Here is a 72,089-nt window from a genome sequence, read left to right on the forward strand (position 1 = left end):
ACCCGAACAGGATTCACAGTGGGAAGCGCAGGGCAGGAGGGAGTAAGACCCAGCGTGAAGTCAGTCTAGAGAGGTACATAAGAAAGTGGGGTTCTGCCAGATACACCCGAGCTGCCTGAGGAAGGACTGAACCCCTGCCCGGTGAACGCAGTGTGACGCGGGAGGCTTGCACCAGTACAGTGCACCTGTGGACTGTCTAAGAACTGTGAGTAAATCTTGGATGACTGCACTGAGCTGCCTCCGCTCCTTTATTTCGCCGGTGCCATTTCCCTCCCTGCACTACAATGCCCAGCGCACGTCCTCCATTTATCTACACTGCCCTGAGGCCTGCTCCACCTGTGGGGAGCCGTTCCATCTCAAGCTGCCCTATCATCTGCCTCAGAGGACTGTTGCAGCGCTGGTGATCCTCACCAGACACCACAGGTGGCGTCACGAATAATCCCAAAAACCCCATATAAAAGTATTCCCCCATTTCACTGACTGCCTGGGTCACGGACCGGGCCAGCCGCCGTGATCTCTCCCAAAAGCAGCCAGAGGCCCGGCTGCCGAGTAACCCACGGCCCTGGGGGCGATTCACTTGACTAGACCTCAAAACATCACAAAATTGCCTCTTCAAGTCATAACAGTTTGAAACCTATGCAAGTGCAGAGGGGATGAAGATGCTGGGTTGCGACAGACCGGACTAAAGTGGACTCCTGACAACTGGACTGGAGTGAACTCCTGAAGACCAGACCGGAGCGAACTCCTGAAGACCAGACCAGAGCGGACTCCTGAAGACCAGACCAGAGCGGACTCCTGAAGACCAGACCGGAATGGACTCTTAAAGACTGGAACAGACTTCTGGAGACCAGAACGGAGTGGACTCCAGATGACTGGACTGGTGCTGAATCCTGAAGACCAGACCATAGTGGACTCCTAAAGACTCGAGCAGACTCCTGAAGACCAGACCCGAGTGGACTCCTAAAGACAGGAGCAGACTCTTGAAGATCAGACCGAAGTGGATCCTGAAGACTGGACCGGATTCCTGAAGATAAGAGCAATGCAAACTCCTGAACGGAGCATCGCGGACCCCTGAAGACCAGACTTGAGTGGATTCATGAAGTTCAGACCGGAGAGGACTCCTGAAGACCGGATTGGAGCAGATTTCTGAATGAAAGCGGAGTGCTGAAGACTGGAGTAAACTCCTGAAGACCAGAGCGGCTCCTGAAGACTGGAGCGGAGTGGAGAGGGGCTGTGCTGCTGGACAGGTTACAACAAGGTGAGTATCATTTTTTTTTCACATTCTTTAACCATTTACTGCCCTTACAGAATATAGCTTAAGTTTGCTGGATTCTAAAAGGCCGGATAGGTTTAAAACATTATTTAAACATTGTAAACAAATCGCTCAAAATTCTCATTCAGGTGAATTCATGAATTTTGGTAAATCCTAAACAAATGTGATTAGTTTAGATTTGATTTTCTCGTCTCTCGTATCCAGGCCTTGTCTACTATTTCATACACTTTGAAAATTTGGGGGTACCACTTAGAAGCCCCCACAATGAACGTCTTTTAATCTAGTCTTTTTGCTCATATTTACCCCCCTATAATAGAGACTTCCCAACAGAGAAAAGGCTTCAGGATTCTGATAGATGCCACTAGGGGGAGCCAGCTGCAGAAGTGTTTATATTGTTTCTATTGTCTGGAAATGAATAAGAAAATTGACAATTGAATGTTACCTGTCAGATGAAAATGGTAACATCTAGTTGTTGATTTATTCATACATTTCCAGGAGGAATAACAGAGGATGGCACAACATAGAGTTCTAAGAAGATATGATTTTGATAACTTGATTCATGGAGAATACAAATACTTATTAAAGTAGACGAGTCAGCAGTGGAGAGAGGCCCTCCTTAAGTGGCATCTTGCTGTCAATCTTGATTATGGGGTGTGTTATGCTGGCTTCGCTCTTTGAGGAGAGAATGAATCTGATGGCACTGCTTATGGTGAGGGGTGCTGCTGGCAATGATTATTTGGGGTATATTGTTGGCACTATTGCTTTTGTAAACTCTTCTGTTACTGATCATAGGGGGCATTCTGCTGCAGCAGTTTGTATGGCACGATGGAACTCTTTGTGGTGGCACTCTGCTGGATCTATTTATGGGAACAATCTGCTGGAATTTTGGGGTACACTTTTTAAGTACTTTTTTATGGCAGGACAATCTGTTTGCATTGTTTAAAGGCTACTCTGCGTGTATTGTTTGTGAGGGACATTTTACTAGTGTAAGTGTATTCTTCTAGCACTGTTTATGGGGGACATTCTGCTGCAGATGTTTATAGGGAGAACTCTGCCTAAACTGTTTATATTATTATTATTTATTTTAGAGCACCATTGATAACATGGTGCTGTACATGAGGAGGGGTTACATTCTAAATACAAATATAAATTACAGTGAACAAACTAACAATGATAAACTGGTACCAAGGAGAGAGGGCCCTGTCCTTGTGGCTTAGCATCTACCGAATAATGGGGAAGGAGACAGTAGGATGGTGGGTTGCGGCAGCTCCAGTGGTGGTGAGGTGGCAGTGGGGTCATTTCAGCCTGTAAGCTTTCTTGAAGAAGAGATGTGTTTTCAAGTTCTGTCTGAAAGCTATGAAACTGTCGGATAATCGGACGTGTTGGGACACAGAATTCCAGGGGATGGGGAATGCTCAGGAGAAGTCTTAGAGGCGATTGGGTGAGGAACGTATAAGTGTGGAGGAGAGAAGAAGGTCTTGAGAGGACCGGATATTTTACGTGTTGGAAGGTAACGGGAGATTAGTTCGGAAATACTATATATGGAGAAGACAGATTATAGATGGCTTTGTAGGTCAATGACAAGAGGCAAGAGATAGATTAGTCGTGAAACATTTATATAGGGACATTCTGCAGCCGGCCCTTTATTTTCTTCTTGCACTGCGAGCACGCAGTGTTTACTGCTGCCCCTAACAGAGTCTGGACGTACTCTATTGGCAGAGCTAGTTCGCGATGTGCTCCCGTTCCATGGATGAAAACCGTAGCAGCAGCCCCAATGTCTCCTGTGTTGTATGCACCAGCCACAAATGTCTCCTTAGAAGTATGCTCCAGACCCATGGTCTCCTGTGATGTATGTGCTCCAGCCTCAATGTCTCCTATAGTGTTATACTCTAATGCCAGTGTGTCTTATATTATGTATATGCTCCAGGCCCAGTGTTTCCTGTGATGTATGTGCTCCAGCTCCAATGTATCATGTGATGTATGTGCTTCAGCCACAATGTATCCTGTGATGTATGTACTCCAGCCCCAGTGTCTCCTATTCTATATACTCCAGCTCCAATGTCTTCTGTGATGTATATGCTCCAGCCCCAATAACTCCTATGTGATGTATATGATGCGCCCCCTGGGCCTAGTGTGCACATGTGTGGGATACCCGGAGCCGGGTCTCTGGGGGTTGTAGTCTCCGTGGCGACCCGGTCCCGTGGCTCAGGGTGGTCAAACCAGTGGCAGTCTATTTATGGGGTTTTAGATTAATTGTCCGACTACGCCACCCGTGGATTGCGGTCAGGGTGTACCGCTTCTGGGAGGCAGACCGCTGAGGCTGGTGTGGTATGCGCAGCAAAGGATGGGATAACTCCCCACGGGAGGAGTATAGCCTCAGGGCAGAGAATGTGGATGATGGGAGTGATGGTGCACGGGCATCCCAGTACTAGTAGTGCTGTATGCAGTGAGAAAGCAGGAACGACTCAGAGTCTTTGCAGTGCAGTTCAGGGTCTTTACTGGCGATAATAAGGCAGACCCTCCCGGGAGTACTGGCTAGCATAAGAGGCCTGGTCAGTCTGTGAGCAAGCAGGAACTCCCCTGCCCAGGTAGAGTTGTAGGCCTCCCCGTCTATCTGCAGTCTTCCTGGCTACCTTGCTGTAAGCGAGTGGAAGTAACTCACGTCCCTGAGTGTACCGTGTGGTGCTCACCCGTATGGCTGGTGACTTGGGGCCTCCTGATAGCGTCCACTCCTCGATGGCGGTGCTGGTCCTTTGCTTGTGACTGAGCCTCCGGGCTTCTATGGCCAGAGGACCTGGAATCCCCTGCCGGCTGGTTTCTGCTGCTGGACTTGAAGACCCTTGCAGCCTCGGACTCCATTGTCCGGTAGTAGTCTCTACATCCAGGACGAGCAATATATCTGCTTCCAGTCCCTGGCACTCGGCTCCAGCTCCTACAGAGCTCCTGCAGTTTCTTTCCCTGTATCTGGAACTGTCTCCAGGCTCTGACTGTCTGACTAACCCCACCCCAGACCCAGTTTATAAGGGCAGATTCCTCCCCTCCCAGGACTTGGCAGGAGGTGTTGCATGTTTCAGGGCTCCTGACCAGGAAACCTCCCACTTGCTCTCAGACGTAATATTTCTATTACTGTGGCAACCAGACCCCTGGGGTGCCACATTCCCCCCTAGTGAAATTTAGTACTCCGGGACTAAACACATTTTCAAGAAAACACAAATACAGGGCATAAACAATAATACAACAACATATATACAAGAAGTTTTAGTCTTTAGAGGTCACGGCGTGTCCGTGACCGGGTGTCCATGTCACCCAACAAGGTGAAGTCTTGGCACAGAGTAGGGGACCTGTCCAAAGCAAACCCCAAACGTTGGACCTGGGCGTGGCTGCAAGGCTGAGGCTAGCTACTTTGGGCCGCAAGGAGGCCACGCCAGACAGGTTTTCTCTTCCGCGGCCATCTTCGCAAGAGGCACCAAGGTGCAACTATCTACATTGTAGTTCCGGTTACTCAGCGTCCATAACCTGTCAGTCCAAATAAACCTGAAGGGTAACTAGAGAAACATAATTAGTAACCAGGTAACAAAAACATAAACCATTTTCAACATTTGCAGTTTACAGGTAAATTTACATTACAGTTTAGACTCTCCAGCGAGCGGGCATCTGTCCTCTAGTGCTCCTGGTGGACCTACGTAACCCACTATCTGGCTCTGCACTACAGGGTGTAGGAGGTGTTGCGGGTAGGCCTGGCAGCTTTCTGCGCACTCTTTGGCTCACTAGGGGCACGGCAGGCTCACTACTAGCAGAGGGTTGATTCTCCTGAGCTGCTGGTATGGACTCTTCTGCCTCCTGCGCTGGCTGCTCTCCCGACACTTCCAGTTCTTCTGTAGGCCCTTGAGGGGCTGGCTGGAGAAAGGTGAGGACGGGTACCACGACTGCGTTGTTGATTTGAGTCCAGGACCGGGGAAAGTCTCAGAGTGCGGTACTGATCATTTCTTCCCTTTCCTCTGCGGGTTGAGGGTTCTCTTGATCTTCGTCAGGGCTTTGCAGCTGCTCGGGACACTTTTTCAAGTGGTCTCTGGAGACAATGGCTGTGGTCTCTCCTCCATCCTTACTGATGACACAGACTTTTGGGTTCTCATGGCTTGAGGGCAGTACGGTGTACGGGTCCTTCTCCCACTGGTCGTCCAACTTGTGGAGCCGCCTCTTTCTCTTCAAGATCTGCTCTCCAGGTACCAGGGGAACAGTGGGAGCATGCTGGTTATAAGCCTTCTATTGCCTTTCTCTTGCTTGAGACAGACTTCGCTCGACGCTCTCCTGTACTTTCCGATACTGCTGCTGCCGTTCTGTATCCCAGTCTGCCTCTGGCGAGGTGTCCTCAGGTGTCAGGACTCCCATATCCAGGTCAATAGGCAGCTTACCAGGTCTTGCTCTCATTAGGTAAGCTGGGGTACAGTTGGTGGAACCTACGGGGATGTGATTATATAAGTCCACCAGATCAGGCAGTTTTTCAGGCCACAGACTGCGTTCTTCCAGGGGCAACGTTTTTAGCAAGTCTATCACCACCTGGTTCATTTTCTCACATAGTCCATTGGTCTGAGGGTGATAGGGCGTTGTTCTTATCTTCCTGCAGCCATACAGGTTGCTGAACTCCTGGAAGACCTCCACTTCGAAGGCTGGCCCTTGGTCCGTCAGCACTTGCTCCGGATACCCATGTGGACGGCAGAAGTGGAGCTGGAAGGCTCTGGCTGCTGTTTGAGCCGTTAAGTCTTTGACAGGGACCACCACCAGGAATCGGGAGTAGTGATCTATGATTGTGAGGGCGTAGACGTATCCGGATTTGCTTGGAGCCAGTTTCACATGGTCCAGGGCTGCCAGTTCCAGTGGCTGCCTGGTGATGATGAACTGCAGGGGAGTCTTCTGGCTGGCATGGTCCTTTCTTCTTAGGTTGCACGGGCCACAGTCTCTGCACCATCTCTCGATGGCTCCTCTCATGCCTACCCAGTAGAACCGTTCTCGCAACAGGAAGTTCGACTTCTTCCAGTTCTTCTGGATCTTCCCCTACGTCTGGTAAGTTTGGCATTCTGGACAGGGCATCCGCGTTGGCATTTGAGCGTCCCGCCCGGTATTTGATGGTGAATTCATAGTTGGACAGGCGGGCCATCCATCTCTGCTCCAGGGCACCAAGTTTTGCAGTGTCCAGGTGTGTCAACGGGTTGTTATCCCTGTACACAGTGAACTTGGAGGAGGCAAGGTAATGCTTCAAACGTTAGGTCACTGCCCACACCACTGCCAGGAACTCTAGCTTGAATGAGCTATAATTCTCAGGGTTTCTCTCTGTGGGCCGTAGTTTTCGGCTGGCGTAAGCGATTACCCGTTCTTTCCCCTGCTGGATCTGGGACAGTACAGCTCCTAGCCCGATGTTGCTCGCGTCTGTGTGGAGGATAAAGGGCTGGCTGTAGTCAGGGTACGCCAGGATTTCATCCCCCGTGAGGGCCATCTTCAGCTGGCGGAAGGACTCATCTTCCAGCTTTTCCCACCTGAAGGGCGGCTTCTGTTTTTTGGCCTTCCTGGATTGACCTATCAGGAGGTCCTGCATAGGGGCTGCCATTTTGGTGAAACCGGGAATGAATCTTCGGTAGTAGCCTACCAACCCGAGGAACTGCCGCACTTCCTTTATGCTGGAGGGTCTTGGACAGTCTTTAATCACGGTGATCTTATCGGGGTCGGGAGCCACTCCGTCAGCACTCACCACGTGTCCCAGGTACTGCACCTTTGGTTTCAGGAGGTGACACTTGGAGGGTTTCACCTTTAGGCCGTAGCTTGCCAGGGCGTCAAACACTTCTGCCAGGTGTTTCAGATGGTCCTCGTAGGTTTTGGAATAAACTATGACATCGTCCAGGTATAACAGGACCGTCTCGAAATTCCGCTGTCCCAGACAGCATTCCATCAACCGCTGGAAGGTTCCTGGTGCGTTGCAGAGCCCGAACGGCATACAGTTGAATTCGCTGAGACCCATCGGGGTGGTGAATGCAGTCTTCTCCTTGTCTGCCTCTGCTACAGGAACCTGCCAGAACCCGCTAGTAAGATCCAAAGTGGAGAAGAAGTTAGCAGATTTTAATGCAGCTAAAGATTCTTCTATTCTAGGTAACGGGTACGCATCTTTGTGTGTGATACGGTTGACCTTTCTGTAGTCTACACACATTCTCATTGTGTTGTCCTTCTTTTTCACTAGAACTAGTTGAGCTGCCCAGGGGCTACAGCTATCCCTGATTACCCCAGCCTCCTTCATGTCCCGCAACATCCCCTTTGCATGCTGATAGTGTGCAGGGGGTACAGGTCGGTATCTTTTCTTTATGGGTGGATGGTCTCCTGTGGAGATGTGATGTTCTACCCCCTTTACTCACCCGAAGTCCAGCTTGTGTTTACTAAAGACTCTTTCGTACTCCTGAATCACCCGGTAGACTCCCTGTTTTTGGTGTGAGGGAGTGGAGTCAGTACCCACATGCAGTTGCTGACACCAGTCCTCCATTTGTTTCTTAGAGCCGTTACCTTCCTCTGGTTGAGATGGAGGCAAGGGTTCCACGGCCCTTACAGAATTTTGGTTTATGGTGAACAATTTGGCTAGCGTGGCATACCGGGGCAGGTATACTTCTCTCTCCCCGATATTTATGATGCGGACGGGCACCCTCCCATGGCGTACATCGACCACCCCCCGTGCTGTCAAAATGGTGGGCCTACTGTCTGAGTAGACGGGTTCTACCATTGCTTGGTAGTCTCTACCTCTTAGACCAATAGCTGCCCGGCACCAGATCATCATCTCACTTTTCGGGGGCATGGCAATAGGGAACGGGTAACACATTCTCACGCTACCAATCTCACCACCAGATAGTTCCACTTGTTGCCGTTTCATCAGCGCCCGGATCTCTTTTTGGAGAACACGCTGTTGGCTGGAACTGGCGTTCTTGACAACCTGCTGCAAAATGAGAATTACCTCTGCAAGACAATTTTCAATTACGTTAGTTCCCAAGGTTATTTTAGGGTGACTCTCATGACGGTCAATGTCCACAATAATCAGTCCTTGTGCCGCCAGTTCGACTTTACCGATCTTAATGGTCACCTCTTTGAATCCCACCTGCGGCACGGGCTGACCATTGCTGGCGATGATACTCAGGTCGTCATCTGGGTAGTGGGTTATGTCCGAGTCATTCCAGTACCGCTTAAAGAGAACGTACGGGATGGTAGTCACCTGTGACCCGGTGTCTAGTAGGGCACTCTTAGGAATGCCATCCAGTACCACAGGCAAGACTGGACGTCCCCCTACGTATTTATCACGCCAGTTTGAGGGGCCTGATGATCTTATGCCTGGGGGTTGGCCCTCTGCCCCAGGTTGTGCCCGTTTAAATGACAGTACCTTGCCATATGTCCGGGTTGATTGCAGCGGCGGCAGATGGGCTGTCCGTCCTCCTTGTATCTGTCGCTGGGTCTTCCTCTGGACGGCGGGATCCTCCTCTGTCGGCGCCATGGGACGTCCTCTGGTCCGGATGCCAGCTGGATCTTTCCTGGAGGAGAGACCTGTAAAGACTGCACAGTTCTGGTTAGCGCGGCTACGCTTTTGGTCAGTTCTTGGACCTGATGGTGCAAGTTTGTAGCCGGGTTGTTATCCAAAGCCTGCGCACCAGCTCCTACAGACTCTGTAGACAAGGGCACCGCCTCCTGGTGATAGGTAATAGCAGGGCGCCGGTGGGTTACAGCGCTACCCGGTGCCGGTTCTCGGAGCACCCGGATGGCCCTGTCTTTGAACTTTGCAAAGTCTAACCCAGGGTTCTGCAAGGCCATTGCACGTAACTGGGTTCGGTGGGCGTTGGACAGCAGACCCTCAATGAATTGCTCAGTCAACAGTTCATCTGCATTCCGCACACTGTCAGGGTCTGCCTGTTTAATGGCTCCCAGGGCCTCTTGCAAATTCAAAGCATAGTCTCTTATACTGTCTTGGGCCCGCTGCTTGCACCCATAGAATTTCATTTTGATCTCTGCTGAGGTGCGGGTATCAAAAGTGTCCCTCAGACGGGCTAAGATCTCCTTCACGGTCTCCTTGTCCCTGACTGACCAGGACTTTACTTCACGTTGGGCTGCGCCGGTTAACTGGCCTACCAATATGCTCACTTTTTGTCCCTCCGTCAGGGGGTATACTTTAAACAGGCTGTACAGCCTCTCTTTAAAGTCGCTTAGGGTATGCGACTCCCCTGAGTATTGGGGCAGCCAGACCGCTCCGGGGATGTAAGGCATGGTGAACGGCATTACTGCGGCAGCGGCCGCGCTGGTGGTAGAGGGTCCCTTCGTGTCCGTCATCTTCCTCCCCCCTAGTTAATTGGGGCCTACCTTCTGTTGCTTCTTCTCCGTAGGCCACGGCTCCGCAGACTATCGTCAGGGTGGAGGACCTTGCGTCGCGCTCTGGTGACGTCAGCGTCGCTCCCTCTCCTTCCAGGACCTTGCGCAGCGTCGGTGCGTAGGGCGGAGCTTCAGGTCTCGCGCACTTTCGGCGTTCACGCCCCTCTTCTTCCCGCGCGGCGTCCTGAAGATGGCGCCCGATGGCGGGAAAACGACTGCGGATGGTGGGAAAACGGCTGAAGATGGCGGGAAACGGCTCCGGATGGCGGGAACCTTCACCACGGCAGGTATGACAGTCTTTTGAAGGCGCGCAGTACCCGGTGGTTGCGGGCACGAAATCCTGCCGACTAAACCAAAGTTGACGCGCCCCCTGGGCCTAGTGTGCATGTGTGTGGGATACCCGGAGCCAGGTCTCTGGGGGTTGCAGTCTCCGTGGCGGCGACCCGGTCCCGTGGCTCAGGGTGGTCAAACCAGTGGCAGTCTATTTATGGGGTTTTAGATTAATTGTCCCACTACGCCACCCGTGGATTGCGGTCAGGGTGTACCGCCGCTGCGAGGCAGACCGCTGAGGCTGGTGTGGTGTGCGCAGCAAAGGATGGGATAACTCCCCATGGGAGGAGTATAGCCTCAGGGCAGAGAATGTGGATGATGGGAGTGATGGTGCACGGGCGTCCCAGTACTAGTAGTGCTGTATGCGGTGAGAAAGCAGGAACGACTCAGAGTCTTTGCAGTGCAGTTCAGGGTCTTTACTGGTGATAATAAGGCAGACCCTCCCGGGAGTACTGGCTAGCATAAGAGGCCTGGTCAGTCTGTGAGCAAGCAGGAACTCCCCTGGCCAGGTGGAGTTGTAGGCCTCCCCATCTATCTGCACTCTTCCTGGCTACCTTGCTGTAAGCGAGTGAAAGTAGCCCACGTCCCTGAGTGTACCGTGTGGAGCTCACCCGTATGGCTGGTGACTTGGGGTCTCCTGATAGTGTCCACTCCTCGATGGCGGTGCTGGTCCTTTGCTTGTGGCTGAGCCTCCGGGCTTCTATGGCCAGAGGACCTGGAATCACCTGCCGGCTGGTTTCTGCTGCTGGACTTGAAGATCCTTGCAGGCTCGGACTCCGTTGTCCGGTAGTAGTCTCTTCAGCCAGGACGAGCAATATATCTGCTTCCAGTCCCTGGCACTCGGCTCCTGCTCCTACGGAGCTCCTGCTGTTTCTTTCCCTGTGTCTGGAACTGTCTCCAGGCTCTGACTGTCTGACTAACCCCTCCCCAGACCCAGTTTATAAGGGCAGATTCCTCCCCTCTCAGGACTGGGCAGGAGGTGTTGCATGTTTCAGGGCTCCTGACCAGGAAACCTCCTACTTGCTCTCAGACGTAATATTTCTACTACTGTGGCAACCAGACCCCTTGGGTGCCACATATATACTCCAACCCCAATGTCTCCTATGTGATGTACTTACTGCAGCCCCAGTGTCTCCTATGTGATGTATATGCACCAGTCCCATGTGAGCAGTGATGAATTTACCACTGTGAGGAGACATGCAGTGTATTACACATCTGTGTTCTTAATAACTTACTCTTGTGAGTTATTTACAAAACTTATTATTGTAAAGAGTCAACTCCAGACTGAAGCAAATCTGGAAAAGATGTTGTAAGTTGCAACATCATCACTACCACCTAACATCCCAGCTGCACCAAAGAGAAGCAGCTCCAGCCATCACATTAGGGGTGAGTTAAATAATTGTTTGACCAGCTATAACAGGATCTTTTTCAAGTTGATACTTTTGTATGGCCCCTGAATGATGTTATACATATCCAAATGACAAGTGGCTGAAAAAAAAGGTTCCCCATCCCTGGTTTAAGTGGTGTACTTTCCTGGCAATGATTATCGGGGTAACTTTATTGGCACTGTTTATGGGGGCTTTATTCTGGCACTGTTTACGTGGTGCATTTTCTAGCACTGATTATGGGGGCACTTTTCTGGCACTGTTTAGTGTGGATATTTTGCTGGCACTGTTTAAGTGGTGCACTTCACTGGCACTGATTACAGAGCGCATTTATCTGGCACTGTTTTTAGGGTGCATTTTTCTGGTACTGTTTATGTGGTGCTCTTTAATAGACTGCAATTGCAAGTATGCCTAACTACAATTATAAAGTTACTGAAATGGGCATGAGAGGAGGAGGATTTTTCCATAGCTTTTCCCTGGATTATTTTTCTGACAAAACACATCTGTTATCCACGCTGCCAGGCTTAGAGCGTTAACAGCAGCCACTTGATGTAATTGAAAATAGTAGCACATAATGAAGCCAGGGACGAAAACAAGATGCCAGTACATGTCTATTGCTTTCTGAAAGATGTCTCACTCCAAATCCGTAATTCTCCTGTCTCTCTATTAACCAGCAGATATTCCTGTATTCATTTTTCTAGACCACGGCACAAACTGTCTGTGACAAACATATGGGGTTTGTATCTAAATACATTTAATGATTACTGAATTATTTGATATCATAATGATAATTTTATTTCTGTTAAGCTCCTAGGTGGCGCACGTGGTGCAGACCGGACTTACCCTGGAGGGGCGCGACTAAGGACTGCTAGCACAGGCTTCCAGTATCCGTTGTTTCAGATGCTGCACATCTCGTATCTTCACAGCATAGACAATTGGCTTCAGATGACCCCAAAGATAAAAGTCTAAGGGGGTCAGATCGGGAGACCTTGGTGGCCATTCAACTGGCCCACGACGACCAATCCACTTTCCAGGAAACTGTTCATGTAGGAATGCTCGGACCTGACACCCATAATGTGTTGGTGCACCATCTTATTGGAAAAACTCAGGGAACGTGCCATCTTCAGTGCATAAAGAAGGCAACACGTAATCATGTAGTAATTTCAGATATCCAGTGGCATTGAGGTTTCCATTGATGAAGAATGGCCCCACTAACTTTGTACCCCATATACCACACCATACCATCAAGATACGAGATGTGCAGCATCTGAAACAACGGATACTGGAAGCCTGTGCTGGCATTTCTTCTGCGGTGTTGCTATCAGTTTGTCAAGAGTGGGAGAAGAGGGTTGCATTGGCAATCCAACACAATGGGCAGCACTTTGAACACATTTTATAAGTGGTCATAAACTTGTAAAAAACTCATGAAAGAATAAAGTTACGATAAAACCGAGCACACGATTGTTTTTCTTATGAAATTCTCAATAAGTTTGATGTGTCACATGACCCTCTTCCCATTGAAAAAAATAAAGTTGAATCCAAAATGGCCAACTTCAAAATGGCCGCCATGGTCACCACCCGTCTGGAAAAGTTTTCCCCCTCCCATATACTAATGTGCCATAAACAGGAAGTTGATATCACCAACCATTCCCATTTAATTTAGGTGTGTCCATATAAATGGCCCACCCTGTATATATGGTGTGTGTATATATATACAATACAGACCAAAAGTTTGGACACACCTTCTCATTTAAAGATTTTTCTGTATTTTCTTGACTACGAAAAATGTACATTCACACTGAAGGCATCAAAACTATGAATTAACACATGCGGAATTATATACTTAACAAAAAAGTGTGAAACAACTAAAAATATGTCTTATATTCTAGGTTCTTCAAAGTAGCCACCTTTTGCTTTGATGACTGCTTTGCACACTCTTGGCATTCTCTTGATGAGCTTCAAGAGGTAGTCACTGGAAATGGTTTTCACTTCACAGGTGTGCCCTGTCAGGTTTAATAAGGGGGATTTCTTGCCTTATAAATGGGGTTGGGACCATCAGTTGTGTTGTGCAGAAGTCTGGTGGATACACAGCTGATAGTCCTACTGAATAGACTGTTAGAATTTCTATTATGGCAAGAAAAAAGCAGCTAAGCAAAGAAAAACGAGTGGCCATCATTACTTTAAGAAATGAAGGTCAGTCAGTCAAAAAATTGGGAAAACTTTCAAAGTGTCCCCAAGTGCAGTTGCAAAAACCATCAAGAGCTACAAAGAAACTGGCTCACATGAGGACCGCCCCAGGAAAGGAAGACCAAGAGTCACCTCTGCTTCTGAGGATAAGTTTATCCGAGTCACCAGCCTCAGAAATCGCAGGTTAACAGCAGCTCAGATTAGAGACAAGGTCAATGCCACACAGAGTTCTAGCAGCAGACACATCTCTACAACAACTGTTAAGAGGAGATTTTGTGCAGCAGGCCTTCATGGTAAAATAGCTGCTAGGAAACCACTGCTAAGGACAGGCAACAAGCAGAAGAGACTTGTTTGGGCTAAAGAACACAAGGAATGGACATTAGACCAGTGGAAATCTGTGCTTTGGTCTGATGAGTCCAAATTTGAGATCTTTGGTTCCAACCACCGTGTCTTTGTCCGACGCAGAAAAGGTGAATGGATGGACTCTACATGCCTGGTTCCCACCGTGAAGCATGGAGGAGGAGGTGTGATGGTGTGGGGGTGCTTTGCTGGTGACACTGTTGGGGATTTATTCAAAATTGAAGGCATACTGAACCAGCATGGCTACCACAGAATCTTACAGCGGCATGCTATTCCATCCGGTTTGCGTTTAGTTGGACCATCATTTATTTTTCAACAGGACAATGACCCCAAAAACACCTCCAGGCTGTGTAAGGGCTATTTAACCAAGAAGGAGAGTGATGTGGTGCTACGCCAGATGACCTGGCCTCCACAGTCATCAGACCTGAACCCAATCGAGATGGTTTGGGGTGAGCTGGACCGCAGAGTGAAGGCAAAAGGGCCAACAAGTGCTAAGCATCTCTGGGAACTCCATCAAGAATGTTGGAAGACCATTTCCGGTGACTACCTCTTGAAGCTCATCAAGAGAATGCCAAGAGTGTGCAAAGCAGTTATCAAAGTAAAAGGTGGCTACTTTGAAGAACCTAGAATATAAGACATATTTTCAGTTGTTTCACACTTTTTTGTTAAGTATATAATTCCACATGTGTTAATTCATAGTTTTGATGCCTTCAGTGTGAATGTACAATTTTCATAGTCAAGAAAATACAGAAAAATCTTTAAATGAGAAGGTGTGTCCAAACTTTTGGTCTGTACTGTATATACAGTTGCTTATTCTGTTATGCGCTTCAAAGAGGGATCCAAAAAAAATGGCACCAAACCAGCAAAGGCACAGCCATAGACACACTTGGCACAAGCTGCGCAGCAAGGCGAGCCCTTGACTGCGGGAATACTCTTCACCCAGCTCCCATTAAATGGACTTTGGCAGAGCCCTTCCCATGCCCACTGTTTCCGGGCAGCTGGAGTCTGGTGACGCGGCTGGTGCCCAGTCTAGGACCAGGTGAGTACCTCTGCAGGAACCCCAGAAAACATAACCAAAAGAGAAAATGAGAAAACCCTGCTGTAATAGCAAATCTAATGCTAACACCACAAACCACCAAGCACATGGAAAACTGCAATAAACAGCAAAGGACTGAGCAGGGAGCAGGATTATATAGCCCGCCTAATGATCAGTTGTTGACTACCTCCCATTCATCCCCAGACAGCCACTCCCTGCTAACTTTACAGCAGGCAGGACAAAATCCCACCATTGCATATTGCCAAACAAAGCAGCATCCTGCTTTGCTTGGCAACCTGGGAAAACAGCGCCCATCTTCCCTGAGCAGAGAAATCAGTGAGGGACATGGCGTTCCGTGTCCTCACACATCCCACAACACCAGAACTAGATGCTCCACAAGATTGGGACAGTTTCCCTGCACGCTTGATAACTCCACCTCCCGGGTTAGGACAATGGCGACGTTTGTGACCGGAGTAGCGCCATCCTGGACCAGCTCCATTACCAGGTGGGAGCATAGAACCACGATTCGTAACACAAATGGGATCCTGAAACCTTATTAAAAACCAAGCCGAATTAGTGCTGCCGCTTCCGAATGCGGAAACGGGAGCATCGCTGCAATCCTCACCAGGGTCCTCCCTTTTTCCAACACCCTTGCCTGACTTTCCTTTTGACCGCTTAAAACAGTTGCCAAGCAATGATTGCCTCCGCATCCGTAACACTCATACTTGAACTTGCATGAGGCACTGAATTTACAATGTCCCTCATTGAATTGCCAGCAAAACCCCTTTTTTTGAGACACTGAGGACCCACTTGCTGAGCTGGAGCACCTGGCACCTCCCCGAAAGGGCTGAGAAGCAGGAGCTGACATCAGGTGCATCCACTAGGCAATATCCTTATGATCCCACCGCATACCAGATCTCATGGCCTTTTTCTGCCTAAATTGCTTGTTGTATGTAAGACACTCTAAGCCACCGTAAAACATGTACGCCTCCCCAATCGCATCTATGTATCCAAAGAGGGCAGAGCAATGCTCAGGTTCTTTTTCGCCAATCACACTCAACAAAATAGCAAACACCTGTAACCAATTATAACCTTGCAATTAACTAATACCTACGTTTTTCCTCCTCATCCTTCTCTTTCAATCACTTGGCTGAACAATATCCAAATTAAACTTTTCTAATGGAAGTAAAGAAAATCTCTACACATACTCTCCCTTCCAAATCTTATCCCTAACATCCTTCTTCAAATGCACCCTGGGCAGGCCCTCAAAACAGACATATACTTTGCACCTGGCCCTATTGTCCATACGCACAATCTCATCTTGTTTCTCCTTTTCACTAGGGCTTTTTCAGCCACAACACCCGAAGCACCCCTCTGTTGATCGACCTCAGCATTGTCCTGAGTAACCACCATAGCCTGACCAAATCCTGACCCTGAACGTGTAGGCCCAACCAACTATGGAACTGTGGAACGGAGGGGCACAGAAGAAAAAGAAAAATTTTTTCAGAACGAGTGGATCAATGACTATTGGAGGAGGTACTCAGTATAAATAAATAAAAAATTCACTGAAAGGTAGCAGCAGGTGGACAGTCAGTTCACGTAATTGTGTTGGAAGTTCGAAAAATGGGAAAGCGAAAGAATCTGACTTCAAAAATATACAAAATGCAATGCCTAAACAACTAGGTCAGAGGCTCTCCAAAGCGGTCTTCTGGGGTCACCCTAAGAGAATGAAGAGTTAGTACCTACTAAAAATGATCCAAGGGAGGGCAACCGGTGACCTAGACCATCATGGACGTGTAAGGCTCACAAATTTGATGGTGCAGTGAAGGCTAGGCTACATGGTACATTCGAGCATCAGAGCGACTGTAGTAAATGACGCGCCCAGGGGGATGGGGGACGACTCGGCGCCCGGGCCTTGTTGTTGCCTGATCTTGGGGGATGTCGCGGTGGCCGGCTCCCGGGCCCGTACCCTGGGGTCACTCTTAAAAAGGGGGGAAGTTATATGGGATAGGGGAATGTTCGTGACGCCACCTGTGGTGTCTGGTGAGGATCACCAGCGCTGCGACAGTCCTCTGAGGCCGGTGTTCAGGCAGCTTAGTTGGTGCAGCTCCCCACAGGTGGAGCGGGGCCTCAGGGCAGTGTAGAGAGTGTGTAGAATAGAGTGTCAGCGGGTGCAGAGCCGCAGAGGAAAGAACAGACAGAGGCGGTAGTTGAAGTCATCCAAGTCTTTACTCACTTTGGTGTGTAGTCAGCTCAGAGCTTCTCTCTGCTGTCACACGGCGAGCTGTGGCCGCCAGGGTGGGGTTCAGCACACTCCAGGTAGTTCAGGAGCACTTGTCAGGACCCCGCTCTAGTGTGTTCCTCTCTGGTTCAACTTCTCCCGCCTTGTGTCCCCCACTGAGTCCCGTACAGGTACTGCGATGTCCCTTGTGGGTAATGTGTAGTTCCCGGACCGACTGGGTGCCCTTTTTGGTGACATGTGGTGAGAACGTGGCGTAAGGCCGGGTCCCTCTGGATAAACTCAGATTAGGGCATACAGGTGGCGACTCCGCTCCGTCCGTATCCCCCTGGGATCCACATAAGCCTCCGGACTTTTCCGACAGAGACGTAAAGTGCAAAGTCAGATAATCGGGGACCGGTACCCCTCTTGTAGCAGCGTCTCTCTGGCTGGGCCAGAATAAGGTATGCAGGTGGCGACTCCGCTCCGTCCGCACCCCCTGAGATCCTTTCGCCTGTGGAGCCTATCTCCTCTGCTCCCCTCCTGGGCCTTCTTGCTTGGACCCTGACCGGGGACAGAGCCGGTTATAACTCTGCCCCGACCCCCCGTCTCGAGGCCTGAGACTGGGGACCGTGGACCCTCAGCCGGCTGCAGCCTGGTGCTGATCTGCCGTCCCAAAGACCCACGACCAAAGACCTTGTTATTAAAATGGCCTCCTATTATATAGAATTCTAGTAAAGTGCTTAGGTAATTGCTTCCTCCACCCTCACTCACTATGTGGTTCCCCCTAACTTTGGTTTCCCCCAACTCCTCCATTCAGGCCCGGGGCAGCACTATGGTGCTTTAGGCCCCCTACAGAACTGGAGTGGTGTAGTGTTGAGTGTGTGGTTGGGGTCCTGTGTAGTACTCCATCCTCTTACCTGGGAGAGGAGATACCACACCTCGTTCTGAGGTGTAGTACCCCTGTGGCGACTGAACCCTCAGGGGCGCCACATAAACATTGCTGAAAAAGTGAATGTTCACTATGATAGATGGAATCAACAGGCAAAGAGCATCACAGTGTAGCCATAGACTGGTTAGAAGGCCCATGCTAACCGCCATCCAGCACTGAAAGCACCTATAATGGGCACATGAGAATCAGAACTGGACCATGGACTGTGACGAATAGCATTTTCTAACATCATGCGGATGGATGGATGAATGCATGTGCGTCACATAACAAGGGAAAGGGTGGTCCATGGATGTACTGTGGGAAGAAGACAAGCCGGCACCTGTATATGTTCTGTATAGCTGGAGGTTGCAAAATCTTCTCTCCTGGTGAAGCTCAAGGAGCCAAAATCGGAAACTGCACAAGCTCAAGCCATTTCCCAGTAGCATGATCAAGTCCCTTATGGGGCAACCATCGAAACAATGAGGCCCCTCTTAAATTACTTGTGCTCAAGAATGAATTGTGAGGTCAAACATAATGAACTATGTGGCTAGCTAGAAGCAAAACAAAACAAAAGAGTACACTATAGGAATGATGGGCCCGATTCACAATTTGCATTTTTTTTAAGGGTTTGTCAAGGCTTTTAACGAAAGTCTGCAGTGACTCTATGTGACTGCAGACTTATGTATCCTCACAATACAAGTGAAGGTCTAGTCGGAATGTGGCTGGGTGTATGCATATCATATACTTGTGGTCACATGAGTGCTTGGTCTCGTCGCCAGCACCGAAGAATCCTATCATCACGCAGTCCGAGCAATGTGAGCATTCACAAGTCTGCAGTTACATACAGTGACTGCAGACTTTCATGATAAATCTGGACTACCCCTTTAAGTAATTTTTATTTTTGACTTGTGGTTTTCGCTGATGTTTTTTTCCCGACAAATTCATCAAAATGGTACACGCTATTCATAAATTTTGCGCAAAGCACAAAATTATCTTTAACTGCTTGTTTAACATTTTTAGTGGGAAAATTTGTATCTTTTGCCATATTTTGCAAAAAAACCCCAAATAACTGGCGTACATAATAGCACTTAAAAATATGAAAAAGCCAAATTGACGTAAAAATCACAAAACGAAACCACAAAAGTTAAACCAGAAAAAAAAGGTACAAATTGTTTGATGTATTTGTCGCAAATCAAAAAGTCACTAATTGAGAGTCAAAAATATGACCGAAACACAATGATGAATCGGACCCAATATCTTGTATTATGAAGGTAAAAAAAAAATTCTACAGAATATTTAGTCATAAGGTTAAACTGATTGGTTGATACTTGTGGTGGGTAAAAAACCGCAGGAACTCTGTAACCATCATATTAGCTGTAGGTGATATAGAATCCAGATTCATAACTTGGATCCACAGCAGTATTATGAACAAAATATTTTCGGAAAGGGGTTGGTTCTTCTTTCCTCGACAAAATAAAGTGATTTTTAGATATATTCCTGACCACTACTGATGATTTCTAACAACTTCTGTTTATAATCTTGTGCTGAATCCATTTAAGGGGTTATTCAGGACTATTTAATTTTTCTTACTATGGGCTTAAAAAGTAACTGACCGCTCCTACCAGCGATTCAGTTTCTTCTCTTCTGCTCTGTTGATGAGGCGTGACTACCGACGTCATGCTAATTGACAGATTGCTCCCTGCTACCTAACTGCGGGGAGCCAGCTGTCAATCAGCATCACATCGGCAGTCTCACCCCATCAACAGAGCAGCCTGGAATAGGAAGACTAATTGCCGATAGTATTGTTTTCAACTTGTCTTTCTTATAGAGAATACAGGTGCGCTCGGCCGAATGAGAGCTCCTGTGTATGGGAAAGTTGACTGAGATGGCTGTCGGCCGAACGATTGGCTGAAGCATCATTCGGTCGACTGCAGTCTAATGTTTATGGGGGCTTTAACTGTTGCAAATGAAGATAACCCCCTTAGGTGCTGCTGTTAATTATGACAGCAGCATTTAAGAGGTTGGAAGACAGCAGCAATTAAGAGGTCATGATTAAGGATTGTCACCAGAAAGGCCATGATTAAGCATGTTTTTCCATAATTCATTTAATTTTAGTGTGCATTGTTATGGTGGTTGCTGCTGTCTTTTGGATTTTATGGCATTTTCTAATAAATAAAAAGTTTTACCAAGGACTTTGGTGCTGGATTATCTTTTTGTTTTCTTCACTATTCTTGGAATCCTAATGGTCTTTATCATGGCTGCCAGGGACCTACTGAAAGCCCCCATGTCTGTCATGTTTGTATACCTATGAAGCTGAGCCCATGGCTGGGCTTCATGGGAGAATGGTAATTTTAGAATATTGCAGGATTGCAGTGTATTATACAAGTGAACACAGGTTCTAGTCCCTTAGGAGGACTAATAAAAAATGGGGAAAAACAACAAAAACTATGAAATAAAAAAAATGTCAAACTTCAAATCAGCCTATTTCTCCCGCAATGTTATTAAAATGTAAAAAAAAAAAAATAAGCCTAAGTGTCCAAGCTAAAAAGGTGTTTTCACATTTATCTCACCAGACCACTGTGAATAAATAACTACAACATGGGCTCGCTCATAAATACTCGGACAGATTTCTTTACCTTCACGTACTCTGCACTTCTTGGGTAAGAATATTTCAAGTTCTGCGTGAAACATTCATTGTAAGAACTCGGCTAAAATCTATTTTATCTGTGGCAGACAAAAAAAAAAACTACTTTGTAGAGATTAACGTACGTAGGGTAAAGCTGTGAGTGGAAATGTACTGAGATAAAGCCGAAAGACCCCAGGGGAAGAGTGACTAATGGAGGTTGTTGTAAAGAATACTACGGAGTCATTTAGAATTCAGCTCAGAAGCTTCACCGTTCTTCAGGACTGAGATGAGCACAGAATCCTTCATCTCATCTCCTGGAAGTCACATCCATCAGGACAGAGGAGGCACTCGACTTTCCCAGACACCAGAATGTCAAATCTGCTTAGTCATATAATGGCACGGCAATGGGGGATGTAAGATGGCACAACTAGGCCAATTTGTCAAATTTGTTAAGTCGACTGATCTCCCATATGGAGGCTATAATAATGGACAAATAGTTGTCCCCTAGCTTTACCAATGACATATTGTTATACAGCAGTTGAATATTTTTTGTACTATGTGTTGCTCTGCACCTATCCTTCTGTAACGCCATCAATATCAGTCTGACATCCAGCACCCCCACCAAAATAGCTGTGACTTATGGACAATGTTTGGAACGGGTACACCATAACACTGTATATTGGCTGTTCTGAGGTACAGCACCTCTGCTCTCATTGAAGTGAGTGGGAGCTAAGCTGACGGATAAGTCATTCATATCTTAGTCCTGGAAAACCTGTTTAAAGAGTAATAATCTTTATTATTTCAATTAATTTTGTCCAGCATGGAAAGTTATGAAATTTTGCAAATCACTTTATTAGGGGATTTGTCTTCATTACAGTAATTGGTTTCCAAACCTCTACTTTTCCCCGGTTTATTTACCTGCTTTTAGATGGACTAAAATCAGAAAGCAATCATTTGGGGTACAGATGATGGCAGTGATGGGTCAGCTCCTGTGTCTCACTTACTCTGGGGATAAACTGCTGCAGGAAATTGTTCTGATAAGCTCAACACACAGGAGACAGGAGCTGACCCATCACTGCCATCATCTGTACCCCAAATGAGTACGTTCTGATATCAATGCAACTGAAGGCTGGTAAATATGAATCCAAAAAACAATCGGCACTCTACTGTAGGTAGTGGTGCGCATGGAAAATAGATAATGTAAAATCGAAAGACTCGCCAGTAAACACATAAATTTTTAATCTTCATTCTTTTATTATCAGAACCGGGACGCGTTTCAGCCTTTCCAGAGCTTTCAACAGATCTGGATAGGCTGAAACACATCTAGGTTCTGATAATAAAAGGGGATTCTTTCGATTTTACAGAAGCTGGTAAATAGAATTTTAGAATCCTAGAATGTTATAGTTGGAGGGGACCTCTGGGGACATTGTGTCCAACCTCATGCTCAATGCAGGATTCGCTAAACCATCTCAGACAGATGTCTGTCCAGTCTCTGTTTGAAGACTTCCATTGAAGGAGAACTCACCACTTCTCATGGCCGCCTGTTCCGCTCACTGTCAAAAAGTTTTTTCTAATATCTAATCTGTATCTTCTCCCTTTCAGTTTCATTCCATTGCTTCTCATTTTTCCATGTGCAAATGAGAATAAGGATGATCCCTCTACACTGTGCCCTCCCTTCAGATATCTGTAGATACCGATTAAGTCTTATGTTAACCTTCTTTTTTGCAAGCTAAACATTCCCAGATCTTTTAACCGTTCCTTATAGGACATAGTTTGAAGTCTGAAAAACTGGGGCAAGTTCAGAGAAGAACTACAAGGATGGTGAGCAATGTCTTCTTTAAGATGTGGTGCCCAGAACTGGACACAGTATTCCAGATGAGGTCTGACCAAGAAGGAGTAGAGGGGGATAATTACTTCACGTGATCTAGACTCTATGCTTCTCTTAATACATCCCAGAACTGTGTTTGCCTTTTTGCTGCTGCATCACACTGTTGACTCATGTGCAGTCTGTGATCTATTAGTATACACAAGTCTTTTTCTCATGTGCTGTTGCTTAGTTCTATTCCTCCCATTCTGTAGATGTAATTTTTGATTTTCTTGCCCAGATGTAGAATCTTGCATTTTTCCCTGTTAAATACCATTCTATTAGTCGCTGCCCATTGTTCAAGCTTATCTAGATCCTTCTGAATCATTCCTCTGTCTTCTCTAGTGTTAGCTATCCCTCCTCGCTTTGCATCGTCTGCAAATTTGATTAGTTTACCTACAGTTCCCTTATCTAGATCATTTATAATAATGTTGAACAACACTGGGGCCAGGACAGAGCCTTGTGGTACCTTACTTGTAACAGTCTTCCAATTGGATGTGTAACCATTTATTACCACTCCTTGAGTATGATAACTGAGCCAGTTATGAATCCACCTAACTGTAGTCTTGTCAATCCAATACTTGGTCATTCTTTTCAATAAGGATAGTATAAGATACTTTATCAAATGCTTTGCTGAAGTCAAGATATACTATATCTACCACATTTCTCTGATCTACAGAATTCCCTAAGGAGTAAAGGAATCACACACAACTGCAACCAACACAAACTACAGCAAAGTGAATGAATCCAACAAAGTCTATTACCAGCAGGGAACACCAGTAGGGGAAAGTATTTAAAACTGCACCCGACAGGTAATAGGACAGACAAACAGAGTAAAGTTGCTGTCTGACATGTGGATTTCAAGACTCGTTCCACCTCATACTCCTGGTCCTCCTCCAAGTCTACCTCAATACTGTCCTGAGGATCCGACGTTCCTTCAAAGTTTTTAAGAAGAGAGACATGGAAGGTATTATTTACCGGGAGTTGGAGCTTCACTGTCACCAGATTAATGATCCTGATTATCGTATACGGTCGAACAAATTTAGGAGCAAATTTTCTGGATGGAACTTTAAGACAGAGTTTCAGAGGATAACCAGACAAAATCTCCCACCTTAAAGACAGGAGCCCTCCTACATCTGCGGTTGGCAGTTCTCTTGGTCCGATCGCAAAAGACCTATTTTAAAGTCTCTCCAAACCTTAACCAAACAAGAAGAATATCTTTCCTCCTCTGGAACCACAGACTGCAAACTAGGCACACTGCCAGAAACATGGCCTCATCCAGGGACAACAGAGAGGGACTATAAACCATCATATCACATATTTTACTGTGGGGGTCTGTTGCAGGACATGGGGAGGCTGTGGGGGTCTGTTGCAGGACATGGGGAGGCTGTGGGAGTCTGTTGCAGGACATGCGGAGACTGTGGGGATCTGTTGCTGGACATGGGGAGGCTGTGGGGGTTTATTGCTGGACACGGGGAGGCTGTGGGGATCTGTTGCTGGACATGGGGAGGCTGTGGGGGTCTGTTGCAGGACATGGGGAGGCTGTGGGGGTCTGTTGCAGGACATGGGGAGGCTGTATGGGTCTGTTGCTGGACATGGGGAGGCTGTGGGGGTCTGTTGCTGGACATGGGGAGGCTGTTTGGGTATGTTACTGGACATGGTGAGGCTGTGGGGGTCTGTTGCTGGACATGGGGAGGCTGTGGGGGTCTGTTGCAGGACATGGGGAGGCTGTATGGGTCTGTTGCTGGACATGGGGAGGCTGTGGGGGTCTGTTGCTGGACATGGGGAGGCTGTGTGGGTATGTTACTGGACATGGTGAGGCTGTGGGGGTCTGTTGCAGGACATGGGAAGGCTGTGGGGGTCTGTTGCAGGACATGGGGAGGCTGTGGGGGTCTGTTGCAGGACATGGGGAGGCTGTGGGGGTCTGTTGCAGGACATGGAAAGGTTGTGGGGGTCTGTTGCAGGTCATGGGGAGGCTGTGGGGATCTGTTGCTGGACATGGGGAGGCTGTGGGGGTCTGTTGCTGGACATGGGAGGCTGTGGGGGTCTGTTGCTGGATATGGGTAGGCTGGGGGGTCTGTTGCTGGACATGGGAGGCTGTGGGGGTCTGTTGCTGGATATGGGGAGGCTGGGGGGGTCTGTTGCTGAACATGGGGAGGCTGGGAGGTTTATTGCTGGACAGGGGGAGGCTGTAGGGGTCTGTTGCTGGACATGGGGAGGCTGTGGGGGTCTGTTTCTGGACATGGGGAGGCTGTGGGGGTCTGTTGATGGACATGGGGAGGCTGTGGGGGTCTGTTACTGGACATGGGGAGGCTGTGGGGATCTGTTGCTGGACATGGGAAGGCTGTGGGGGTCTGTTGCTGGACATGGGGAGGCTGTGGGGGTTTGTTGCAGGACATGGGAAGGCTGTGGGGGTCTCTTGCAGGACATGGGAAGGCTGTGGGGGTCTGTTGCAGGACATGGGGAGGCTGTGGGGGTCTGTTGCAGGACATGGAGAGGCTGTGGGGGTCTGTTGCAGGACATGGGGAGGCTGTGGGGGTCTGTTGCAGGACATGGGGAGGCTGTGGGGATCTGTTGCTGGACATGGGAAGGCTGTGGGGGTCTGTTGCTGGACATGGGGAGGCTGTGGGGGTCTGTTGCAGGACATGGGGAGGCTGTGGGGATCTGTTGCTGGACATGGGAAAGCTGTGGGGGTCTGTTACTGGACATGGGGAGGCTGTGGGGATCTGTTGCTGGACATGGGAAGGCTGTGGGGGTCTGTTGCAGGACATGGGGAGGCTGTGGGGGTCTGTTTCAGGACATGGGGAGGCTGTGGGGGTCTGTTTCAGGACATGGAGAGACTGTGGGGGTCTGTTGCAGGACATGGGGAGGCTGTGGGGGTCTGTTGCAGGACATGGAGAGGCTGTGGGGGTCTGTTTCAGGACATGGGGAGGCTGTGGGGGTCTGTTGCAGGACATGGGGAGGCTGTGGGGTCTGTTGCAGGACATGGGGAGGCTGTGGGGGTCTGTTGCTGGACATGGGAAGGCTGTGGTGGTCTGTTGCTGGACATGGGGAGGCTGTGTGGGGCTCATACAGTTTATAGAAGGGGCTGTATTTGGGTTCAAATGGTATATAGGGGGATGTCAGCATACTTAATTCTGCTCAACATTAAGTTATATAATTAATATTAATATAATTATTAATATAATAATAATTAATATGTTGATATTAATATTGAGCAGAATTAATTTCAGCCTATTGGTTCGGCTCTCCACAACTATCACGGTCTCTCATGTGGCCTCTCGGGAAAATGAATTGCCCGCCTCTGCCATAGAGGATTCCTCTACATTAAATATATTACACTTGTAATGCCCACCCTATAGTCCCTATCTATCCTATGTCTCTAATTCTACACTAAACACATTACCAATGCATTACACATTACCATAAATATAAAAGACACATAACTTTGTCCACACTATATTATAAAGCGATTGATGACTTAAGGGGCAGGAACACAATAGCACAGTCCACCATTCTTACACATGACTCAAGGGTTCAGAGATTTGCCTCGCACGGTGTATCAGTTTGGCATAGAGTGTGTGTTCCTTTAAGAAACACAGGTTTCCATCAAGTAATGAGAGGGTTTTACAAGTTCGGTTCTCAGATCCAACACAAATGTTATGTATCCCTGTGAGGGTAAGCCCACATCATCAGTGAAAAATGAAAGGCCTTGTTCTTTGTTTCCTTTACTGATAAAACCCTACACGGTAAAAAACAATTCACGTCAGGCGTAGCTACTTCTACTGCGGCTCATGGGTGGAAAATTACAAGTGGCTTATTGCCGTATTGAAGTCAACATGATTATTCTATCAGACGCTTCCAGCCGGGGTGAGATATGTGACCGGCATTCACCACTAAATGGGAAATTCCTGTACACAGAGCCTCCGACTTCCCACCATAAAATAACAGCATTCTTCAGCAGCCAAACATCGGGCCTTATAAAAACAGACTTATGGATGTCTATGGTCTATGTCAGAATAATGGATCTCAGCGTTCATCACTATAGAAGGCCTCCATTGTTCTGCCATTACTGGAAACATATTTTGGCTTTATTGAAGCCATTGGATGAAGTGTTGGGTTTTCTCATCGTCTGGCCACTGTTCCATGTGTTTGTGGAATTAGCCGTTGTGTCTCACTTGACTTCACAGCTTTGGCCACCTGAGAGAACAATGACGATAAAGGATGGAAAATGACAGCTAAAATATGGAAAGTAGAACTTAAAGAGGACCTGTCACTTTCCATAAATATATATTGCTTTTACCTGGTGTAAATGTCACAGTTCTCCTGAATCCGGAGATGTTATTCTTTTGTTTCTGCCCCTCTCCATTCCTGAGATATGGCCTCCTCTTTCCTGAATATAAATTGTACCTTGTTAGATAAGTGGACGTGGTCCTCAACGCTTCTCTTTGGGCATCTTCTTGAGGACCACACCCACTTATCTGAAAGACTAGAATAATATACATGCAGTTCCTGACTTACAAACATTCAACATAGGTGCAACCCCTTCTTACGAACGTCGGATGTTAAAAAAAAACCAAAACTAATACTTATATCAACATTGTCCTATCTAGCTGCCGACTTGTCCTCTTCTTATTGTCGTCAGGCGCAGCATTTCCAGCCTGTTCACTATAGGCCAGGACTTATGGCCAAGTTGAGGCTGGAACTCACTTGCGTGACCTTATGATACGGCCTAAGTTCTAGACTATTATGAAGACTTCAGAGATGTGGCTCCCGATAATGGAAAGAGGAGGAAAAGACAGTGAGCAGCAGGGTATCCATAGAGAGGTGAGTATTGGTTAAAAGAAAAAAAAAGAACATACTCTTCTCTCCAGCTGCCCCATTGCTCAGCGTTGCGCACCACATCTCCAAGACTTCCAGCCACATTGACATCATGACTTTATAACACGCAGTAAGTAACCTCAGAGGCCTGGATGCGGCCAGAAGTCCTAGTCTATAATGAAGAGGCCAGAGCTGTGGCTCACGATGGGGAAAGAAGAGGGCCGGATGGTGTCCGGTGAGTAGAGACCAGAAATGTTTTTTCTAGAACCTATATATTGGTGACCTATTCATAATTTGGGTACTATTACCTGGTACTATTTACATCTTAGTGTATGTAAACTTTTGACTTTGCAGTAAGTAATAAAAATGCCTTAAAACGTACTCTCTCTCTCATTATTCTGGCTTTTGGCAAATATTAAAAATTATGGTAATCCTAATTGACGTAAAACGGGAAAGGTTTATTCTGATTTCATGTCAGATATTGAGAAAAACATGAATATGTGTCTTTTTATACAGTGTATGGAAACTTCTGGTTTCAACTGTATATAGGCACTATATGTCAGTTTTATTTTGGCACCTTATTTTAGGATCATATACTATAAACACCTTGTTATGGTATTATGTGAGAAACATATTCAGGCACTGTATGTCTTTAATACTTTAGATACTTGTAGGATTGTATAATTATTTACTGTTGTCTGTAAAGCGCATTTAGTGGCGCTATATGTGAGTAAAATAAATAAATACATTCTAGCACTGTGTTGCTGTATTATCTGAGAAACATATTCAGGCACTATATGTCAGTTTTATTTTGGTACTTTTCAGCGTGATAGTAATATTTAAGTACTGTTTGAGGCATTATCTGAAGAAAATATGCCTGCACTGTGTGTTGGTAATATTTAGGTACTTCATGGTATGATGATATTATTTAATCACAGTGTTACAGTATTGTTATGCGCTTCGCAGAGGGACCCAGCAAGACTGACACCAAACCAGCAAAGGCGCAGCCACAGACGCACTTGGCACAAGATGCCCAGCTAGGCGAGCCCTTGAGGGCCGGCAATACTCTTCACCAAGCTCCCAGTAAATGGAAAGGGGACTTTGGCAGAGCTCTCCCAGGCCAACTGTCACCGGACAGCTGGCGTCTGGTGTCACGGTCGGTGCCTAGTCAAGAACCAAGTGAGTAGCTCTGCAAGAACCTCAGGAAGTGTAACCAGAAGAGAAAGTGACAAAACCCCCGAAAAGATAGCAACACTACTGCTAGCACCACTCACCACCAAGCACATAGGGAACTGCAATAAACAGCAAAGGACTGAGCAGGGAGCAGGATTATATAGCCCGCCTAATGATCAGGTGTTGAATACCTTTCAATCATCCCCAGACAGCCACTCCCTGCTAGCTTGCATAGCAGAATGGACATAATCCCACCATTGCCTAGTGCCAGACACAGCAGCGTCCTGCGGCCTCACACATCCTACAACACCAGAACGCGATGCTCCATAAGATTGGGACGGTTTCCCTGCACGCATAGTAGCCCCGCCTCCGGGGTCAGGACAATGGCGGCGCCTGTGAAAGGAGTAGCATAGCACCGGACCAGATCCCAGGTGGGAGCACAGAACCACAATTCCTAACAGGTATTACCTGAGAAACATATGCACACATCATATATTAGTTTTATTTTGGCACCTTACATTATGATGATATTGTTCAAGCACAATGTTGCGGTTGTATCTGATAAACATGTGGGCACTGTATGTCAGTTTTATTTTGTTACTGGTATTACTGTAATTTAGCGTTGTGCTGCGGTAATATCTGGGAAATATACACAAGCACCACACAGCAGGATTTATTTTGTAAGTTGTGGTTTGATTGTATGATTTGTGCACTGTATAGTGGTATTTTTTATGTATGTTTGATAGAAAAATGTTTTTAATCTAGTCATTCATTGAATTGATAGCATTATTGATATTCTTGGGATCCAACCTTCAAACTAGTGATTTCCATTTCTCATACAACCTTGCATTTCTACCTCTATAAAACAACAGGCACAGACTTCTTTCTGTATGTTTTGATTAATCTTTGAATTGTGGAGAAATTCTAGAATACTCGTAGGAAATCCTGAGAGATAATTTACATGTAAATACATTTCTACTTCCAAATAAAACATGCTGGTAATTGAGGCTGGGAGACGCCGGCTCACAAATAAGCGTTTTGGCTGTTCTGCTGGAAACAAATACCCCACGGTTTGAGTCATTGCCAAATGCATTTTGTGTTACGATGAAGTAAATTCTACCTTTTGTATTATGTGGAATTTGTATTTTTTTTATACTTATATGGAAATTAAATATTATTAGTAAATGTAAATCTGCGATCATTTTTAGGACTTTTTTAGGAATGGAGGGTGAAGTGTAACGCAAGTATAGTAAAATGAGAGGATGAAATATGGAAGATACAACAGAACTTTGCTAAAGGTAAAGTATTAATTATTGTAAACAATAAAAATTCTTCATCGTCTTTACACCTTTTTTCCTGGAGTAAAAATGGTTCTCATATTGACTTTTATGTGTACGCCTTTATACATTATTTAATTTACGCCCTTTTTAAGTTAACTTTACTTGTTTTTTTCTGTCTTTTTTTATGCTGTTTCCCTTATCCAGATGTTTAAACCTAACTCATCACTTTTTACTTTTTAAAGGGTCGCAAAATTTTCGCTTAATTGTACTACAATACGCCAGCGGAGCACAAAATCCAAATTTTTCAAAGGTGAAGACTAACATGAGACATTTTAAATGATTTTTGCTGTTGAAGGGCAGAAAAAGATAAGAAAAAAGAGCAAGCCCGATTCCTTTATTGCCTTTCGACCTTTTTTGTCTTGTTTTTGGAGTATAAAGCCTGTTTTTTTAATTTGAAGCCAAATTCTTGCAACTTGCACATTTTCAACATCTATTTAACATGTGTGCGCCTTTTTTTTTCGTGTTCACCATTGTCGGAGTGGTATGTCTTTTTTAGATGTCTGTGACCAATTAATCAATTTCAATTATTTTTTGCCCAAATGTTCTTCAGACTTCCCCTTAAATGATTTTTTTTTTCGTATGTAAGAAACAGGTGGCTAGGAAACTAAGTGTTTGTCTAAGGCTAGCATAAGGGGGAGACTCTGCTAAAGATTTCCATCCTGTAGACAAAGTGGAGAACTTGGCGCGTCTATTTATTACCATGAATTTAATGGGTTCTTGTAATACCATATCTTTCCTCTAGTGGCCACTGCAGGAAACATGTTTAGCTGCTTGTGACTCGCCCCCTGGGCCGTGGGGCACTCGAGACCGGACTTCAGGGCAATGCTGGGAGTAGTAGTGGCGACCCGGTCCCGTGGCTCAGGGTGGTCAGACCAGTGGTAGTCTATGATGTGCTGTAGGTAATGTCCGACTACGCCACCATTGGATTGCGGTCAGGGCTAACCGCCGCTGCAGTGCAGACTGCTGAGGCTGATGGTGTTTGCAGCTGAGGTAGTGTTATTCCCCACGGGAAGAGTGCAGCCCCAGGGCAGTGTAGAGGATGGTGGGGGGTGATGGTGTAGAGAGTCCCAGTGCCGTCAGTGCTGGAGGAGCAAGGAGTACACAGACAACGTACTGCAGTCTAATGTCTTTTACTCAAAGTTCATATGCTCCGAGTCACTTCAGCGCCAGCAGTGACCCCCAAGCCGTGCGGTGTCCACCAGGTGAGGGACTCGGTCAACCCTCAGGCTCTTCAGGAGTATGGTTCAGAGCTCCTTCCTATCCTTCCTTCGGCTCATGCCCCGCCAGTGACCAAGCTTTTGTCCAGCTCCTGCGGGTCTATGCGGGCAAACGTGGGCCCCGTTTCCCGCTACCCTATATGGTATGCCTTCCTAGCAAGGTTTAGCAAGGGGTCGCACCCAGTGATGGTCGCGACCTCCGGTTCTTGGCTGAAGATTATTAGCTTCCACCAAATCGGGATCCGGTACCCTCTTCTTGCCTGACCCGTCACCCAATTCACGTTGGTCCTTAGGGTCCCTTCCACCTTCTTGTTCCCGAGCCCTTCTGTTTCTTGGCCACTTCTTTCCCTTTCCTGTTCCTTCTCTTCTCCTCTCAGGCCCCGGCCTTTTCTCTAGGCCTGCCTCTGAGCAGAGCTCCTAAAGAGCCTCTGCTCCCTCTCACCTCTCCGCTGTATTTCTCTCTGACTGAACTGAACCCTGATCTAAGATGGTGTCCACCTTTTATACTTCCCTCTAGAACATGAGCCCAGGTGACCAGCAACCAATGAGCTCCTACCTACGCTCAGGAACCGTCCCCTCCTGCTCCTACATCACCGGGTTTTCCTCCCCACTCCCCACTCCAGCCAGGGACATAGTCTGTCGTGCCTGCATTACTGTCTAATGGGAGCACCGTTGAGCTGTCCCCCGGAAATAGGGTGTGTGTGCTGCATGCAGCTACCTGAGCCCTGGTCCGTACTCCATCCTTACCCGGGAGTGGAATATCACACCTCTGGCAGAGGTGCAATACCTCTGTAGCGACTGAGCCCGCGGGGCGCTACACTAGCACATTCTCTTGGTGAAAACACCTATTCCTTAGTGGGTGCTGATTTAGAAAGATGGACGTTCACATAGGACAACCTCTTTGATTACTCCAAGAATATAATTTCAGTAAAATGTATCACAAATTTTTTCCTTGCAAAAACCCCTCCAGAATTTCTCAGTTCCTTGAACAATGCAGGGGGTGATCACTTACTGACAAGGTCGTAAATACAGCAGCGGGAAATCTGTGATACTAATATGCCTTTTTTTTATTTTTGTGCACCATTTTGACCTGTTTTAAAAAATTATTTTTCTTCGCTGTACAACCCCTTTAAAACCTGGCAGAAAGTGTTTAATTTCCATGCAGCACCATCACAGGAGAAGTGTACAGTTATCAAGCTCTTATTGAAGACAATGGGCAACTCACGTGATGCTGGACATGTGGTGTCTAAAGATGAACGAGCACTAAAATGCTTGGATGCTCATTATTCGAACTAAGCAATTTCTGCATCCATGCAAACACCAACAATAGTCTTTTACCCATTGGTACCCCATGCGTTATGCCACGCCAGCAGCCCCAACGCGGGTCTCTGACAACCCCCTTAGGAAGCCAACACGAAACGCGCGTTGGGGTTGCTGGCATGGCACCGCACATGGGGTAACAATGGGTAAGAGACTATTGCTGGTGTTTGCATGGATGCAGTGTTACATTTAGGTTGTCTATATATTGAAGCCATATGGAGTATATACTGATTACTTTTACATACTATAGTGTTACAAATTCTCTCTGCTTTTCTGAATTCATCATGTACCAGTAGATGGGTATCATTTAAACATTGGCATTTTAGATATATTTATTTATAGAATTACATAATCTTCCTGCCCTAGTACTCTATTGTGATACACATGTCATCATTACCTAAGTCCCTGTTTTATTTGACTTTGTATTGATACTGGTTTATTCATATATATATATATATATATATATATATATATATATATATATATATATATATATATATATATATATGTGTATGCCTTTTGGTTATAAATTAATAACGTTTTTGAAATGTTATTTTTGGACCATTTAATCCATGTTTTCAGTGTTTATTCCATATTAGGAGTATCCATGTACATTTACTTAAAAGGCCCTTTCATTTAAGGTGCAGGGTCTTTAAAACAAGTGTATTTTGAATGTGCTTTCTGTTCTAAAGACATTGTTTTAAATTGTCATGCAGTGGTACTCCCAGATTCATAAAGGCTATGCACTAAGTGTGTGGCACCCCAGGGGTCTGGTTTTCCACAGTAATGTAATGTTATGTCTGAGAGCAGGTGGGAGGTCCTTTGGTCAGGGATCCTGTGCATGCCACACCTCCTGCCCAGTCTTGGGAGGGGAAGAACTTCCCCTGTATAAACCCGGGGCTGAGGCAGGGTGAGGGAGACAAGGAGAGTGGAGACAAGAAGCAGCATAGGAAACAGGAGAGTTCCAAGGAGTCAGGGGCTGGCAGCTGCAGCGCTCGCCCTGACTAAGAAGATTCTTTACCGGACCCGGAGTCCGAGGCTGTGGGGACTAACTTCTACCCAGCAGCAGAATCCGTCAGGCAGGGGATTTCAGGTCCTCTGGCCCAGAAGCCCGAAGGCACGGTCACACGCGTGGGACCAGCACCGCCATCGTGGAGCGGAAGCCATTAGAAGGCCCCGAGTCACCGGCCATACGGGTGAGCACCACACGGTACACTCAGGGACGTGGGCTACTTACATCAGCTTCTAGCAAGGTAGCCAGAAGAGTACAGTCAGTTTGTGAGGCCTACACCTACGCCTGGCCAGGGGAGATCCCATCTGCTCAAAGACTGACCAGGCCCCGTTTGCTAGCAAGTACTCCGGGAGGGTCTATCGTTGTTACCAGTAAAGACCCTGAACTACACCGTACCGTCTCTGAGTGGTTCCTGCTACCCCCATCATCCACGTCGGCTGCCCTGAGGCCATACCCCTCCCGTTGGGGGTTATACTATCACGCTGCACAATCCTACCACCGGCCTCAGCGGTCTGCCCTGCAGCAGCAGCTCCCTGGCTGCACTCAACGGGTGGCGTAGTCATCAACTATTTACTACTAATAGACTGCCGTCTAGTTTGACTCCCTGGGCACGGACCGGGTCACCGCCACGAGACTACAACCCTCCACTGATCCGGCTCCGGGTAGGCTCCCGCATGCGCAACGCAGCGCGACACAGGCCCAGGGGCGCGTCAACTTTGGCGTAGTCGGCAGGATTTCGTGCCCGCAACCACCGGGTACTGCGTGCCTGAAAAGCAAAGACTGTTCAAACTTACCAGTGGTGAAGTTTTCCCGCCATCCGGCGCCATCTTCGACCTTCTTCCCGCCATCCGTGGAGTTTTCCCGCCATTGGACGCCATCTTGAGGACGCCGCGCGGGAAGAAGAGGGGCGTGGACTCCGAAAGCGCGCGAGAACTGAAGCCCCGCCTCACGTCCGGACGTTGCGTAAGGTCCTGGAAGGAGCCCAGCAGACGCCGATGTCACAGGAGCGCGACGGAAGGTCCTCAACCCTGACGATCCACTGCGGAGCCGCGGCCTACGGAAGAGGATCATCGCAAGGTAGGCCACGGTCCACTAGGGGGGAGGAAGATGTCGGATACGGAGGAGAGCTTCACTGCCTCAACCCCCGCCAGCGCTACCGCTGCTGCAGTTATGCCCTTCACCATGCCCTATATCCCGGGAGCAGCTTGGCTACCCCAGTACTCAGGGGAGTCACATACCCTGCATGACTTTAGAGAAAAGCTGGATAGCCTCTTCCAGGTGTACCCCCTCACAGAAGAGCAAAAAGTGAGCATCCTGGTGGCCCAACTAACCGGGGCAGCCAAAAGGGAAGTAAAATCCTGGCCACCTGGGAGGAAGACTGTCGCAGGGATACTAACCCGGCTGAAGGACACCTTTGATACCCGCACCTCAGCCGAGATTAAGCTTAGATTCTACGGGTGCAAGCAGCGAGCGCATGAGAGTATAAGGGACTATGCACTAAACCTACAAGAGGCCCTGAGGGCCATAAAGCAGACCGACCCTGATGGGGTGGGAAACGAGGACCGGCTGTTGACTGAACAATTTATAGAGGGTTTATATTGCAATGCCCACCGAACCCAGTTGCGGGCAATGGCCTTACAGGATCCCCATCTGGACTTTGCACAGTTCAAGGACAGAGCCATCCGGGTGCTCCGAGAACCGGCACCAGGTGGCGTTGTGACCCACAGACGCCCCACTACCACTTACTACCAGGAGGCGGCGCCCTTGTCAGCAGGGCCTGTGGGAGCTGATGCGCAGGCTTTGGACAATGACCCGGCTCCAGACCTACACCATCAGGTCCAAGAGCTAGCTAAGAGCGTTGCTGCGCTAACCCGAACTGTGCAGTCTTTACAGGTTTCCACCCCAGGGAAGATCCAGCTGGCATCCGGACCGGAGGACATCCCGTGGCGTCGACCAAGGAGGACCCCACCGGCCAGAGGAAGACCCAGTGACCGATACAGCGAGGACGGACGACCCATCTGCCGCCGCTGCAATCAACCCGGACATATGGAAAGGTACTGTTCTTTAAACGGGCACAACCTGGGGTAGAGGGCCAACCCCCAGGAAAAAGATCACCAGGCCCATCGAACTGGCGCGACAGATATGTGGGAGGACGTCCAGTCTTGCCTGTGGTACTGGATGGCATTCCCATGAGTGCCCTACTGGATACCGGGTCACAGGTCACCACCATCCCGTACGTGCTCTTCAAGCAGTACTGGAATGACTCGGATGTTACCCACTACCCTGACGACGACTTGAGTATCATCGCCAGCAATGGCCAGCCCGTGCCACAGATCGGATTTAAGGAGGTGGCCCTCAAAATCGGTAGAGTCGAACTGGCCGCACAGGGACTGATCATTGTAGATATTGATAAACATGAGAGTCACCCAAAAATAACTCTAGGAACTAACGTAATTGAAAATTGTCTTGCAGAGGTGATTTTCCTTTTACAGCAGGTTGCCAAGAACGCCAGCTCCGGCGAGCAGCGGGTGCTCCAGAAAGAGATCCGGGCACTGATGCAATGGCAACAAGTGGAACTCTCCGGCGGTGAGATTGGTAGCGTAAGAATGTGTGACCCTTTTCCTATTGCCATGCCCCCAAAAAGTGAAATGATGATTTGGTGCCGGGCAGCTATTGGTCTGAGAGGAAGAGATTACCAGGCAATGGTAGAACCAGTTTACTCAGACAGTAGGCCCACCATTTTGACAGCACGGGGGGTGGTCAATGTACGCCATGGGAGGGTGCCCATTCGCATAATAAATATCGGGGAGAGGGAAGTGTACCTGCCCCGGTATGCCACGCTAGCCAAATTATATACCACTAATCAAAATTCTATACAATCTGTGGAACCCTTGCCTCCATCTCACCCGGAGGAAGGTAACGGCTCTAAGAAAGACATGGAGGACTGGTGTCAGCAACTACATTTGGGTACTGATTCCACTCCCTCACATCAGAAACAAGGAGTCTATCGGGTGGTTCAAGAGTATGAGAGAGTGTTTAGTAAACACCCGTTAGACTTCGGGCGAGTCAAGGGGGTAGAACACCGCATCCCCACGGGAGATCATCCTCCCATAAAAGAGAGGTATCGACCCGTACCCCCTGCACATTACCAACACGCCAAGGGGATGCTTAGAGACATGAAGGAGGCTGGGGTAATCCGGGATAGCTGTAGCCCCTGGGCAGCCCCACTAGTTTTAGTCAAAAAGAAAGACAACACCATGAGGATGTGTGTAGATTACCGGAAAATCAACCGTATCACACACAAGGATGCGTACCCCTTACCAAGGATAGAGGAGTCATTGGCTGCTTTAAGATCTGCTAACTTCTTCTCTACCTTGGATCTCACTAGCGGGTACTGGCAGGTTCCTGTAGCAGAGGCGGACCGGGAGAAGACCGCATTCACCACCCCGATGGGACTTAGTGAGTTCACCTGCATGCCGTTCGGACTCTGCAACGCCCCAGGAACCTTCCAACGATTAATGGAGTGCTGTCTGGGCCACAGAAGCTTCGAGACGGTCCTGTTGTACCTGGACGATGTCATCGTATACTCCAAAACTTATGAGGACCACCTGAAACACCTGGCGGAGGTGTTCGAAGCTCTGGCGAGTTACGGCCTAAAGGTGAAACCCTCCAAGTGTCACCTCCTGAAACCAAAGGTGCAATACCTGGGACACGTGGTGAGCGCTGACGGAGTGGCTCCCGACCCCGATAAGATCACCGCAATTAAGGGATGGCCAAGCCCCTCCAGCGTAAAAGAAGTGCGGCAGTTCCTAGGGTTGGTAGGCTACTACCGAAGGTTTATTCCCGGTTTCACCAAAAAGGCAGCGCCTATGCAGGACCTCCTGATAGGCCAGTCCCGGAAGGCCAAGAACCAGAAGCTGCCCTTCAAATGGGAAGAGCTAGAAGAAGAGTCCTTCCGCCAGCTGAAGATGGCCCTCACGGGGGATGAAATCTTGGCGTACCCAGACTATAGCCAGCCCTTCATCCTCTACACCGACGCCAGTAACATCGGGCTAGGAGCCGTACTATCCCAGATTCAGCAGGGGAGAGAACGAGTGATCTCCTATGCCAGCCGAAAACTGCGACCCACCGAAAGGAACCCCGAGAATTACAGCTCATTTAAGCTAGAGTTCCTGGCCGTGGTATGGGCAGTCACCGAGCGCTTTAGGCATTACCTCGCTTCTTCCCGGTTCACCGTATACACGGATAACAACCCGTTGATACACCTGGACACGGCAAGACTCGGTGCCCTGGAGCAGAGGTGGATGGCCCGTCTGTCCAACTACGAGTTCACAATCAAATACCGGGCAGGACGCTCCAATACTAACGCGGATGCCCTGTCCAGGATGCCCAACCTGCCGGACGAAGGAGAAGATCCGGAGGGACTGGAAGAAGTTGAACTCCCTGCGTTCCACCGTCATGGGACTATCCAGTATTCCCACCGGGTAAGGGGTAAACAGGCTGCTACGTTGAACCCCTTACCCCACTACAACTGGGCGGAAACGCAAGACAGCGACCCTGCCGTCCGACTGGTGAAGGAGATGCTGACTCGGCCGGAGGCTCGCCTTGAACCAGACGCTCCGGAGGAAGCCAAACAACTATGGGCAGAGAAGAGTCGACTGTTCCTTTACAAAGGGAAGTTGTGCCGCAGAATGGTCAACTCCCGGACGCATGAACTACTCTGGCAAGTAGTGGTGCCACGAAGAGACGCAGCCATGGTGATGGAGGCATACCACGACGGAGCTGGACACTTCGGGTGGAAAAAGCTGGAGTTCCTGCTGCGCGAGCGGTTCCACTGGGTAGGCATGAGGGGAACCATCGAGAAGTGGTGCAGAGACTGTGGCCCGTGCAATCTGAGAAGGAAGGATCGGGCCAGCCAGAAGACTCCCCTGCAGTCCATCGTCACCCGGCAACCGTTGGAACTGGTAGCCTTGGATCATGTAAAACTGACCCCATGCAGAAGTGGCTACGTCTACGCGTTAACCATCGTGGATCATTACTCCCGGTTCTTGGTTGTCGTCCCCGTCAAGGACTTAACGGCTCAAACAGCAGCTAGAGCCTTCCAGCAGCACTTCTGCCGTCCACACGGGTACCCGGACCAAGTGCTGACGGACCAGGGACCTGCCTTTGAAGCGGAGGTCTTCCAGGAATTCTGCAATCTGTATGGCTGCCGGAAGATAAGGACGACACCCTACCATCCGCAAACTAATGGACTTTGTGAAAAAATGAACCAGGTGGTAATGGATCTGCTAAAAACATTGCCCCTGGAAGAACGCAGTCTGTGGCCTGAGAAGTTGCCCGATCTGGTGGACCTATACAACCACATCCCGGTAGGTTCCACCAACTGTACCCCGGCTTACCTAATGAGGGCGAGACCTGGTAAGTTACCTGTTGACCTGGAAATGGGAGTCCTGACACCTGAGGACACTTCACCAGAAACAGACTGGGACACAGAGAGGCAGCAGCAGTACCGGAGAGTACAAGAGAGCGTGGAGCGAAGTCTCTGTCAGGCTAGGGAAAGACAAGAGAAGACTTACAACCAGTATGCTCCCGCTGTTCCCCTGGTACCCGGAGAGCAGGTCTTGAAGAGGAAAAGACGGCTCCACAAGTTGGATGACCAGTGGGAGGAGGACCCGTACACCGTACTGCCCTCAAGCCACGAGAACCCGAAGGTCTGTACCATCAGTAAAGACGGAGGGGAAACCACAGCCATTGTATCCCGGGACCACCTGAAGAAGTGTCCCGAACAACTGAGGAACCCTGAAGAGGAACAAGAAGACCATCGACCCGTGGAAGAAAGGGAAGATATGGTTAGTACCGTGCTCGGGGACTTCCCTCAGTCTTGGACTCAAGTCAATGGTGCAGTTGTGGTACCCGTACTCACCTTCCTCCAACCATCATCCCAAGAACCTACGGAGCAACGGGTAGAGCTGGAAGAACAGCCGGTCCAGGAGGCAGAAGACTCCACACGAGTAGAACAGGAGAATCAACCCTCTGCTTATAGTGAGCCTGCCGTACCCCTAGTGAGACAAAGAGCCGGTAGACAGCTGCCCAGTTTACCCTTGACAGCTCCTACACCCTGTAGTTCAGGGCCAGACAGTCAGCTCCGTAGGTCCACTAGGGCCACTAGAGGCCAGTTACCCGCACGCTGGAGAATTTGAAGTGTAAAAATAGTTTTATTTATGTTTATCTGTGTATTGTTGCTTGTGTATAATTTTGTGTTTCCAGTTGTTTTTAGGAAACCTTGGTGGATTTACCGGGAATCCTTGTATATAGTTGGAGCGTAACCCAGGATGGACTAGAGACTGTTAAGGACTCGGGGTAGGACAGACCCCTACCTGGTTACGTCTCCCTGTGTTGGTGAAATGGACACCTTTGCTTTTCTTCAAAGACTGCATCCGGTTGCGGACACGCCGTAACCATCTTATGTGTTTTTCTTATAGTATTGTTATTGTTATACTTTGTTATGTTTTTCTAAATGTGTTTAGTCCCGGAGTACTAAATTTCACTAGGGGGGAATGTGGCACCCCAGGGGTCTGGTTTTCCACAGTAATGTAATGTTATGTCTGAGAGCAGGTGGGAGGTCCTTTGGTCAGGGATCCTGTGCATGCCACACCTCCTGCCCAGTCTTGGGAGGGGAAGAACTTCCCCTGTATAAACCCGGGGCTGAGGCAGGGTGAGGGAGACAAGGAGAGTGGAGACAAGAAGCAGCATAGGAAACAGGAGAGTTCCAAGGAGTCAGGGGCTGGCAGCTGCAGCGCTCGCCCTGACTAAGAAGATTCTTTACCGGACCCGGAGTCCGAGGCTGTGGGGACTAACTTCTACCCAGCAGCAGAATCCGTCAGGCAGGGGATTTCAGGTCCTCTGGCCCAGAAGCCCGAAGGCACGGTCACACGCGTGGGACCAGCACCGCCATCGTGGAGCGGAAGCCATTAGAAGGCCCCGAGTCACCGGCCATACGGGTGAGCACCACACGGTACACTCAGGGACGTGGGCTACTTACATCAGCTTCTAGCAAGGTAGCCAGAAGAGTACAGTCAGTTTGTGAGGCCTACAACTACGCCTGGCCAGGGGAGATCCCATCTGCTCAAAGACTGACCAGGCCCCGTTTGCTAGCAAGTACTCCGGGAGGGTCTATCGTTGTTACCAGTAAAGACCCTGAACTACACCGTACCGTCTCTGAGTGGTTCCTGCTACCCCCATCATCCACGTCGGCTGCCCTGAGGCCATACCCCTCCCGTTGGGGGTTATACTATCACGCTGCACAATCCTACCACCGGCCTCAGCGGTCTGCCCTGCAGCAGCAGCTCCCTGGCTGCACTCAACGGGTGGCGTAGTCATCAACTATTTACTACTAATAGACTGCCGTCTAGTTTGACTCCCTGGGCACGGACCGGGTCACCGCCACGAGACTACAACCCTCCACTGATCCGGCTCCGGGTAGGCTCCCGCATGCGCAACGCAGCGCGACACAGGCCCAGGGGCGCGTCAAGTGCAAATCCTGCCCAAAATTATAAGCAGGGTCACCCATACACCCTTGAAAACATAAATTGTAGTGCCTCAATCAAATATTGTGAACAAAGTGTAGTTGTGGTACTCCTACACTCATAAAAGCTCTGCAGATAGTGCAAAGCCTGCCAATAATTACAAGCAGGGTCATCCATACACCCTTGAAGGCACCAACTGTAGTGCATCATAAAAAAATTAATAAAGTGTGGTTGTGGTACTTCTAAAGTCATTATGGCTTTGCAAAGGGGGACTGAGTACTGAGGAACGGCTTCCGCCAAGAGTCAGCGTAGATCTTCTGTCTCAACAAGCCTAAACGTCAACATTTCCACAGCAAGCAGCCTGGAAATGTGCCCATTTAGCGTTTGGGTCTGTGGGTGGGTGGATGGAAACTTTCTCTTTCGTTCCAAGGCCTGGGTTTGGGGCAGCTAAATGCTGTGCTGGGACAATGATTTTGAAGTGCCTGACGATGCTGCATCAGAATGTGCAAGGACAGGTGCAGGGTGAGAGGCATCTGCGCCAGTGTCATGGACTAGGGATTGGGAAGCACCTAGCACAGGGGAAGAGGCAGCGGTGTCACCCACTGGCACCAATCGTGGACCCAGGTGTTCAGCCCACTGAGTCCGGCGCTTAGATGACATGTGCCTGATCATGCCAGTGATGGTTAGACTCTTAGTGGTCAGGCCCCTGCTGATCAGGTTAGAAAAGACCATTTTGTTTGTCTCAGAACTCTCTTTAAAAAAGTTCCATACTAGGAAACACCTAACTCTTTGACAGAGAAATTCACAAGTGTCGCTGCTCTGCAGAACAGTTGCCCGCCTTCTCCCTCTGGTCACCCCATTGCCTCTTTCTACCTGTTTTGGTGCTGCCGATCTCTCTCCCTCAGTGCTGCTGGCCTTGCTCTGCATGCCAGCTTCCAAGGTTGGGTCGGTGACTTCGTAATCAACCATCTCATTTTCCACCACCGCACCTTTGTCCTCCTGACTTCGTGACTTAACAACAATAAGACTTTGCAGCAACCGTGTCTCAGTATCATCTTCTTCCTCCTTGGACAAAATTTGCCATTCCCCACCGTCATCTTCTTGTGGCCGTGGCTGCTCTAAGTTTTGTGCATCACTAAACAGCATCTCCTCCTTGTCCCTCTTGGACCAAGGCCACAATCAGGAAATTATGTTAAGAGCTCCTCTGAGTGTCCTCGTGTGGGATCATTAGTCTCCTGGAACTAAACATGATGGGAGAAACGAGGATCAGGTGAGGATTGAGTGATCCAGACTGCTGCTGAGACTGAACCGTGTGGAAGACTGGGTGGTGCTGCCAAGCAAGTGTGGCGCCCTGCTGCGCATTGGTGCCACAGATCCCAGAGGGGTGCATGGACGGACTTCTCCACAAGAGGCCCTCATAGCATTCACACACCTCCAGCCTACCACCTCAGACCACCAGAGGGAGCCCGGATAGGGATATATATACTGGAAGGTGGAGTTAGGCAGTCAGTCTGTTGAGAGGAACTCCTGCAGAAGTTAACCTGCAGTGGAGCTCAGTCAGTTCAGTTCAGACTCAGAGAGCTCGAGTTAGTGAGCCTAGGGCGTGCCGATGCCAAAAGAGCGGTGAAGAGTAGCGAGGCCTACTGCCCGTGTGAAGCCTAGTGAGGGCCCCAAGCGTGGCCGAAGGCGAGTGGAGTAAGCAAGCAACATAGGGGGCAGAGGAGCTTAACCAGCTCACCCCAAAACCATTTACCAGACACCGGGTCCGAGCCTACGGGGGGGCCTATATCCCCAGCAGGAATAACCGGAACCCCTGGAGAACTAGAGACCAGGGAGTGTGAACTCCAACAGAAGGCCCTACCACCAGGTCAGCAGGTGCAAGACAGAGACCAAGTTAGGCCTAGCTCCAGGCAGGTCAGAAACTTATCAAGGAAAGGCAAAGAACAGGAGGCCCCACACCTGATATTTCAGTTTTTCTTTTTTAATAAATTTGCAAAAATGTCTACATTTCTGTTTTTTCCAGTCAAGATGGGGTGCAGAGTGTACTTTAATGAGAAAAAAAAAGAACTTTTTAGAATTTACCAAATGGCTGCAATGAAACAAAGAGTGAAAAATTTAAAGGGGTCTGAATGCTTACCGTACCCACTGTATATGGTGGTACAGAGTATATCTTAGTCAAGTGTGTGACACAGTATATATCTGGGACACTGTATGCCAACTTGTGTTTTCACATGTATGAAAGAATAAAACAGTCTTTTCACTTTTTTGCAACCTCGGCGAGTGCTGTCATTTTTCTATTTTTAATTGGTTATGCCGAGGGGATTCCTTGGTGTTTTTTAACTTGCCGTTTCTAACATAGGAGTGCTGTGGATGTTTCTCTATTTTTGGTAATTATATTTCTGGGACAGTGTATTCTGGTCTTAATAATTTTTTCCTTAGGGGTTGCTGCCATGTAGCAAATTATCATCCATTGATCTACAGGATGCTGATCGCTGTGGGCCTATTGATCCTGAGAATGGGGCACTGAAGTGCTGATGTTGTCAGGACTCATGGAGGTGTTAATAGGTACGTGGATGCAACAGAGCAGACAAAGAGGAGACATTGGTACTTGAACCAAGAACTATTTATTCGGTCAACACAATAAAAGTGGTGCCTTCGGCACAATATCAGGGGATAGCGCAAACAGTGAAAATGAAACTGTTACAAAAAAAGAACACAGTAATTCAGAGGAGAAAAGGGGAGAGGGAAATATTCACAAGTGAACCAATACCGGGTATTGAGATGGCCCAACAGTGGATGCGTTATATAGACGATATCTGGTTCATTTGGGAAGGAACATCTAACCAATTGGATAACCTAATGACCAGATTAAATCAAAACAACCTTAACATCAAATTAATGTATAAAGTTGTCAGAAACATACAGATTAACACCATTCCCAATGGTGAAATCCATACGGATGTATTCAGAAAACCGACATCCACAAATTCTCTGCTACATGCAGATTCCTCCCATCCACCCTCTATACATGGCATCCCCAGAGGACAATTCCTGAGACTAAGAAGACTGTGTTCTAATGAACAGTCTTTTGAAAATCAAGCATGTGACATTCACAGAGGATTCAAAGAAAGGGAGTATAGTCGCCGATAAATACATGCTGGATATACCAGAGCTAAGAATACCACCAGAAATGAGGTCCTATATAAAAAAACAAAAAAGCACTGAGGAAACCAATAATCAAGTATGTATGATTGCTACATACAATAATCAGTGTACTGAGTTTGTAAATATTGTAAAAAAGCATTGGGGAGTTCTACAAATGGACCCAATCCCCAAAAAATGTTTACCCCTGTCCCACTCATTACAGCACGTCGCTCTATGTTGGACTTACCACACGCGAATTTTGGATTTTAAAAACATTTTTCAAGCTGTTGCTATAAAGTATTCTAATTTACTGAGATAATGACTTTTGTGTTTTCATTGGCTGTAAGCCATAATCATCAACATTAACAGAAATTAACACTTGAAATAGATCACTCTGCTTGTAATGACTCTATATATATAATATATAAGTTTCACTTTTTGTATTGAAGAACTGAAATAAATTAACTTTTTGATGATATTCTAATTTAATGAGATGCACCTATATCTGCACATACAGCAATGAATAGTGCATGTTTATAATCATTTTTGATTATAAGTAATTCAGAGGAATAGGATATTGACACTATTTACGCTATTTACACACTATTGTTCTTTTTTTACCACTAAATAACTGCTATCGTTAGTGATGTTTTGGTCCTAATACCCGAACCTAAAGGGCGTCACTGTCACTATTGGGCCCATCACCGTCGGTAACATTCACTAGGTAACACACATCATCACACAGACCCTAACCGGATTCGACAATGCTACCCGTTAGGCCACAAGTCTCAGGTTGGTGAGTTACTCCGTCCACTCGTCACACTAGCAGCCTTTGTTCCCTGAAGCACGGCGCCAGTCTCCACTTTGTACAGTACGTCTATACGGGAAGCGACTGCTCACACAAACATCCCCCCGCTGCAGCCTTAGTCGTCTCTCTCTCGGCTCTGACTCTGCTCACTCGGTTGAACTCTCTCAACTTTGGTCTCTCTTGGATCTTCACTCGAGTCTGGTCTCTCTCGGGTCTTCTCTCCAGTCTTCGCTCGAGTCTGATCTCTCTCGGGTCTTCACTTGGGTCTGGTCTCTCTCGGGTCTTCACTCGGGTCTGGTCTCTCATAATGGCGGCTATAAGTCAGCTCGCTGTTGAGCACATTCATCCTGTTACATGCCAACTCCTCCCCTTCACTGCCCTCCCGGGCCTTTTATAATCAGATCTCATACTTTGCACTGACGAGGGGCAATACTCCGAAACACAGTGTCTGCAAATTAGGATTCTGGTTTGGCTATTATCCTAAGTTATACTACAAGGCTCAATAAAGGGTCGATATTGACTTGTAGGATTGCTACTTCCTATAGGTGGCACTAGAGTTCAAGTCCTCTTCTTCTCTGAAAAGACTATTTTCATATTGATGACTAGAGATGAGTGGTCTGATTTGACAGTCCACCAGTCAAGACAGTAGTCTCTGGCCACTGGTTGGGAGGCTCGCAAAACTCTTACCTTTCCAGAGTCCCAGCGTGTCTTTTGATAAGCCAAGCCAAACAAATGACTTTACACCAGCCCAGCTAATCAAAAGCCACATTGTGGATCTCAGAAGAGATTCACAAGCTTCCCATCCAGTGGCCACAGAATACTGACCTGGCCGGTGGACCGGAGTCCCGCGAATCGATCGGCGCATCTGTATTAATAATCTATCCTCTTTATAGGTCATCAATTTGCTTTGACCTGGCAACCCCTTTAATCTCATGATTTCCTCTGAACAACTTTAACACTAGGACTACTGGACTCGTGACCCCGCCTAGAACTACAAAACTACATTTTGACTCCTTGCTTGTTTTCGTTTATTTTTAGAGTTTCATTTGTGGTTATTTATTAATAATTATATTTTTTGTAATGTATTATTATTGTGAGATCCAACAGTAATGCTTTTGATTATTTTTTTTTCTGCTTTTCTTATTTTTCTACAGAAAATAACAATAATTATAATAGACGTTTTTCAAACATTTTTTTTATTCAAGTGCACACATATAAACAACAACTGAAGAACAAAAAGCAGAGAAAATGTAGGTGGAGGAGCATAAAAATGAAAATATGGCGCAGAATTCACCTTCTAAACATTTGGTGTTTCGCATTTTAGGCATTGCCTTTGATTTATGGCAGTACATTGCCCACACAAAGACTTACCACAAGTCTTACAATTTCCGACAGATCTATTTTTCTTGCACTTTTCTTTGATCTGGCAAAATTTTGTTTGAACCATCACTTCTGAGCATGTAGAAACTTGGGACGTGGAACCCTTTTCCCTATCTGTGACATAAGGACCACTCAACTCTCTCACAAGCGTTTGCAAAAATGCCTTGCGTGACATTTTTTGGTGGGTAATCTCCTTGAATATTATCCATGCATTTATACCCGCAAAGTCTAAAGCATTTTCAAATGCATGAACAGGCCATCTCCTTGTGCATGTTCGTGTGGTATATTTTCGTGCCATCTGATCCACTACATCTACTCCATATTTTGTTTCATTGTAAAACTTTACCGTTTCTGGAGTTTTTTTAGCGGAATCAGACGCAACAACAACATCTGGATGGACGGAACTCAAAATGACAACATTTTTGTTGGGCTTTCCTTGATATACTGTAAGTGTAAAATTGTCTTCATTTCTAAACACTTTAGTGTTGTACAATTCCTCTTTCATGGATTTTATTTCTTTAGGCACTTCTCGCCTTATCTTGTTCAGTGTTCCCACGATGGCTGTTCCTTTGCTTTTTAGCTGTTTAGCTAATTTTACTGAAGTAAAATAATTATCGGTTGTAACATTGCGACCTTTTTTCAAAAACGGGTCCAATAACTTCATTACCACATGGTCAGCTAAACGGTCCTCAGCACGGCGTGTGTCATCTTTGCCTAGATAAGGGAAGCCATTTGCCAGATATTTGCTCCTCTTATCAACAGCTAGCCAATATTTGTGGCCATATTTATCTGGTTTGGAAGGCATGTACTGCGTGAATGGACACCTAGTTTTGCTTGGGAAAAGTTGCTCATCCACCGTTATGTATGGGCCAGGTTTGTAACACGCAATACAATTTTCAATAAACCTGTCCCACACAGTAGAAAATAGAGCAAACTTGTCCGTTTGCAGTCTCTCCGATCGAGTAGATTTCTCATCAAATCTGAGAAACCTCATAATTTCAACAAAGCGGTCCCTAGACATTGTCGCTTTGCAAAACGGTATTCCCCAGTCATTACACCAAATACTGCTAATCGAGTGACGGTTCGTGCCAGATATTCCACGAGCATAGAATATCGCAATGAATGCATCTAGCTCCTCATCAGATAGAGTAAACTGTAAATTATTGTTCCTGCATGCTTCTGCAAGCGTACAGTTCTTTATATGTGTCAATATATATGAATCAAAAAATAAACGCCATGCGCTCAAAGGACTATCGATAATGATATTTCTTCTGGCGTATCCTGTAGGGCCAGGTGCTTCTCGAAGAATATTTTGGCTGTCACGCCTACCAGGCAAGTGTTCTCCAATTTCAACAGGTTTCCATTGAATACCATCCGCTGAAACTAGTATTCCTTCAGATTCGCCTTCTCTGGTGTTTGTTGTTGCATTACCTTCGCCGCCATCGTTATCTGTTGTTCTTTCATTTCTGGGACGTTTTGCTGATTTTTTCTGTCCACGACCAGGAGGATGGTCACGAGGCAACATAACTGCATGAGCCCGATCCCCAGTTGATGTGCTTGGAATATCTGTAAAAAAGTTGATGAATATTTAGAATTTTTGTTTTGTAAGGGTCCGTGCACACTGGCTGGATTAGCGGCGGAATATCCGACCGGATATTCTCACCACAATCCGGCCCGTACCTGCCCGCTCAGGTACAGAGCGGAGTTTCATACCTGAAGCTCCGCTCCGAACCCCGGGCTGGAGCCGCTGTCTGGGACGGAGCCGTGCTCGCGCGTAAGCAAGCGCTGCTCTGTCCCTGACAGCGGCTCCAGCCCGGGGTTCGGAGCGGAGCTTCAGGCATGAGCGGGCAGGTACGGCCTGTATTGCGGCAAGAATATCCAGATGGCTATTCAGCCAGAATTCTGCTAGTGTGCACAGGCCCTAACTCAGTGTGTGGAAGAACAAATAAATACACATAACTACTTACCTTCTGGATTTGTTCCTTCTGAGTCTTCAGATTCACTTGATATGTTCTGAGGAATGAAATCTTCATCACTGTCAGAATCAAATACATGTTCCTGCAATTCGGATTCCGATTCATCCTCCGGTATGGATTGCAAAGTAGCCAGAATATCCTGAGGCTTTATCAAACGTCTTCTCTCCATATTCCTCACAAATTCCATAATTCTATATAGTTCTCTGCTGAAAAATAGAAATGAAATGAAAACTAAAAGAAATAATAACTGTTCTGCCACCTTCAAAAGTAGGTGGGCTGAATCAGTTGACAGACAGCTAAACTATTTCATAACAATTCATACCTGTATGAGTCTTCAGAGCTCGTATGTCTGCGTCTGTTCTCTTTGTCTCTTCAGCTGAACTGAAAGTAAAGTTACTATCCAGAATACTGTCTCCTGCTAGGACCTTAGAAAAACACCACCCTTCATTAGCATAAGATAAGAGCCTAGAGTAAACAAGCTATTTTGTTCAGCATTACACAGTAATACAAGCAGGTAAAACACAAGGAAAATGTGAAAAGTTGACATGTAAATTGAACTACATCTATATGAACATCAGGGTAAATAAGACAGAGTGAAAAAATTATGCACAAAACTTTATAGCAACATTTAGTGACAAAAGGACCTCAAAATATAGTAGGGAGTCAAAATGACTCCCTTCAGTAGTTCTTGGTAAATTTTGAAAAAAACGCGCAAATTTTTCACCAAAATTATTTATTCTCACAAAATCTTTTTTCACATCATATTTGAGGAAAAGTCACCGAGTTTCAAGCCGGAATTCTGAAAAATGTAGTCACAGAAGAGAAATAAAAAACGAAAGGAGTCAAAATGACTCCATCAGTAGTTCTAGTGTTAATCAGAATGGTCTTATAATTATCCAGGAAAACATGATTTATCTATGCCACATCTTTCCCAGGAAAATGGCTGTAGATGGTATTTGAATAAGACATATGACTGACCTTGTGTCTTTACTCATGTGGAGCCTTCAAACAGTTTCTAATTTAATTCTCAATTCATATGACTTAAACACGGAAAAGCTATTTCTTGTTTATCCCAAATTACAGGAGTTGAATATCTCCTGTTATAATTAGCTCGATAATGATTCATAGAAACAACAGGGATTCTGCATAAAAAAAGTCATTATTGATTTCGTTTTTCGTGATTCATTCAATGAAGTAAAAACAAGTAAAATTTATAGGTGCTTTCCAACAATTGGCTTTCCCATATGTCATAAAACCCAAATGAATGGGCATCTGGCCACTGGAATCACCAAAAATGTTGAGAAGGAACATGTCCTCCAGGCCTGGCTATGTGATCAATGACTATATGGACCCAATTGTTATTGGGATTAGATGGCTGTCATGTGCAAGAATGTGAACACAACCAGATTTCAAACTTTCAACAGGAGCACAGGACTGAGAAAAAACTTTATTATTTTACTAGTCCAATAAGTAGATGTGATGTCCATTACTCATCAAAGCCTCGGTGTTACTTACATACCCCGGTCTGCTTGACGTAGGGCTTTGCAAGTAGTCTGGTGTGCTCCCATGTAAAGAACTTCCTTGGCCTATTTGAGGCTCACAAGACTCACACCTGGGTCTGGGTATTGCTCTAATGCTTGCTAGTAATTCTCTTAGTTGTCTGTGCACTGTTCCAGTCCACAGTAATCAGGACGTGTCCTGGCTGTCTGTGGTTTCCAGTTCCTGAGTTTCTTGTCTGCAGTTTCTATTAACCATACTACCTGTTAGTGGAGGACTAAACCATCTTGTCTGCCATTTCCATTTACCCTGCTGCCTGTCAATAGTCTTCAGGACTTTACATGCTTGACTGCGGTTTCCAGTAATAGTAATAGTTACCTACTTTTCTGCGGTTTCCAGAATCTCTACCTACTTGCCTGTGGTTTCCAGTATTGCTACCTACTTGCCCTTGGTTTCCAGGACATCATCCTGACTTCCCAGGTATTCAGACTTTACAGTAACTCTGAAGATCTGTTTGCTCCCTGTCCCCGATCCTCTATGACCTCTTCTATGTGTCCACCTGCAGTTCTCAAGATGTCTTCCTGGCTATGTGCAGTTTCCATAGTAATAGACTTTCTTGTTACTCCGGAGTTTGTCTGCTACCTGTCTGCATCTCCATGATGCCTTCTATCTGTCTATGTTCTTCAGTAACTCTGCTATCAGTCCAAGGTCTTCTGTAACTTTGCTATCTACCTGATGTCCTCACAAACTCTTCTATCTGTCCGAGGTCTTCCGTAACTCTGCTATCTGCCTGAGGTCTTCAGTAACTCTGCTATCTGCCTGAGGTCTTCAGTAACTCTGCAATCTGCCTGAGGTATTCAGTAACTCTGCTATCTGTCTGAAGTCTTCAGTTACTCTGTTATCATTCTGAGGTCTTCAGTAACTTTGTGCTATCTGCCCGAGGTCTTCAGTAACTCTATCTGCCCGAGGTCTTCAGTAACTCTATCTGCCCAAGGTCTTCAGTAACTCTGCTATCTGTCCAAGGTCTTCCGTAACTCAGCTATCTGTCCAAGGTCTTCAGTAACTCAGCTATTTGTCCAAGGTCTTCAGTAACTCTGCTATCTGCCTGAGGTCCTCACAAACTCTGCTATTTGTCTGAGGTCTTCAGTAACTCTGCTATCTGCCCGAGGTCTTGAGTAACTCTGCTGTCTGCCCGAGGTCTTCAGTAACTCTGCTGTCTGCCCGAGGTCTTGAGTAACTCTGCTATCTGCCCGAGGTCTTCAGTAACTCTGCTATCTGCCCAAGGTCTTCAGTAACTCTATCTGCCCGAGGTCTTCAGTAACTCTCCTATCTGCCCGAAGTCTTCAGTTACTCTGTTATCATTCTGAGGTCTTCCTTAACTCTGCTATCTGTCTGAGGTCTTCAGTAACTCTGCTATCTGTCTGAGGTCTTCAGTAACTCTGCTATCTGTCTGAGGTCCTCCCAAACTCTGCTATCTGTCTGAGGTCTTCAGTAACTCTGCTATCTGTCTGAGGTCTTCAGTAACTCTGCTATCTGCCTGAGGTCCTCCCTAACTCTGCTATCTGTCTGAGGTCTTCAGTGACTCTGCTATCTGCCTGAGGTCTTCAGTAACTCTGCTATCTGCCTGAGGTCTTCAGTTACCCTGTTATCATTCTTATGTCTTCAGTAACTCTGCTATCTGCCCGAGGTCTTCAGTAACTCTGCTATCTGCCCGAGGTCTTCAGTTACTCTGTTATCATTCTGAGGTCTTCAGTAACTCTGCTATCTGCCTGAGGTCCTCACAAACTCTGCTATCTGCCTGAGATCTTCAGCAACTCTGCTGTCTGTCTGAGGTCTTCAGTGACTGTTATCTGCCTGAGGTCTTCAGTAACTCTGTTATCTGCCCGATGTCTTCAGTTACTCTGTTATCATTCTTAGGTCTTCAGTAACTCTGATATCTGTCCAAGGTCTTCAGTAACTCTGCTATCTACCTTAGGTTCTCACAAACTCTTCTATCTGCCTGAGATCTTCAGTAACTCTGCTATCTGTCTGAGATCTTCAGTAACTCTGCTATCTGCCCGAGGTCTTCAGTTACTCTGTTATCATTCTGAGGTCTTCAGTAACTATGCTATCTGCCCGAGGTCTTCAGTAACTCTGCTATCTGCCGAGGTCTTCAGTAGCTCTGCTATCTGTCCAAGGTCTTCAGTAATTCTGCTATCTGCCCGAGGTCTTCAGTAACTCTGCTATGTGCCCGAGGTCTTCAGTTGCTCTGTAATCATTCTGAGGTCTTCAGTAACTCTGCTATCTGCCCGAGGTCTTCAGTTACTCTGTTATCATTCTGAGGTCTTCAGTGACTCTGCTATCTGCCTGAGGTCTTCAGTAACTCTGCTATCTGCCTGAGGTCTTCAGTTACTCTGTTATCATTCTGAAGTCTTCAGTAACTAACTGCCCGAGGTCTTCAGTAACTCTGCTATCTGCCCGAGGTCTTCAGTAACTCTGCTATCTGTCCAAGGTCTTCAGTAATTCTGCTATCTGCCTAAGGTTTTCACAAACTCTGCTATCTGCCTCAGATCTTCAGTAACTCTGCTATCTGCCCGAGGTCTTCAGTTACTCTTATCATTCTGAGGTCTTCAGTAACTCTATCTGCCCAAGGTCTTCAATAACTCTGCTGTCAGCCCGAGGTCTTCAGTAACTCTGCTATCTGCCCGAGGTCTTCAGTTGCTCTGTAATCATTCTGAGGTCTTCAGTAACTCTGCCATCTGCCCGAGGTCTTCGGTTACTCTGTTATCATTCTGAGGTCTATCTGCCCATGGTCTTCAGTAACTCTGCTATCTGCCCATGGTCTTCAGTAACTCTGCTATCTGCCCATGGTCTTCAGTAACTCTATTTGCCCAAGGTCTTCAGTAACTCTGCTATCTGTCCAAGGTCTTCAGTAACTCAGCTATCTGCCCATGGTCTTCAGTAACTCTATTTGTCCAAGGTCTTCAGTAACTCTGCCATCTGCCCAAGGTCTTCATTAACACTGCTATCGATCCGAGGTCTTCAGTAATTCAGCTATGTGCCGGAGGTGTTTGCATTCTACGTGTCCATGTTCCGCATGCTCCATCTGGCAGCTGCACAAACGCCAATGAGAACCTGACATCACCACTTGGTGCACCCGGGCAAGTGTCAGGGCCCTGGACAGACGGGGGGCCCACTTGCCATAAAGCAATGGGGGGAGGCAACCCAGGTTCTGCGGGCATTCACTTGTATTTGCGTCTTTACAGACGCGAATGCAAATAAAGATGCAAGCCCCAGCACTTCTGTGATCTTCTCCCTGCTCGTCTTACAGCGTGATGAGGTCATATCATTACACTGCAGATGTCATGAAAGCGCCGCAGAGCAGCAGACGGCATGGGTGCAGCAGCCGGGAGATGGTAAGCGCTCGTAGAGCTGAAGACATGGGCCAGTATGGGGGTGCGGTAGTACAGCTGGGTCTTTATGGAGAGGCTGCAGTATAAGGGTCTCAATATGGAGATATGGCAGTATAGGACAGTTTAATATGAAGATTGGGCAGTACAGGTGATTCTGCATGTAGATGGGACAGGATAGTGGGTTATGTATGGAGACGGGGCAGTTTAGAGGATTCTGTATGGAGATGGGGCAGTATAGGGTGCTCTGTATGGAAATGGGGCAGTATAGGGTGCTCTGTATCAAGATGGGGCAGCATAGGGGGACTCTGTATGGAGATGGGGCAGCATAGGGGGCTCAATATGGAGATGGGGCACTGTTGGGGGTGTGCAGATGGATCAATATGTGAAGTCTGTGATTGGAAATGTGGCAGTATGGGGGGCTGTCTATGAAGCAGGGGCAGTATGGGCATCAGAATGGAGAAGGGGCAGCATTGAAAGGACAGTGTAAAGAGAAGGCTCAGTAAGGAGTGGGGGAGAAAACAATGTGAAGGTCATAATTCATAAAGAAGTGTAACATCCCTGGCGGCATGCTTGCATGGTGCACCACCTCCCACCATGCAAGACCGCAATCTTATCTCTCAGTCCATGCTGCACTCTTTGCTCCAGTACCTGCTGTGTCCATGTCTCGGCTGATTGCTTAGGGCGTCGGCGCGGCTTTCTGCTGGTTTCTTATAGCTACTGTGTGCTCAGTCCTAATGCGTCCCCAGCCTATTGCTGTGAGTCACTGGATACTTAAACCCCCTCCACCCAGTAGGAGGTGCCTGAGCATCACTTTCACTCAGTTTGTCTTTTGCAACTGAGTTGCCAGGACCTGTCCTGTATCTTGTCTGTTTCCGCCACCCTGGGGGCTGAGTACCCAGGGCCGCTACCTGTATCTCTGACTTTAGTCAGTTTCTGCCACCCTGGGGGCTGAGTTCCCAGGCTCGTTCCTGTATCTTGCTCCTGGTTCAGATCCTGTCTGAACAGTGTCAGAGTCCGTTACTTGTTTGTTTCTATGTCTGTATCTTCCCTCTTTCCTGCAGTATCTGAACCTGCACCTAACTCCAACTCGTTGTCTCTGTATTTCTGTTTGTGAGTCTTGTGTCCACTCGCTACTTCATTGTAAGTACCTTGTGTGTATCTGGTTCTGCTCGTTCTGTTTCCCTCCCTCTGTATCGAACTCCTGTGTTCCAGCTATCTTCTTGTGTTTTCCAGTCTGTTCCATGTGAACAGAGCCCTGTCCTGTCTACCACATCTGCGGGTTTTGCTTTGCTCTACTTGCTCACCGCACTTGCGGTTTTGCTTTGTTTTGCTTGTTCACCACATCTGCAGGTTTTGCTCTGCTTTGCTTGTTCACCGCATCTGCGGATTTGCTCTACTTTGCTTGTTCACCACATCTGCGGGTTTTGCTCTGCTTTGCTAGTTCACCGCATCTGCGGTTTTGCTCTGCTTTGCTTGTTCACCGCATCTGCGGGTTTTGCTCTGCTTTGCTAGTTCACCGCATCTGCGGGTTTTGCTCTGCTTTGCTTGTTCACCGCATCTGCGGTTTTGCTCTGCTTTCCTTGTTCACAGGATCTGCAGGTTTTGCTCTGCTTTGCTAGTTCACCGCATCTGCGGTTTTGCTCTGCTTTTCTTGTTCACCGCATCTGCGAGTTTTGCTCTGCTTTGCTAGTTCACCGCATCTGCGGTTTTGCTCTGCTTTGCTTGTTCACCGCATCTGCGGGTTTTGCTCTGCTTTGCTTGTTCACCGCTTCTGCGGTTTTGCTCTGCTTTGCTAGATCACCGCATCTGCGGTTTTGCTCTGCTTTGCTTGTTCACCGCATCTGCGAGTTTTGCTCTGCTTTGCTAGTTCACCGCATCTGCGGTTTTGCTCTGCTTTGCTTGTTCACCGCATCTGCGGGTTTTGCTCTGCTTTGCTTGTTCACCGCATCTGCGGGTTTTGCTCTGCTTTGATTGTTTACCACATCTGCGGTTTTGCTCTGCTCTGCTTGTCTACCGCACCTGTGGCTCTGTTCCTGTATCCCAGTCTGTACTGGTTCCTATCCTGCCTACGTTCCTACTTGCCAGTACCGCCTGTCTGCATGTCAGCCGTGCCTCCCTGTGCCCACCTGTCTGCATACCAGCTCTGCCTGTCAATATCCACCTGTCTGCATACCAGCCGTGCCTGCCAGTACCCACCAGTCAATATGCCAGTTTAACCTGCCTGTTCCTGCATTCCCCGGTGTGAGTCAACAGCTGTGACCGGAGTCTGACCTGGAGTAGCACCTGGTCCCTCTGCTCGGTTCCTCCCTTGGTCGGATCGGGTTGATACTTAGTTACGCCCCTCCAGGTACTCCTCGGTTCATGGTACAGTGGGATCACTAATCACGCTCACGCCAGTCTGCCCGGGCGTGTGCGTAACAAGAAGGAAGGTGTTTTGGGTTAATCTCATAATGGAGGACAATGTGGCAGTTGTAGTTCACCAGGGCATACACTATGGTGGTAGTCATAGTAAAAATATGGAAAAGTTTGATGGGAATATTTTATAGGAGAGGACAGTGTGGACACTATGTAATATAAGAGAGACAATGTGAGGTCATTTTTGAGGAGAGAGCACAGTGAGGGCCAATTATTTATTCTGGGGCACTGTATAGGGCTTATTAAGGGCAAAACATGGGTGGTCATTTATTCTATACCTACATTTTTATGCCGTATCTGTGCATCATGAATCGTGGTATGTGTTAAAGGGGCCCACTGAGACTATTTCACGAAAACCTGGAGCCGGTCCTGCTGTGTAGACAGAAGTCCAAAGTAAGGTGTCAAACTATAATTCAATTGTACTAGATTGTAGGAAGAGTCAGCGCTGAAGAAGTTTATTCAAATCTATGCAACATCCTCCTCTGTGGCCTACCTGCTAACACTCTCGCACCCCTCCAGTCCATCCTTAACTCTGCTGCGCGACTGGTTCATCTCTCGCCTCGCTACTCCTCTGCTACCCCCCTTTTCAATTCCCTTCACTGGCTCCCATTTCCCCAGCGTATCCAGTTCAAACTACTAACACTGACCTACAAAGCCATCCATCACCTCTCTCCTCCGTACATCTCTGAACTAATCTCCTGATATATTCCCTCACGTAATCTCCGGTCCTCCTAAGACCTCCTTCTCTCCTTCACACTTATTCGTTCCTCACCCAATCGCCTCCAAGATTTCTCCCGAATATGCCCCATCCTATGGAATTCTGGGCCTCAGCACGTCCGATTATCCACCACACTTGGATCCTTCAGACGGAACCTGAAAACCCGTCTCTTCAAACAAGCTTACAGCCTGCAATAACCCCCTGCCACCTCAACACCGGAGCTACTGCAACCCCCCCAACCTACTGTCTCCTTCCCCGTTCCTATAGAATGTAAGCCTGCAAGGGCAGGGTCCTCTTCCTTCTGTACCAGTCTATCATTGTTAGTTTGTTTACTGTAAGTGATGTCTGTATCTGGTATGTAACCCCTTCTTATGTACAGCGCCATGGAATCAATGGCGCTATATAAATAAAAAATAATAATAATGCAAAGATTTAAATGGTAAAATTTAAAGGGGTTTTTCGACAATTGGCTCATCTACATGTCATAAAAGCCAATTCAATGTACATGTAATCAATGGAACCACCAAAAATGTTGAGGAGGACCATGTTCGACAGGTTTGGCTACTTTTTTTTAATAAATATGTTGAAACATTAGTTCCTGGGATTGGCGGATTTCACAGCTATCAGACCTAAAGCAGTTTAACTTCTATAACATGTCTGATTGAAACACCACAAGTGGGCTTTGATATTTTTTCAGACGATTGTCACGTACAAGAATCTGGAATGAATAGGTTTTTACCTGTACAGAATTGAGACATAAACTTTGGTCTCTTTAAAAATTCTTAGGTTCCTCATCATGTGTACACATTTTGAGACCCTTGAGAGCGAATGTGTAGGTTGAATTCCAAATTGAGATACCAAGTTAAGGTAGAACAAGTTTGTTCAAATCACTACAAAATTTTAAGAGGTTTTCCAATAATTTCCTAACTGGCATGTCTCAAAATCTAATTATATTTGCTTTTGGCTACTAGAATGCATAACACTACTTGGAAGTACATTTTGGCATTGGTCAGTGTTACGTGCATGCCGCTAGGTTTAGATAGGGGTGAGACAGGTCTCATGAATTCTTGGAATCCTGGGGGAACCGTTACCATACATTGCAGCTTTCCCAGGCATAAGATGTATTCACTTGCTGGCACAGACAAACTTGACAGAGTCCTCATGAACAGGTGAACAGTAGAATTTAATGTAGGAGCACAGCCAGTACAAATCAAGTCCTTTACAGCAACAGGCTTTACCTTATTCAACATCAAACAGCTTCTTCACAAAGGCACAGTAGTACACAGCATTCTTTATAGCACTGTGAGATGGAGGAGGGGGGAGGGTTTGCTGAGGGAGATAATCCTTGTGACACAACTCCTTCCAGTCCTTATCTTCCTGCTCGATGATATACTTTCTCAACTAGCAGTACAAGGGGGTTCTGACCTTTGCCCAGCTTCACTCTTTACTGGAATCCTGTTCCACTATGGTTCACTTGCCTGAACTTCTGTGAGAGACAGGTCACACACCAATCATCTCTTCAGCTGCTGCCAGAATAGTAAACAACTTCCCCACAATCCCACTTGGGCTCTGCTAACCACTCCCTGTCTCTTGTGACTGAGTTAACCCCTCTAGTTGCTGGATGCTTCTGGAGCACAACACTCCCTGTCTCCTGTGATTGTGTTTACTCTTCTAGCTGCTGGATGCTTTTGAAGCAACAGCACTACTTCCGAATGTCACATCAGTTTACCATATGATTGAAATGCCATGGGTGAAAATTGGGGGCCTTCAATAATGAGGACCGAAATGTAGATTTACTGGTTCATTGGGGTATAGAATTTAGGAAAACCATTAAATCTTCCAAAGTGAGGCACCAAGATATATTTTAAAGTTGTAGATAATTGTAGCAGGAGTAAAGCCAAACAAAGTTTGTTAAAGTAAATATAAAGATTGAAATGGTAAAATCGAATGTGTTTTCCAACAATTGACTCATCTATATGTCATATAAGTCAGATTGTGGGGCTTGGGGTCTCCAGAACCAACAGAAATGTTGAGAAGGATTCTTCGTTGCACACCAGGCAAAGTCTTTAGTGGATTGCTTGGTTTTCCACTTGTTTCACCCAAACTAGTTTGACTTTTAAGACATGTATGACTAATATATCACACATGGGATTTGTGTGTCTCTTGATAACAAGAATGTGGACTCAAAAGGGTTTGGATGACTAAACTTGGGTGCATAGTGTAATGTAACATCCTGTTCTTCCCTACGAAGTTTGATGAATGTGCCTAACAGTACTTCACAGATCCTAAGACCTGTGACACAAGAAGAGTATGTAGAAGACCAATCTGAAGTACCATTCATTTCATAAGTTAAAATTGAAGATGGATGTAGCAGGAATCAGGGTAGGAAAAGTATTTTCAAATTAATGCTAAGCCTGAAACCGGCCTTTCTGAAGTTTATAAAGACCATTACATGGGGAGAAATGAACCAAATCAGCAACTTTGGACCAAAACCTATTTTTTTTTAAAGTATTTCCAAACATGGGGCCAAATAGAGGTTTCCCTGTAGGTTCTCCATCAGACAATTTACACAACACCTCAGCATAAAATGAATTCTCTTGATAACATGACTTCAGTTTCAGCTACATCATCTGTTTATCCCAACAAAGTCTTGTAAACTGGATGCAGGTGCTGGCACATCTGGTCCATTGTAATCCGTCTTAATGGGAAACAGCTCTGATCATTGTAGGGCTTATACGAATATTGGAGCACCGCTGACCACTCGTTCTAGATTACCTGCTCTTATTTCAGTATATAAGACACATAGTTTCTAGAATTAGATTAAATTTGGGGCAACTGAAAAAAAGAATCAAGACAAATCCATACAGAAGGAGACTGCAAAATGATCATAATTCAGTTCCACCTTGAATATGTTCCTTTTATACATGGAGAACATTTCGCCATGCAATACTGAAACCATACAGCGCTAAAATAATATTCACAGCTAATGTACTTAGTTTTTTAAATTTTCTACATCATTCATATCATTATATATATACAGTACAGACCAAAAGTTTGGACACACCTTCTCATTTAAAGATTTTTCTGTATTTTCATGACTTTGAAAATTGTACATTCACACTGAAGGCATCAAAACTATGAATTAACACATGTGGAATTATATACTTAACAAAAAAGTGTGAAACAACTGAAAATATGTCTTATATTCTAGGTTCTTCAAAGTAGCCACCTTTTGCTTTGATGACTGCTTTGCACACTCTTGGCATTCTCTTGATGAGCTTCAAGAGGTAGTCACCAGAAATGGTCTTCCAACAATCTTGAAGGAGTTCCCAGAGATGCTTAGCACTTATTGGCCCTTTTGCCTTCACTCTGCGGTCCAGCTCACCCCAAACCATCTCGATTGGGTTCAGGTCTGGTGACTGTGGAGGCCAGGTCATCTGGCGTAGCACCCCATCACTCTCCTTCTTGGTCAAATAGCCCTTACACAAATAGCCCTTTATATATATAAAATCAGAACTCTTGCAATTTTTACGCTGGCCACTAGGTCTAATACTACACAATTCCTATTCTGAACAAAAGACTTTCCAGCAGTCTCATTATCATCACAGATAGGATGACAATCACAGATAAGGCATCTATATATATATTAACCCAATTCTGACAGGGCTATTTTCCGTTTTTTCCCTCCACTTTTTCCATGTGCTATAACTTTTTTATTTTTCCATCAATACAGCATTGTGAGGGCTTGTTTTTTTTTTGCGGAACAAGTTGTACTTTTGAATGACTCCATTCATTATATCAAGTGAAGCACTGGAAAGTGGGACCTGTGTTGAAATTGCAAACAAAGTGCAAATCCACAATTGTTTTTCTTTTTTTATTTACCATATTCACTTTATGGTAAAACTAAATTAACCTGGTAATATGATTCCCCAAGTCAATACGATTGCGAAGATACCAAACATGTATAATTTTTATTTTTATTATTTAAGTGGTGAAAAAAAAATTGAAATTTGTTAAATTTTTTTTTGCTTTTGTCTTCATTTTCCAAAACCCGTAATGATCTCAATTTTCGGAATATGGGACCGGATGAGGGCTTATTTTTTGCTCTCTGAGATGATTTCTTTAGTGATACCATTTTGGGATAGATATGATGTTTTGATTGTCTCTTATTGCAATGTTGTGGCATCCAAAAAAACACGTAATTCTGGCTTTTTGATTTTTTTTTTCTCGTTACGCCATTTACAGTTGTGCTCTAAAGTTTACATACCCCGGTAGAATTTTTCCTTTCTTGGCCTTGTTACAGAGAATATGAATGATAACAAAAAAACTTTTTCTCCACTCATGGTTATTGGTTGGGCGAAGCCATTTATTGTCAAACTACTGTGTTTTCTCTTTTTAAATCTTAATGACAGCCAAAAACATCCAAATGACCCTGATCAAAAGTTCACATACCCTGGTGATTTTGGCCTGATAACATGCTCAGAATTTGACACAAATGGGTTTGAATGGCTACTAAAGGTAACATCCTTACCTGTGACCTGTTTGCTTGTAATCAGTGTGTGTGCATAAAAGCTGAGTGAGTTTCTGGGATCCAGACAGACTCTTGCATTTTTCATCCAGCCACTGACTTTTCTGGATTGTGAGTCATGGGGAAAGCAAAAGAATTGTCAGCGGATCTACGGGGAAAGGTAGTTGAACTGTATAACACAGGAAATGGATACCATACTATACCAGCTCATTGGCGTCTTGCGATCACAGGCGCGCCGATGGGGATGTGGGATGATGTGCCCCTCCACAGCTGTTAGAGGCAGATGATGACTGAATAATTCAGCCATCATCTGCCGGGAAAGATGTGGGCTTGGGATGTGAGCCCGCATCAAAGTTAGTGAGCCGGCATATGACATACCAGTACGTAACATGTCAGTAAAGGGTTAAATATCACAGAATTCATAATTCACAATTGATATCACATGCTCCCCCTCCCATCATAATATGGTTTGCCCAGATAAGATCATGCTCAGATAATGCTTCTATACAAAATAAATATGGTCTAAGTCAGTCTATTGCTAATAATGTCCATATGGCTGCTAAAAAAAGAAAAGATAACAAAAGTTTAACATTAGACATAGTGGACAATGTGAAAATTGCAAGATATTTTTTCTATTTAGTGACAGGAACAAAAAAAATGATCAAAAATGTTTTAAAAAAATATTTGGCAAAAAAAACATTTAACAAAAATTAGCTGATTTAAACTGGAGGCCATTTTCTTTTAAAGTGTCCCTGTCATTTCAATACTATTCCTGGCAATTATATGACTTGCATCCTGCAATCTTCACCAGTTTTCCCCCTGCAGGTTCTATGTTTAATTTTCTGTTTCTCTGAGCTAGTGCTTGGAGACTAGAGGCTATGATATCTCCCATACACAGCACACACAGACATGAGGGATTCCTGCTCTCCTGTCTCTACATACCAAATGTTCAGAAGCAGCATCAGTACTGAGCAGTGTAGCTGTGGATCCAGCACTGGGATGAAATAAAACAAATTCTAAAAATCAGCAGCACCGGTCTGTGTGTGTCTCTGCTTTTCTTTCAAGGTTAGTCTGTCTTGGAATTTTAGCTGTTTTTTATCAAGCCACCTATTATACAACAATAAAGAATAACATTTCCATACAGTCCACACATATTTTCATACTAGAGCTGTGGCTAATGCTTATAATAGAAGCCACATCGCTATGCTGCATCAGTCGTACGACATATCCCACTAGCACTCAAATCTGTGACGCAGTCCTTTGGCAGAAGCTGAGATGCAAAAATCAGAGTCGGCATGCATCCTGAAATGCTTCTTTTTTTTTTAAATGGCCTTCAGCTTGACCCGGAATGCAACTGAATGAACGATCAGTAGGGAGATCAATCTTGTGCAAGTCTAGATAGGTCCACCAGGGTCTTCTCCACACATTATCTTGATTGTATCAAACCATCGGGTTGCTGGTCTTCCTCTTTGCCTTGTTCCTTCTATTCTTCCTACCATGATGTCCTTCTCCAGTGATTGCTCTCTTCAAAGATGTGTCCAAAGTAGGCAAGTCGTAGCTTGATAATCCTTATCAAGCACCACATTTCAAAGGCAAAAATTATTTTTCGGTCTTGTTTCTTTATCGTCCAGGTTTCGCGTTGTTGGGCACACGCCCGGACTGACTGGCGTGAGCATGATTAGTGATCCCACTGGACCTTGAACCGAGGAGTGCCTGGAGGGGCGTAACTAAGTATCAACTCGGTCCGACCAAGGTCACACGGCGGCTCAGTCGACTCCGTGAACCAGGGAGGAACCGAGCAGAGGGACCAGGTGCTACTCCTGGTCAGACCCCGGTCACAGCAGTTGACCCACACCGGGGAATGCAGGAACAGGCAGGTTAGGCTGGCATACAGACAGGTGGATACTGGCAGGCACGGCTGGTATGCAGACAGGTGGGTATTGGCAGGCACGGCTGGTATGCAAACAGGTGGGCACTGGCAGGCATGGCTGGCATGCAGACAGGTGGGCACTGGCAGGCATGGCTGGCATGCAGACAGGCGGGTACTGGCAGGTAGGAACGCAGGCAGAATAGGGACCAGTACAGACAGGAACAGAACCGCAGGTGCGGTAGACAAGCAGAGCAGAGCAAAACCCACAGATCCGGTAGACAAGCAGAGCAGAGCAAAACCCGCAGATGCGGTAGACAAGCAGAGCAGAGCAAAACCCGCAGATGCGGTAGACAAGCAGAACAGACAAAACCGGCAGATGCGGTAGACAAGCAGAGCAGAGCAAAACCCGCAGATGCGGTAGACAAGCAGAGCAGAGCAAAACCCGCAGATGCGGTAGACAAGCAGAGCAGAGCAAAACCCGCAGATCCGGTAGACAAGCAGAACAGAGCAAAACCGGCAGATGTGGTAGACAAGCAGAGCAGAGCAAAACCTGCAGATGCGGTAGACAAGCAGAGCAGAGCAAAACCCGCAGATGCGGTAGACAAGCAGATCAGAGCAAAACTCGCAGATGCGGTAGACAAGCAGAACAGAGCATAACACGCAGATGCGGTAGACAAGCAGAGCAGAGCAAAACCCGCAGATGCGGTAGACAAGCAGAGCAGAGCAAAACCCGCAGATGCGGTAGACAAGCAGAGCAAAACCCGCAGGTGCGGTAGACAAGCAGAGCAGAGCAAAACCCGCAGGTGCGGTAGACAAGCAGAGCAGAGCAAAACCCGCAGGTGCGGTAGACAAGCAGAGCAAAACCCGCAGATGCGGTAGACAAGCAGAGCAAAACCCGCAGGTGCCGTAGACAAGCAGAGCAGAGCAAATCCCGCAGGTGCGGTAGACAAGCAGAGCAGAGCAAAACCCGTAGATGCGGTAGACAAGCAGAGCAGAGCAAAACCCGCAGATGTGGTAGACAAGCAGAGCAGAGCAACACCCGCAGGTGCGGTAGACAAGCAAAGCAGAGCAAAACCGCAGATGCGGTAGACAAGCATAGCAGAGCAACACCCGTGCGGTAGACAAGCAAAGCAGAGCAAAACCGCAGATGCGGTAGACAAGAAGAGCAGAGCAAAACCCGCAGATGCAGAGAAGAAGCAGAGCAGAGCAAAACCGCAGGTGCGGTGAACAAGCAGAACCAGATAAACACAAGGTACTTACAATGAAGTAGCGAGTGTACACAAAACTCACAAACAGAAGTTCAGAGACAACGAGTTGGAGTTAGGTGCAGGTTCAGAAACTGCAGGAAAAGGGAAGGTTAGGACATAGAGAGAAACAAGTAACGGGCTAGGACACAGTTCAGACAGGAACTGAACCAGGAATAAGATACAGGAATGAGCCTGGGATCTCAGCCCCCAGGGTGGCAGAGACAGACTAGAAGTCACACATAGGTAACAGGCCTGGGTATACAGCCCCCAGGGGCGGAAACAGACAAGATACAGGATTGGACCTGGCAACTCAGTTGCACAGAAAACACTGAGTGAAAGTGTTGCTCAGGCACTTCCTACTGGGTGGAGGTGGTTTAAGTATCCAGTGACTCACAGCAATAGGCTGGGGACGCATTAGGACTGTGCACACTGTAGCTTTAAGAATCAGGAAGCAACAGCGCCGCCGCCGTAAGCCAGCAGACAAGAGACATACAAACAGCAGGTACTGGAGCAAAGTGTGCAGCCTGGCCTGATAGGTAAGATTGCAGTCTTGCATGATGGGAGGTGGTAAGCCATGCAAGCATGCCGCCTGGGATGTTACAGTACCCCCCCCTTTACGCCCCCTCTTCTTCAAGCCTGCAAGGATTTCCTGCAGAGAATTTGGAGGCCGATCCTTCTCTTCAAGAAGATTACCTCTTCTGTCCACTAGAGGGAACGAAACTGATCTCACCATCTTGGTGACTAGGATGCTTCCTCCCATCGAGCCATCCTCAGCAACAGATGAAGTGGGTGAAGTACCAGGAACAGGACACAGGAAAGTCTCTCTCCATTTGTTAATATCGGGTAGTACCCCAAAGGATTCACGGGACAACTGGAGGTCCTCCACCTGGTTGGAGGGGTGCAGAGACTCCGGGTTAACCACCGCTTTGACGTACACTTTGCCAAGCTTACTGGATGAAGTGGGCGAAGTACCAGGTACGGGGTGTAGAAAAGTCTCACTCCATTTGTTATCAGCTAGAACCCCGGAGGATTCAGGAGACAACAGGAGGTCCTCCGCCTGGTTGGAGGGGTGCAGAGACTTGGAGGTAGCCACTGCCTTGATGGACATATTGCCAGATTTATTAGAGATAGAGGATCCTTGCTTAGGGACCAACTTCAGTTTGGTTTCTGAGATGACACGTCTGCGAGGTGGGACGGTACCTGAAGCCAGATCATTGGTACAATCGTCGAGACTGTGTGGGGACATTGCCTCCGCTTCCCTTCCTTCGGAGACTTCAGCGCACAGCGAGTCAGCGACTAGCAGATCTGGTGAAGAAGAAGAAGAAACTGCTGACTGTCCTGAAGATATGGGGACTGGACACCCCTTGCACCTCAGCAGTCCCCCAGGAAACACCATTCAGGATCTCCAGACCTGAGCGGGCACTAGATCTCTCAGCTCTGGACGACCTGTGGGTAAACCAGACAGCACCTGAAATGTGAACTTCTTCATGTGTAATGCTCCAATCTGGAGCTTAATTTGTACAGACATATTTTGACTGTTTCTGAGTAGGGCTCGTCCTTCCGCTGACAATGCCCAGACCAGCTTCTGGAGTTGTCGGACGGGAATAAGACACTGACTCTTCAAGGCTTTAAGCCCGAAACTTCCGGTTAATCCGAGGCCTTCACTTGCCACAGAGACAGTCATGGTCATCTGTGGTGAGGAAACACTAGCGCCAAGGGCATCCTCTCCTACAGGCCTAATGTCTTGGGATTCTCCAACCTTCGCTGGACAAAGACCATCAGGATGTCCCAAACAACCGCAGCGGGACCGCAGTCCGATTTTGTGACTGAGTTCTGGCCTCTGCTTTGCCTGGCGAACATAGTCATCCTTCATGGATTCTGTGCGGATAGCTGCCTCTACAGGCTGGGGAACAGGAGGTCTTTGGGAGGACAGAACCTGGCGTGACGGCTTACCTCTACGCCTTGCACGTCTGTACTGCCTCTTGAGGTTGGGAAGAGAAGTATTCTGTGGAGCATTGTCATCCTGTGTGGATTCTGTGTGGGCAGCAGTCTCTTCAGGCTGGAGAACTGGTAGGCTACCTACACACAGCACCCATCGGGGCTGCTCCAAGATATTTGGAAGGGAAGCTTTAGCAGAAGCTTCAGGATTAGGGTCATCAAAGACCATTAGAAAGGCCACCAGGAAGGCCTGCAGGTCCAAGACGATAGGATCTCATGCTTCCCATAGGGGGGTGATCCATTTCAAGGCATCACTCGCTAGGTAGGACATCAGAAATGCTACTTTAACCTGATCAGTGGGAAAATAGTGAGCATAAAATTTGAAATGTAACATGCATTGCTGCACAAACACACGGGTTTGTTTTAGGTCCCCATAATACCGTGGTGGATCCCCAGGAGCGAGTGCCGATAGCTCCATTTGGGCTAGTGCGTAAATCGCCTGGACCTCAACTTGAGAAAAAATTTTTCCTTGGTGCACGTATTTGCCAGACAAGGATTCAAATGTCTCTGAGAGCGAAGGGCCGTGGGGCTCAACGGGAACTATGGCCTGAGCAAACTGTTGCGCACACGCCCGGACTGACTGGCGTGAGCATGATTAGTGATCCCACTGGACCATGAACCGAGGAGTGCCTGGAGGGGCGTAACTAAGTATCAACTCGGCCGACCAAAGTCACACGGTGGCTCAGTTTACTCCGAAACCAGGGAGGAACCGAGCAGAGGGCCAGGTGCTACTCCAGGTCAGACCCCGGTCACAGCTGTTGACCCCACACCGGGGAATGCAGGAACAGGCAGGTTAGGCTGGCATACAGACAGGTGGATACTGGCAGGCACGGCTGGTATGCAGGCAGGTGGGTATTGGCAGGCACGGCTGGTATGCAGACAGGTGAGCACTGGCAGGCATGGCTGGCATGCAGACAGGTGGGCACTGGCAGGCACGGCTGGCATGCAGACAGGCGGGTACTGGCAGGTAGGAACGCAGGCAGAATAGGGACCAGTACAGACTGGAACACAGTAACGGAACCGCAGGTGCGGTAGACAAGCAGAGCAGAGCAAAACCCGCAGATGCGGTAGACAAGCAGAGCAGAGCAAAACCCGCAGATGCGGTAGACAAGCAGAGCAGAGCAAAACCCACAGATGCGGTAGACAAGCAGAGCAGAGCAAAACCTGCAGATGCGGTAGACAAGCAGAGCAGAGCAAAACCCGCAGGTGCGGTAGACAAGCAGAGCAGAGCAAAACCCGCAGGTGCGGTAGACAAGCAGAGCAAAACCCGCAGATGCGGTAGACGAGTAAAGCAAAGCCCGCAGATGCGGTAGACAAGCAGAGCAGAGCAAAACCCACAGATGCGGTAGACAAGCAGAGCAGAGCAAAACCCGCAGATGCGGTAGACAAGCAGAGCAGAGCAAAACCCGCAGATGCGGTAGACAAGCAGAGCAGAGCAAAACCCGCAGATGCGGTAGACGAGCAAAGCAAAGCCCGCAGATGCGGTAGACAAGCAGAGCAGAGCAAAACCCGCAGATGCGGTAGACAAGCAGAGCAGAGCAAAACCCGCAGATGCGGTAGACGAGTAAAGCAAAGCCCGCAGATGCGGTAGACAAGCAGAGCAGAGCAAAACCCGCAGATGCGGTAGACAAGCAGAGCAGAGCAAAACCCGCAGGTGCGGTAGACAAGCAGAGCAGAGCAAAACCCACAGATGCGGTAGACAAGCAGAGCAGAGCAAAACCCGCAGATGCGGTAGACAAGCAGAGCAAAACCCGCAGGTGCTGTGAACAAGCAGAGCAGAGCAAAACCACAGATGCGGTAGACAAGCAGAGCAGAGCAAAACCCGCAGATGCGGAGAACAAGCAGAGCAGAGCAAAACCGCAGGTGCGGTGAACAAGCAGAACCAGATAAACACAAGGTACTTGCAACAAAGTAGCGAGTGTACACAAAACTCACAAACAGAAGTTCAGAGACAACGAGTTGGAGTTAGGTGCAGGTTCAGACACTGCAGGAAAAGGGAAGGTTTGGACATAGAGAGAAACAAGTAACTGGCTAGGACACAGTTCAGACAGGAACTGAACCAGGAATAAGATACAGGAACGAGCCTGGGAACTCAGCCCCCAGGGTGGCAGAGACAGACTAGAAGTCACAGATAGGTAACAGGCCTGGGTATACAGCCCCCAGGGGCGGAAACAGACAAGATAGAGGATGGGATCTGGCAACTCAGTTGCACAGAAAACACTGAGTGAAAGTGTTGCTCAGGCACCTCCTACTGGGTGGAGGGGGTTTAAGTATCCAGTGACTCACAGCAATAGGCTGGGGACGCATTAGGACTGCGCACACTGTAGCTTTAAGAATCAGGAAGCAACAGCGCCGCCGCCCTAAGCCAGCAGACAAGAGACATACAATCAGCAGGTACTGGAGCAAAGTGTGTAGCATGGCCTGATAGGTAAGATTGCGGTCTTGCATGGTGGGAGGTGGTAAGCCATGCAAGCACGCCGCCAGGGATGTTACACGCGTTAGTATTTAAAACAGAAAAGACCAAACCATATATGAGCCGTGTCTTCTTCACCAGAGAAATGTTCCTCGATTTGAAGACCCTGTCCTGTGACTTAATTGTTGATTTGCCCATACATGATCCATGTATTGTGCTGGCGCTCAGGTGTGAGCTTCCACCACAGATGCATGAACACAAGTCACCAATGCAAGACATATGTGAAACCATATTAACCAGAATTTCAAATGTACAGTGGGGGAGGTGAATTTTTCAGGAATAGTTTACCTAAGACACTGGCAGTGCATTGAGTTTGTATGACACTATTTACTTTCACACTAGGGGGTCTGCTATTGAATTGCTCAGGTGTTGTTCAATCTCACACATAGCTCAGCCAATATTTAGTGTGTACACATCACTAATTTAATTACACTGTACTAATATACACTGTGTTCCAAATTATTATGCAAATAATATTTTCTCAGATTTTCCCAAATTACCTATATGAATTGCAGTCATTGTAATTTTCCAGTCAAATAACTATTAGAGTACAATTGAAAGGTTTTTGTACAAACTGCCTATGATAACAGTATATTTTTAAAAAAATAAAACACTCAAACTACACTCAAAATGCATGTTCCAAATTATTATGCACAGCAGAGTTTTCAACCTTTTCATTTTAATAAAGAACAAAAAAAATGGTCATTTTTGAAATTATAAGCATTAGCAGGTTATTACAAACTGAAATCAAACAGTTTTCAACTCAAAACTTTATTCTAGGGGATGTAACATTTGCACATAGGACCCCTTGTTCGAAAGGAGCTTCTGAACTCTCTCGTCCATTGAATTTGTCAGGTTTTGGATGGTTTCTGCTTCAATTGTTTTGCATGAGGACAGAATACCCTCCCAGAGCTGTTGCTTAGATGTGAACTGCCTCCCGCCATCATAGACACTCCTTTTGATGATGCTCCAGAGGTTCTCAATGGGGTTGAGTTCAGGGGAGCATGGGGGCCACACCATAAGTTTGTCCCCTTTTATGCCCACAGCAGCCAGAGATGCAGATGTGTTATGTGCAGCATGAGACGGGGCATTATCATGCATGAAATGATCTCGATGGTCCAGATGGATGGAGTGGAGGATGGCTGGTTGATGGACACCCCATGCAAACACGGCTACGGCGCCAACAAGGAGGAGGTGGAGTAATGTTTTGGGCTGGAATCATGGGGAGAGAGATTGTCGGCCCTTTTAGGATCCCTGAAGGGGTAAGATGAACTCCATAATGTATGTTGAGTTTCTCAAACAGCACTTCCTTCCATGGTTCAAGAAGAAGAACTGTGCATTCCGCAGCAAGATCTAGTGACTCCTCAAGAGAAATTGACATGCTGCGGTCTGGAAAGACGTTCCGCATGTCAGTTTCCGCGGGTGAGCCGCAGACGCATAGTGGACATGGGATTTCTACAAATCCCATCCACTATGCTTTAACATCTGGCTGCTGCGGATTTGACGCGACATAATATGCAGCGTCAAACTCACAGCGGCTCCTGACGGTCTGCACATACCCTAAGGGATCGGGTAACAATGTGTGGATGCAGTATAACAGCAGAGAAACCAGCCCTCACCATAGCTGGCAATACATATGAAATTATATTACACATACAGGCATTTTGTGGAGCTACAGACACAGGCGCCACGTTTGCACATAGCCTCACTTTGTTTTTTCTGTATGGGATGTTTTTTCTTTTTCAATAATTTCAATGGTCAAATTTGGAGCATTTTTTTCAAGCAGAAATGCCTAAATAATTGATATGTTTCCTCTTTTTCCCACGAGGGAAAAAACAGGACCATGTGCCCTATAGGCGTGTTTTACCATTGAAATCAATAGGAAGATTTTACAAAGAGCATTTTAAGCTTTTTTTTCATGTGGATTTTGGAATAGAGTTCACTCTAATATCAATGTACAAAAATCTCTGAACGAGCATACAATAATCTTCTTGTGGATTTCAACTGGAAAATATATGGTCCATTATGGGTATTTTTTCAGAGTGGGGAAAAAAAAAGTCAATTCTTGAGGTTTTTCTATTCTAAAAAAAGCGCCATGAACAAAAACGGCATAAAAAGCACCAATAAAAACAGTATTCAGGTTTCTGTAGCAGAAAGAAAAAAAACAACAAACAGTAAACTTCATCCACCGAGCGGATTATGGACGTGCAGACTGGAGACCTCTCGGGATTACATAAAAACGTCTCTGCTGGTAAGAAATGAATCTCTCAGCCTCATTGACATCAGTCAGGCAGCAGTTGATGAAACTGAGCAGATGGCAAGGAATTAGGTAACATAGTGACATGCCAGACTACATCAGGCACGCGTATGCCGGGATCCGTCCGCACAGCAGGATGATGAAGTAGGTGTCGCTCGCCCACAGTAAAATGAAATAACTTTATTTTATGAACTTCGACTGACACCATCCAGGTGCCCCCACAAATGAAAATATAATATATATACAAGATTTCAGGATGATTAATCCTTCTCAGGTGGACGACCACAGGCAGAATCTGCTCATTACTGCAAAGGATCAGCCTAAGCGTTAACATATGAATTTTTATTGCTTTTCGGTTTGGGGCACCATAAAATTGCCATACAGCAAAGCTTGGTGGGAATTACGACATCACTCACACAGAGTAGTAAAACCTGGCCATTAAGGACTGTATGCACATAATATACTGCCTGTTAGCGAGGAATCACAGATCCTAGTTACTACTAGACCTGTACAGTTCCATGTGGCTTAATCTACAGTCATCCAATATGGAGGTACTTAGACTTTTAACGTTGCAGAACAGTGCAACAAAAAGTTTCCCGAGACATACAGTTTATGGGCTCTCCACATTTCCTGGAGCTTTTGAGCTCGCTTTGTCACTGGACATCACACCCAACCTATTCCAAGCAATCAATCGTCTCATGGTCCAGTTAGATTAGGGCGCTGTCTGACCTCCGTGCAAATCGGACTGAGATCGGACTACAATGCACGGACTGGCTGGCAGGTTTCCTGGCCCGAGTGTGACAGCTTCATATGTTTCTATGCAGCTATCACACTCGGATCTGGAAATCCGCTGGCCAGTCTGTGCATTTCTGAACAATCTTGGTCCGATTTAATGGATGTCTGAATGCGCCCTTACTCTCGCAACGGATTTTGAGACTATTCTCCGCATCAGTCACTTTCTGCACTTCTGGCCCATGCCCTCACACTGCCCTTTTACACACAGGACAGTCCCTGCTTAATGTGCACTTCAAACCCTCGTCCTTACAGCGCCACTTGCACAACTACACGGCACTCTTCTGGATCACTAAACGCTTCCATCTGTCTTTGGCCCACATGCCACTCCAGGTGCAGCGATCTGTTCTGTAGCTAACTGGCTGCACTCTCCTGGCAGAACACATTTTGCACTCTTTCTCTGCTCTTCTTACTTGGACTTTGGCTTTTACAGCTGTTTCAAGCAGCATGCACTAGACTAGCCCTCCTTTCCACACTCCTATCCTTTTTCAGAGGACACATTCTATCAGGGTGGTCTCTTCCTCTCCTTTATGGGTGTCTCATTTCCTATGTCGGGGACAGTCACAGAGGCAATCTTTCCTCTGTAACCTGCT

The 72,089-nt window shown here is 47.0% G+C and overlaps 1 protein-coding gene across 1 annotated transcript; it reads right to left on the reverse strand.

Annotated features, from left to right (window-relative positions):
- Window positions 1–820: 820 nt before the first annotated feature.
- LOC141248182 (uncharacterized) lies at window positions 821–48,601 on the reverse strand. Its single transcript, XM_073669327.1, has 6 exons — window positions 48,301–48,601; window positions 46,325–47,899; window positions 26,896–26,985; window positions 26,771–26,830; window positions 23,444–23,659; window positions 821–1,239 (listed from the first exon to the last, which is right to left on the reverse strand). Exons 1-6 carry the CDS (start codon window positions 48,494–48,496, stop codon window positions 821–823), a joined length of 2,556 nt encoding a protein of 851 aa, XP_073525428.1. The 5' UTR covers window positions 48,497–48,601.
- Between the last annotated feature and the right edge of the window lie 23,488 nt (window positions 48,602–72,089).

The sequence above is a fragment of the Phyllobates terribilis genome, unplaced genomic scaffold (genome assembly GCF_046119375.1).
Source record: "Phyllobates terribilis strain yellow unplaced genomic scaffold, ASM4611937v1 Scaffold_2__4_contigs__length_985480577, whole genome shotgun sequence".
Classification (NCBI taxonomy): domain Eukaryota; kingdom Metazoa; phylum Chordata; class Amphibia; order Anura; family Dendrobatidae; genus Phyllobates; species Phyllobates terribilis.

What these genes read in the sequence shown, in the direction of transcription:
- LOC141248182 (XM_073669327.1), bottom strand. Translation starts at nt 48,496, where the DNA reads ATGGAATTTGTGAGGAATATGGAGAGAAGACGTTTGATAAAGCCTCAG. An exon ending in CGGAAATTGTAAGACTTGTG is followed by an intron (nt 26,986 to 46,324) that starts GTAAGTCTTTGT and finishes ATTTATATTCAG; the next exon opens with GAAAGAGGAGGCCATATCTC. An exon ending in ACGAGTCTTGAAATCCACAT is followed by an intron (nt 1,240 to 23,443) that starts GTCAGACAGCAA and finishes TAACCTGTCCAG; the next exon opens with CAGCACAGCCCCTCTCCACT.